Source organism: Oxyura jamaicensis, chromosome 4 (genome assembly GCF_011077185.1).
Source record: "Oxyura jamaicensis isolate SHBP4307 breed ruddy duck chromosome 4, BPBGC_Ojam_1.0, whole genome shotgun sequence".
Taxonomy (NCBI): Eukaryota; Metazoa; Chordata; class Aves; order Anseriformes; family Anatidae; genus Oxyura; species Oxyura jamaicensis.
The window spans coordinates 90,195,217-90,266,661 of NC_048896.1; the positions used below are offsets into that span (position 1 = coordinate 90,195,217).

General features: G+C 45.6%; 2 protein-coding genes across 11 annotated transcripts in view; both read right to left on the minus strand.

Annotated features, from left to right (window-relative positions):
* Positions 1 to 6,491: 6,491 nt before the first annotated feature.
* ST3GAL5 (ST3 beta-galactoside alpha-2,3-sialyltransferase 5) lies at positions 6,492 to 33,012 on the minus strand. 10 transcript variants are annotated; one of them, XM_035325269.1, is made up of 7 exons: positions 32,867 to 33,012; positions 18,938 to 19,049; positions 17,565 to 17,679; positions 14,610 to 14,953; positions 13,044 to 13,230; positions 10,403 to 10,561; positions 6,492 to 9,153 (listed from the first exon to the last, which is right to left on the minus strand). In XM_035325269.1, exons 1-7 carry the CDS (start codon positions 32,901 to 32,903, stop codon positions 8,890 to 8,892), a joined length of 1,218 nt encoding a protein of 405 aa, XP_035181160.1. In that variant the 5' UTR covers positions 32,904 to 33,012; the 3' UTR covers positions 6,492 to 8,889. The 10 variants fall into 10 exon arrangements, with proteins under 10 accessions (XP_035181160.1, XP_035181161.1, XP_035181170.1 ...); XM_035325270.1 differs by having other exon boundaries at positions 17,571 to 17,679; positions 32,867 to 33,011; XM_035325279.1 differs by having other exon boundaries at positions 17,571 to 17,679; positions 18,928 to 19,049; positions 32,867 to 33,010.
* Positions 33,013 to 67,702: 34,690 nt separating this feature from the next.
* The window catches only part of POLR1A (RNA polymerase I subunit A), a 31,338-nt gene continuing 27,595 nt past the window's right edge, over positions 67,703 to 71,445 (minus strand). The window contains exons 33-34 of the mRNA XM_035326003.1: positions 71,339 to 71,445; positions 67,703 to 68,685 (exon numbers count right to left, since the gene is read on the minus strand). The exon at positions 71,339 to 71,445 is cut by the window's right edge and continues 58 nt beyond it. Coding sequence (XP_035181894.1) covers positions 68,585 to 68,685; positions 71,339 to 71,445 — 208 coding nt within the window. The 3' untranslated portion in view covers positions 67,703 to 68,584. The remainder of the gene's footprint in view (positions 68,686 to 71,338) is intronic.

Consider the following 71,445-nt stretch of genomic DNA (forward strand, 5'->3'; position numbering starts at 1 on the left):
ACCTCAAATGTCCTTGCAGTGAAACGGAGACCCTGCAAAAGCAAAATTCAACCTGATAGAAGATCCTTCCATCCCAAAGTTCCCCAAATGTTCTCCCAGGGGTGCTGCATAACAAAACCCCGCATGCCCTCGCTGTCTTCCCAGCGGGCTGGCAGCAGTAGGGATGGCTGCAGGCTTTGGGGCACATCTCTGGCTTGGCTTTTCAGACGCTATTGGACCCCCTCCTCCTTTCATCCAGCCCTTTGATGAGATGAATTGGGTAATGTTTACTTTTCATCGAACCAGAAAACCCCCCTCCAGGTGCATGTGTTGCACTCAGCATTCCCAGCCCTGACACCTCACGACATGCTTTGTTCCCATGTTTTGGGGCAGCATCGTGCTGGGAAACCTCTCTGTCAGGGGACCAAAAGCCGCATGGGGACGTGTTTTATTTGGAGCTCTGCACGTTGATGGCTGCCATCTGCTGGGCCCAACATCAGGATCTCTTCACGGGTACCTCAGGAGGCTGCTGTGCTACCAGGTGTGATCATTTTATGGCAGTTCTCTCTTTTCGTGGGCCACGGGGAGAAATGACAGCAAAACCCTGATCTGGGCTGTTTGGAGGGAGAGGGGTGGGAATCCAGGCTGCAGAAGTGAACTGCTCACAGGGAGCCGTATTAACCTGGCGACTAGCCCTGGCCATCCCACGTACGCTCAGGAATCAGCTTTGGGTTAAAAGAGTGAGACCGCCAAGCAATGCCAGCTGGAACAAGGGCACAAAAGGTGTCGTCGCATTGCTGTAACCAGCAGAAAACCAGTTCAGAAGGGGGTGGGAGAGAGACTTGACTGTCACAAGTGCTAGACCAGGGACAGGCGACATCCCCTAGGAGCTTACACCACAGCAGGCTCATGAGATGCCAAGAAGAAATAACATGGGGTCCCGCTTCCAAGTGCGTCCCAAAACAAATCCAGGAGTGGTATGCACATAATCCCTTTATAGCCAAGGACTGGGCTGAGGGTCAGAGATAAGCAGCTTGGGAAAAACGCTCGAGTTTTGCAGTCCCATGTTTTAACCAACTATGTTTTAACTCTCTTCTCTCTCATATTAAAAGAGGAAATAACACAGCAATCAGAAAATGTGGTATAGGGGAAAAGCAGTGGTCCTTCCAATGCAAGCAAGAGATTCTCTAAGGATATCAGATGGGGCAGTCGCTATCGAGTCAGTCCCCCTTCTTTGGCATGACCCAGCCTGTTGGCTGCTCTGTCCCAAGGACCAGACCCTTGCCCAAAGTCCCAGCTCAAACATGGCACCAAACTCAGCCTGTGCCACAAATAGCTTCCACCACACACTAAGTCATTTCACCAGCCAGACCACGCTGTTCCTCAGACAAAGAAGACAAGAAGCTCATCTGGATCCCCAACCAAACACCTGGACTTCCCCAGAGATTTTCCGCTGTCAACTCAAACCCCACACCTCCATCAAACCACACGTGAAATCCTCCCGGCACCACCTCTGCCTCTTTCTGCATGCCACAGGGAAGAACTCCCTCGCCACCCAAGGCTTCGAGTCTGAGGAAAGGGGATTTAGAAATATTGTTGGGTGCAGGTTTTGCTGTGTTTACTCCTGTGCAGATGAAAAACTGAGCATACAATAAAATTAATTAATTAATTAATTATAAATAAATAAATAAAATAACTTAAAAGGCACTTTTGCAGTTCTGGGAGAGTGCTAGCCAGGGATTAGGGCGACACGTGCCACCTCGGGTCACAGCCAATTTAACAGCTGGTGGCTGTGCCAATATCTGCTTGTAATTAACACGCAGCGATGGGATGCGAGGCCTTATTTCCAGCTCCACTTGCACACGGAGCAAGGAAAACTGCTCATCCCTGTAGCTTTCACTTCAGGATTGGTTTCTGGCACCCAGCACAGGTGTGTTGCATTAACAGCGAAGGGGTTTTTTTTGGCTCTGACCCTTACAAGCGGTGCAGTGCAGCTGGAGGCAGGTCTCGTCCAAGCCCGTGCACATCCCGGCTGGCAGCAGGGCTCTCTCCAAGCACTAGATGGGGCTACGAGCCTGCTTCTCATTTCCAACCCCCTGCAAGTAAGAAATGCTTCCCTCAAGCTCAGCCCTCCTTGGCTCTGCTTTCATGCACCATTGCGCTGCGTCTGCTTCTATAGCGGGGCGTAAAATTCAGCAGGCTCAGCTCTGCCCCTGAAGCTCCAGGGCTGCTGTAGGGCTTGGGGGCATCTCCCCGGTACCCAGGTGTTTCAAAGCACCGAAATTCTTAATCCAGCCTGAGCATGAGCCATTACGTGGCTCGTGACCGTCCCATGGGTGTTAAAGGTTGGATGTGGCGCTTTGGGACATGATATAGGGGGTGATAGTGGTGGTAGGGGGTGGCTGGTCCAGACGATCCTGGAGGTCTTTTCCAACCTTAATGATTCTATGGCAGCACAATCAGTGAAATCCTGTAAGTATCTGCCTGAGCTACTGCCATCCATCCATCCACCCAGAGCAGCAGCCAGGCCCAGGGACATGCCAGGATGGTAACACGAGGGACAGTCCCCTCGGAAGGAAGAGTAGGCTTAGAAATCAAGCAGGGTAAATGCAGACCAGAGCAATAGTCACAGGGTTCAGGCACTCGTGACCTCGCAGAGGAAAGCCCCTTGAGGTTTTGAAATAAGCTGCAACCTGTCCTAATTAGCTGCCTCAATGAACAGGAAAGAACCTGCTTAAAAATAACCCCAGACCTTCACCCAGGCCCAAAACCAAACCTGCTCGTGGTAATCTTGATACCGTTAGCACAAACCAGCCCTTCTTTCCAGATTTTGCATAGCAGGATAGGTGATAAGTTGCCACTCTAACATGCAAACTTCTTTCCCAGATAGAACAGCACAGAGAGGTCCTAAAGCTGCTCTGGACCCAGATCCTGCTCTTCTCTCACGGGTACAAAGAGATGAGCACCCAAAAATTGCCAGAACCCTGACCAGCAGCCGCGATCCTCTACAGAAGAGCTGCTCTGGCTGCTGCGCCTGGCAAAGACAGCAGGGAGACACCGCAACCCCACGGGGCATCTGGGTGACAGGGAGAGGAAAATAGCAGGGGAAAATAAAAATAAGTAAGAATTTTAAAAAGGGACAAGGGAGGAAGAACTGATGACAATGCGGGGGAAAGGCTGTAAGCAACAGCCCAACTCTTGGAGAGGGAAGAACTCTTCTGCAGCCAGTCTATGGTCTCTGCCCAGGCCCTTGCATCTCTTCCCCAACTCAAGCCGTGGTGGTGGGGAGGAAATGGCTGCAGCCTGCGCGAGGTGTGCTGCATGCCTGGTTTAGCTGGGACCAGGCAGAACCAGGCTGGAGAAAAGGAGAGGCTCGCAGGGAGCCTTGTTTCTTGCTCCCCTCTCACCCCTGCCATTGCTTACACACTCCAGGCCTGAGGCTTCCTTGGGCAACAGCAAATATTTTAGGCACAGCAGGAGAGGGAAGCAAGGGCTAAAGAAACTACACAGTGCCTGCTTTCTCTCTTTCCTTTGCCAGAAAGATTAAAAGGTTTGTTTTCCTGCAACTCGCCCATCACCTTCCTGCTGGCCCATGGCAGCCCCTCGCAACAAGCAGCTCAAGCACCCGGCCGCATACCGAGGGTGCTGAGCTGCAGGGACAGGAGAAAGGAGTAGGAGCGGCCGCGCTGAACAGAAATGCTTTGTTCTCCACTAAGGCGTAGGTCAGAGGTCAGAAACAAGTTGGTTTTGGCCTGAGCACAAGAGAGGCAGGGAGGGAAAACGAACGAAGCAGGCAGATGATCCCGGGCAGGAGCGCAGCACCTAAGCAGAGAAGCTGTTCCAGTTCCAGGCCACCGACTGGAAGAAGCAAGGTGGCAGAATTTAGATTATGATTCAGGTTTTTTGTTAAACTATAATGAGGTGAAGCACAAGTGCTTAGGCAAGCAGAAAAGGGCCAGCCAGCTGGAAGAGGCAGGCACCTGGCGAGCTTAGCAAAACTTCAGGGCACTGCATCTCCACTCTCTCACCTGAAAACTCAGTCCTGGCACCTCCAGGCCTTGCGTTATCAATATAAACCACAAAAGTTGTCGTAACCCTGCTGATTCAATGCTCGAGCAGCTCGACCATCAGAGCTGTCACAGGTGTCGTGACCTTGCGAGTCATTCACACATGGTAAAGCTTGAACTCCGTGGGGTTGATCCGTGGGGTTGCTTGAAGGAAGGCTTTTTAAAAAAATTTAGAACAAAAAGAATGCAAGTCATGTTGCTCTGAGCACGTAGGAACAACATGCTTTCCCCAGCAAGGTGTAAGGAATGAAGGTGGAGTTCGAGCAGCAGGATTCCCACGCCGCAGGAATGTGGTGGGTCCTTTACAGGCGATACGGAGCAGCACGGAGCCGCGAGCTGTTGCTGATCCTCCCCAGGAATGGAGGGGAAGTTCCTATACACACACAGCCTGGGCAGCTGGGGTCAGGCAGGAGGAGTGCCCACCTTGCATCCCTCAGCTGGAGACACGCATTGATTACCTGAGGTCATGATCCACACCACCCATTGGTCTCTGGGTGGCTGCTTCAGTCCCTGCTTGCAGGAACATTTGAGGGAAAATAAAAGCCGAGGAGGCAGAGAACACGAGGCTCTGCCTTTAGCAAGAAAAGTTTGGGTTTTTTTTGTGTACCCCTGCCCCGAGGAAGTTGAAAAGCCCATCTTCCAACCCCCCGAGACATGGGGCAAGGCTGATGACAAACTGCTCAAACCTGTTGCAACCAGGACGTTCCTACACTTGTCGACCAACTTCACTCCCAGATGCCTCAGGAGCCTTCAGGTCAAGAGCCGTGCTGCTTCAGGAAGGCAAACAGTTCCAGAGTTCGGAGGCTGCAGAACAAAGAGGTTATATTTCGTAGCGGGGCTTAGATGTTCCTCTTCACTTTTGTCCTTCAGCTCACATTTGGACCTGGCCAACGTCACTTCAGCCAATGGATTTTTCATCAGTGACACATACAAATATCATCATGTTCTCGTTATTCTCCAGATGCAGGGGCTGGTAACATCAGGTTATTTGTACAAAACCTTGCTGCTGGCAGACTGGAGGAAGGAAGTCAGAGCAGTGCATCTGTGCTAGAGGTACATGAGCTCCTGCTTTATCTGCCCTTGGTGACAGGCACCAGAGATCTCACTTTTTCTACACAACTGCCTCTTCCCATCCCCTCCGGTCTCCTGCTGGAGCTCCAACTGCAGCAGGAGAGCTGAAGTCAGCAACACCCTGAGATGCTGAACCACCCGTCCTTACCAGCTCCTTATCAGCATCCCAGCCAAGAGCCCTGCACGCTCAATATCCGCTTCTGATGTCAACTGGCCACTTCCACAGCCCCAAACCACCCCTCCCAGTACTACCCCACACTGCAGACAAATGGCTCGCTCTCCTCGTGTACCTCTAGAACACGCTTGCGGTATCGTAGCGAAAGAATTATGACCTTACCCACAGTATTTTCTAAGGTGGCATCATTTTATCTCCAGCTCCAGATAAACTGCCTGGGCGCAGGATTCACGTACACTTGAAAGACAGCACAGTAAATTCACACTTGGCAATTCAAAGCTCCCAGCGGTTGTTTGAACAAACAGCACCTAGCCAAAGTAAGCAAGCTGCTCATCCCCTCTAAAGAGGCATACAATTCTGAAAAGAAAAAATAATAATAAAAAAAAAGCTTCACAAGTTTTAAAAATCCTCAAAATGCTTTCAGAGTTGTTCAGTCCTAATGTGAGAATTTCTATTTATCTCACCTAAAGGTGAGAACTAAAGTTTCACAAATTGTGCAAGTACTCACAGCCACTCTAGTGAAAGGAGGAGAAAGTTGAAGCTGTGTTTAAAACACACACACACACACAAATCCCTGCACAGGAACCAGGAAAAAAAAAATCAGCCTCATCACAGGTCAGATAAACACACAACTGTGATTCCTCCTAGGGCAGTTACCAAGAGCAATTCTGTTGTGCAACACAACAGGTGTATCGCAGCTCCCAGATTCTTTGTTGTTGATGTTTTTAAACAAGCACTAGTAATGCATATGGACAAGCGACAATGCACTCTTTGCAAAGCCTAAGTTCTGCGACACAGCAGCACAGACACACAACTTTTCTTGTTAACTCACCTCGAGCAAGATCAAGGCACAGACCAGGAGACACAGAACTGTCTCCACCTCCTGAAGGAGACACATCGTTGAATTTAAGGCCAGTGCTAAAACCCGGTCTGAAATATTCACATTAACTTCAAGAATCTGGATGCAGCATGGTCATTGCTAAGATGGATTAAGATGGATTCCCTCCTTCCAGGCATCAGAGATGGAATTCCAATGACAGGAATCAAAAAGGCATAAAAGAGGAGACAGACTGAAGAACCAGCCTGGGATCTTCTTCAGTGCCTGGGATTGCACTGAAACTTTACGCTGGATCCGTAGAACATGTAAGAACCTTAATAAGCAAGGCCAAACAAACGACAAACTGTGAGACAAATACATCAATAGAAAGTGGTTTCATCAGTTTATTGCTTTTTGCAACCCAAACTTTGCTGCCATTTCACATATGGTTGAGTCTGTGCAGGAATACTCAATGCCATATACACCACAACAAAAAACATTTTATCACGAGCCATACAACTGGTGGGAAAACAATCTAACCCCACATCGACATCATTTGAGAATCTGACAATAAATACATCGTATCTCCAAAAAAGCTACTGGCATTTACATTAATCAACTGATTATTTTTCAAGTTACTGAATAAAGCAAAACTGGTGAGGGATCAAGTGCTCCGAAACGCATGCTTTTGGTGTATTCAAGACATCCTCCCACCGCACACGTTCTGAACTCTTCCATAATTTCATTAATACCTAAATAAAATTAAGGTACTTTGTTTCCAGTTTAAATACCAGGAGAAAATAATTAGCACATTTCAATATATTAACTAAAAGACCATCTGTATAAAACTCTTCACACATGAAATATTTTAAATTAAACAATATAATTATTATACTTACAGGAAAACAAACTAGAAATTTATTGCTAGTACAAAAATTAATGTGTTTTGAGGAGAAGTTAGATTACTATTATTGCTATAAACACAAACAGTGCCAGAGACAAGAATCTGATTTCCATATTTGCTTATCCTCCACACCTGGCTTTCAAGGACACGCAGGTACATGGGACTTAGGAAAGTTGAGGTCCACAATTTCTTTCAGAATTCTGCTTTACGATCTGATGTCATTTTATTGCCTTTTAGCGTAATGGCCAGAATCAGTCTGCTGCTTCTGTGGTCTATTATCATTCATGAGATCTCCTCGCCGTGGAGAAAATCTCTGAAAAACCAGCAACCACCATGATCTTGCTTTCCCTCATTAGTTGCTTGAATATTTTAAACTCAATACTGCTTGTATGTTCCCATAGCAAAAATAAAGCAGTGGGAATGTTCACTGCGCGGAGAGTCCATAACAATGTTTCGATGGCAAACTTTGATCAATTTGCTAACGAGCTTTCAATCCCCCCATAAAAGCTTTTTTCACATCCAGTGGATTGCGTAACAACACTACTACTCAGCGCAAACCGTCACACCTGCTACTCCACTAGTAACAGAACCAAAAGGAACTACACCTGCTCGCAGGTCTGCACGGTCCAGTTTCTTTGCAACGCACTGATTTCCAGTCACAAGAGCGTATATTCACATCGGTTGCTTTGTTTGTTGTTTTAGAAAAGCATGGTGCTTTTTAACAGACATTTAGCTTGCTGCTAGGTCATATTATTTTCTCACCATGATTTTGTGATTTTCTTCTTCCACACACTCAGCTAGCTGCTGACTTACAAGTTCATCTGGAAAAACTAACAGTCCAGCCTCTCCATTCAATTAAACAGTCAACACTGGAGTTCATACAGGTTATCATCAGTGTAAACTATTAAGATTACAAGAGCTGTAATTAATTACTAAAGGATTGTGAAGTAAATCAATAGAAGTTTTAGCCTAGTCATAGATTCTATTATTGCTAAATGGAAGGTTTATACAAACCAGTGTTTTATGGACCTAGCAATTTTCTAGTCACTCAAAAAAAAAACAGTATTAAAGCCACTTCTTTAATCGGGGTGACTGAAGTCTGGTGCAAATCAAGTATTTAGAAATAATTCTCTAGGTCTGAAGGAACGGAAGTGTCCAAGACCAGGTTCAGGTGAAAGCCTCCTGCTGGTTAAATCACTGTAACAAGCCCTGGGATCCAAACATGCCTCATGATAAAGCAGGATTCTAACCTGACACATTAATGCACCGATGATTTGAACATGAAGCGTGAACGCTAGAGTACTCACTAGACAGTTGTTGCCACAACAGTTCCTTTTCCTTCACCCCCACTCCCACATTCCTCCTTCCAAAAGAAATGTTAGCACAAAAACAAAAGAATATTTATATTTCAAGGAGAAACAAAATGGGCAAGTTGCAAGTGAGAGACTTGAGAAGCACACGCCTTTCTTTTCTTTTGAAAAGGAGTCATACAGCAGGAACTGGATCCACAGAGACATAGTTCAATGGAAAATAATTACTCTATGCTGTCAGACAACTCAGGCTAGCATTGTGCGTACCATATATATCTGAAAACAAAAACTGTTTTTCTTCCACAACTTAAAACATTAAATATTTTAAATGGATCTCTTTGAACTCCACGTTGTATTTACATAGCTATCCACAATAACGTGCAAAAGTAAAATTCAACATCAAAATAAATTTAAAAGTCCAACAAATTGAACTTGACATTAAAAAAGGCAGCAGAGGTTCCGAGTCCATTTTATACACATTTTAAAGAGCTACTGAAGACAGTGAAAAAGTTGTTCCAACGAAGCTTCTGGGATTTATCAAATGCAACTGCTGGGCACTTCAACCACTAGCTGTCTTTGCTGCAGAATTCACAATGTATCCCACCAGTGAGGTCTTTAACAACTTTTTCTTTGACCAGTTTTTGCAGTAATTTTGTTTCGCCTGTCACATTGTGCATAGTTTGTCTGTTCATGGCAGCCATGCAGAGGTTGTTGTAATAGTGCAAAGGAGTACTGGGCTGATCGAGGTCATATCCAAATCCTGCTATGCTCACTTCGTCACATAAATGTGTGGCTAGAATAACCGCCATGACCCCAATTGTGGGTACATTCTAAAAAGCAGGGAGGAAAAAAATTTTTTTGAGTTCAAATGGCTTCACATATTCTCCTTTGCCGGTTTTATAACACTTCACAGTATATAATACATTTGACTAGTCCCTCTCCTCACTTAAAAATTAATATCAATTAAAATGATCAGGTAAAATTAAAAATCAAGTAAAGATCAAGTGAAACTAAACATTTCAGGGCCAAATATCAATCCAACTTGAGCATTTGCCTTTAGCAGTAATTTTGGCTTTCGATGCTATATTTTTGTTCTGAGAACTGAAGGCAAGACACCCTTTTACTAGGTACATTTAACTGCAAGTAAGCTCTTGCTCCAAACACTCAAACAACTGACAGGCAGTTACAACTTGGCATTGCTCAATACGTGCTTGCTTCAGTCTTGGACAACAGGCACTCCGGCAGTATTCTTGAGGAAACCACTTTTCACTGAACAGCCTTTGAATGTGAGTATACTCCGATACACGTAGAAGATAAATAGCTTCGTATATTACATTATTTATATAAACAAACATCCCAAGATGTGAAAATCCTTCAAAACATTTGTGCAGTACGTTACCATTACCAGCCTTCCCACAAAGTGGAACAGCTATTGCTGTTCAGTACTTCTCACAGCTCAAGAGAGCTACCGATGCCCAATTTGTCAAACAGTTGATATTTAACAAAAATGCAGTGCTTAATTAAATGGGGCAATTCATCACTGCTAAAGCTCAGGACACGGCGTGAGGATACAGCAGTAGCTCACTGCAGTGCTGCTGAGCACTAGGGCACACGCAGCAATTCCCACAGCCAGAAGTACCTGCCAGAGGGAAGCCTGCTTTATGCTTCTCATGCTTTTCCCACTGCTGGAGACAGATCTGTCTGTAGGTGATCTCTGGATTGACTTAACAGGGCTGCTCTTAACACACCAGTCAATCAGAAATCTGTTCTGAATTTTTTACACCAAAGTGTGAGTGAACACCCTACTGGAGTGAATTTGTGCCTTGCTGCAATCCGGATGCTCTGTAAAGCAGGCCGCCTCATGTCAGCGTGCACAGGTGCTGAAAAAGGTGAACTGAAATCCTAATCCGACTTTACACAACTAGAGAAAATGCAAGTCTTCTGAGAGACAGTTAATTTCCCATTACTTCAGACCAGATGACATCCCACAGAAGAACTACACTGGAAGAACCACACAAACCTTTTTTCAGCTTATTTTATTCTTTTATACAGTTTCTCTCCTAAAATGAAAGTTCTTACCTTATCCCAACCCCAGAATATTGATCGAGGTTTGGGGAACTGTAAAATGTCCAGAGCTGTCTCTTTAACGATGACTGGATTCAGAATCCGAAACTGTTTTGATGTAAAAGGAATTTTCTTAGCAACCTCCTTCCAAAAGAAAAGTCGTATCCACAGAGACTAAGAGAAAGAAAAAAAAAAACAAAAAACTAGTTAACCAAACAAACTCTGACACTATGAAGTATACAGCAGACACGGTGCATGAGTTACAGAATTCACCAATGATACTGAGAAACTCAGGAAACAGCTTAGAGCTGATTTCGTTCAGAAATACCAGCATACTGTTCGAGCGATTGGCCTAGAAGAGGAAAAACCTTCAGAGTATTTGGAATTGCAGAGCGTAGCAGTAGGAAAGTTTGCTTATTCTGAATATTTGACTGAACTTGGTGTTGAATCAGTCAACATATCCACCAGCTCCCTCAGGTTCTCTGGACCCTCCCCAGCACAACCGAGCAGCAACAGTATTTGAAGAAATGGGAAAGGGAATCAGTTTTCCACAAACATTAACCAGGTCATTCTGAAGTGAGCGCTGGACTTGAAACAATTGTTCCGGCTTTGAAGTGAACAGCTGTTGTTTGACAACATCCACCTAGTGATAAATGTACCACTTCAGAAGAGGATTTACACTAGACTCAGCAAACTAGTCTCTGATCTCGTGCCATGTGCAGTCAATTAGATGCATACGAATGAAAAAAACCACACACACCTCGATCAGGCTTGTTTTACAAATCTCTTCGCGTAACACTACACATACGATAAAACTGACATGGCTGCGACATAGGTCTGTGTTTTATAAACAGCCTTTTTCCTGCTCCAAGGTGCAACTCCACAGCAGTTTAAACTGTAGTTGGTTAAAAATGTATTTTGCTGTGGTCCCATCTTTCTACCTGTGCTCTGAATGCTTCAGTAAAGTACCAGTGCCTGCACAGGAAGCTGATCCAACTGAAAGCCTCATATTTGGAACAATAAGTAAAAACATTCAGCTTCCAGAGCAGTTCGGAGGAGTTCCCAAAACTGGCTCTCTGTAACAGCAAAAACACCACAACAAGGCAATAGGTGGGAATGGACAGATACTGCTGGGGACAGAGCAGAGACATGGCAGTATGGTCTTAAATTCTGATTAATTTAAGTTGCTCTGCATCAACTCATTTCTTTATGCTCCTTTACAGCACAAACATCACGTTTAGTCACCTACAGTACGTGAACAGTAAGAAGGAAAGTGTTTGGGAAAAGATCAGCACGCCAAGCTTAACAGCAGGACAAGAAGACTGGGACCACAGACGAGATGACCAGGTACGGGGATAGACTGGTGGGGTTTTTTTCTCTCCTCTTCAGTTGTGTAGTTACATAATATTGATGCATATCACCCCAGTTCTGCTCCTAAGACATGCAACTCAACAAACGGTACCTTTTTCATAAAACATATACTTGAACTCATTGACAGAGGATGTCGTAGATGCCAAAAAGCAACCATGCTTTTGATCCCCCCCCCAAAAAAAAATTTCAAAAAGGTGTCGTCGTACTAGTCATTCTTAAAAAACAAACCTTCCAAACATGAAATAGCCAGACAGCTTGTACAACAAGAGAAGGATTCAACTTAAGTTAGAAAGCTGCTGGTTGGCAAAATTACCACGCTCCTGCAGGACTAACAGGACAGATCAACATTGTCTTGTCCCTGGTAAAAAGTCATTAGACAGCAGCAGCTCTTAATTTTGCACTCAGGAATATCTCCTCTATACAAAACATACCCTGGTTATTCAAAACAAGGCAATATCCCTGGACCAAAGTATAGTAGTAGATAATCATGGTCAATATTAAACAGGCCTTCCATATGCTTTCATGTCATAAGAAATAATAATAAATCACAGAATTAAAAAGGGAACTTGGAGTACTTAAACTGTTATGCATCATATTGTTAAGAAGTTTGTCAGACTTTCTTCTCAACCTATCTCAAAAATGTAGAGCAGTTGTTTCCAATCTGTGGACAGAAAATCCTAGCTAGGGGTTTTCAAGAGAACTACCTGCCTACAAACTGAAAGAGGCAAAAAGCACCAGTTTAAAGAGTTTGGAAACAGAGCTCTTCTATCAGTTCCTTAGGAATCTCTGCACTTCTGTAAATATTCAGTGAGAAATGAGTAATTTCTTAATTCTGGAAGACCATAGACATATGTGAACTAACAACTGCAGTTCTTCAGTTATACATTACCTGCAAGTATACCACTGAAGGAGCACGGAGTGCAGTGGTTAAAAATGTGGGACTAACAGCCAGAAATCTCATTGCTATTTCAGGCTCTGCAGATTCAAACAAGTCACTGAAACCTAATGTGAAATTAGTTCTACTTTATTAAACACTCAATATGTCACGTAGCTTAGTGTCTGAAATCTACCAGTATCAGTGGAAAAAACTGTTACTGTCAGCATGTGGCTTAACCCGGAGTGCTGTTACTAACTGTAACTAGGAGACATAGCTTTAAAAAAAAAGATACATAAAGATCCCCAGTATAATAAACCAGGAAATAGGGCATCAGTCAACTTCTTATGCATTAGACAACAAAAACTGAACGGCAAAATCATAGGTACATGCCACTGCCACTTTACATACCAAGGTTTCATTTTTTACCATTGCTTGTAGCCAATTGAAATCAACACTTTTAAACAACACAGCCACAAATAAGCTAGCAGGAGGATACTCGTGTTCAGAAAGCGGGGCTCCTTCTGGGTAAGTCATCCGTATAGTCGTTTTGTTACCAACGTGATCTGTGTATCCTTGGACTGGCGCATCATTTAACCTAACAAAAAAAGTTGAGAGAAACTGTATTTAATAAACAGTGCGCAACCTCATTAAAACATCAGACACTAAGCAAAGAACTTGTATTTGGCCCTCGGATTTTTATTTTTAACAGAGCAGAGTACAGTGTTTTCTCAGTATCTCCATGTTCCTCACCTCTCACACTCATCCATCCCCTATCTTTGAGGAGAAGCCAGTTCTATTTCTGGGTTAGCTGGCAAAAGTACAAAACTTCAAAATGAAGAACTTGAATAGAAAAGCAACTTAAAAGAGCATTGCAGAATTTCACATTCACTGCCTTGTGCCAACTCAGAATCTTAACAGAAGGGAAAGAAAACACACAGGCAGTTTCCTGCATTCTTTTGTTTACACACACACACGAGTATTATACACAGCAAAGGCACACAAATTATCCCTTCACAAACACATAGGGCAAAGTAACACATCCTGTGGGTTTGCATCATTCCAGCTCTCAAAAAAAAATAAATAAATCAGAAGCTAGCACGCTGCTTACAAGCACAGTGTCATCCAGCTCCATCAGTTCTGCAGAACAGGAGAAACCTCACAACGTTTTCTGTATCAACAGGAAAGCCACTTTCAAGCTGCCAGCCCTGATTTCAAAGGACAGCTATCGCAAGTTCTCTGCCCCTCTCCATGTCAAGATTTGTTCACCTTTATATAAGGGGTATTGACTTGCCATATCAATTCCTCCCTTTGTTAGCAGAAGACTTGCTTTACAAAGCTACTTATGAAAGTGCTTGTATTACAGATTTATGATTTCACGTGATTCAGAATACAAAGAACAGCTCCAACAGTAATATTCAGAAAGCACAAATACAGACCATATTCTGGACTTTAGCAAATACAGGTAATCATAGAAACCATGCACTGTTCCTGTAAACATAAGGAAAGATAAGCAGCATGCTCTGCAGTGTGTAAGCAAGCTGTATACTGAAACACTAATGCATTTTTATTGTGCTTAAAACAGCTGTTAAAAAAATCAAATAAGCTTCCCAAACAAACAAGGGGAACAAGATAGTCTTTAGGACTCATTTCTATCTCAGAAAGCTTAAATACGTGAATAAATAGAAACACTACTGCTTATTTCTCTAAAATCTCATTGGTTTCTTCTTCAGTTGTGCCTATGCTTTTTGGTATCTGAAGTCCACAAGTAATTACACTGAATTCCTGCCTCGTTAACACGATGTTACTCTGCTCTTAAGGCTTTGAATTCTATCAATTCACAAGTAAACTTCGAAAAAGCACTTTCAGAAATAGTCTGATGTATTGCATAAAAGTTGGAGATATTTTCCACTCAAAAAACATTGGTTCATAAAGTAAAGCTGGAGTAGTTTGAAGCCTGAAATAGCAAATACATACCTTATAACAATATCGAACTGATTCAGTAAGTGACCTAGCTCTGATCCATAAAGAATTCCACCACTGCCAACAACAACGCAACGTTTACAGTGTTTTGACTTCAAATCTTCTGGCAGATCATGATCAGGTAAGAGTTTGATGAGATTTTTAAGCTTATCAAAGAACCTGTGAAATCCAAAGGGAGGTCCGTATTTAAATAAAGCTTCATCTTCGTCTATATTTTTTCCTACAAAGGGAGATATGTCCATGCTGTATTTCTCCGCAAATAACTTTCCCATTTCTTTTTTCACATAAGAAGGTCGGCACTGTTCCTGCAACACAGCACTGGCATATTGTTGTGCTCTCTAAAAGAAAACAAACACGATTTCAGTTAGGAAAGCTAGCTTCAGGAACAGAAAAAGCCCTCTTCAAGCAACCCGCCAGGTGACAACCAGCAGTTAAGCAAACACAGGGTTTTGTAAAGAAAATTTAAACATGAAAATACAAAACATTTTAAAGTAGCACAAGGTAAAAAACTGCAAGTGGATGGAGAAACATTCAATTATTTAAATCTGCATAGGAGGGTGTTTGTTTTTTTTTTTAACTAGACTGATTTTCTTTCGAAAAGAGGGAAGTGAAAATGCTACCTTTTTTCAAGAAAGATCCGCCCTAAAAGCTGTTGGAGAATGTCTGTACTGTAACTTACAAAGAAAAAATAAATGTAAAATTACCTTCACCCATCTAATTCAGCAGTGAGACAGCAAGAGGAATTCTACTCCACTGCTCAACTGCATGACCCGAATTCTGCCTGTCGTAGGTTTTTACCAGATACATACCAGCTGGTTAGAAGTTCTGTCAAACGGCAGGTTGGAATCGCTTACTAATCAAAATAAAGCAACACTTCTTCCAGAAGCATTGCTAACGGTATCGCTAATGACTAAACCACGACTCAAAGAATTCAAGGGGGATGGGGAGTAGGGGAGTTTTAAGTCTTCTTTCAAAGACGTCACTAAAATTAAAGGTTGTGGTAACAAACTCCATAAAAAATATTAAGCTGTAAGATAAACCACAAAAATTGATCTGTCTCATTAAAAAGAGTTAATCATACACATTTTTCAGAAATCCATAGGGGCAAACTGGTATCAGAAGCAAGGAAGAAGAGAAATAGCAAAGATATTACTTTTAGTCACTTAAAATAATCCTTTTGCATATCCTCTTCCCTGATGTAATTCTGCTTATCTTTCCTCCACTTCAATCAAAACAAACAAAAATAACCTACATTAGGCAAACACACAGGTCAGAAAAAGATTCAAATCTAGTGCTACCGCAGTTCCCCTTTTGTACTGGTACAGAAAGGGAAGTGCGTATCTGGGTGCACAAAGGGTGGCATGGGAAGCAATTTGTGTATGTCTTATTTTTTTTAAGAAAAAGATGAATCTACAAAACTACCTCTGCCACAAAAGGCTCTGCAAATCTGGGCATTAACACCAAACTTCTTCTTGGGCTAAGTACAACTGAGCAGCTTCAGGCTGCATTTCACCAAGTGCATCTTTGGGAGAGCCTCATTTTGAAGGCTGACAGATGTGCAGCCTACCAGTGAAAGCTAAGGCCAGTCAGAAGACCACTGCTCCCAAACAGTTTACAAACAGCTACTACCTTGCTAGACAAAAAGCACTACCATTTCCTCATCCCACATCTAACACAAACAAAAGGAATTGAGGGAAGGCAATAAATACACATCCACACAGTCTTTATGTTTGCTTGGATTAAGATGGTAGTTGTTTGGAAGCAAGAATGTGTTACTGAGAAAAGAAGTCAAATGAAATGCAAAGGAAAGGCAAAGAGGTTCCCAAGGTGAACCTGTAAAAAGCCTACTGAAGAAGGTGGGGAAGGAAGGAGGTACATACAATGATGCTGAGATATTAAATCAGCGCTTCTGCTCATGTGAATCGTGTCTGAGGGGTAAAATATTCAAAGACAAACATAATTCTAAGCCAAGGTAAGTACTGCCTTGTGAAGAACAAGCAGGTTAAGTAGCAAAGGCAGGGAAGTGTCAGCAAGAACTCTAAGAAAGCTTTCTTGGCTTCTGTTACAAAAGCTTAAAAGACAAAACGCAAAACTGCAGCACAAGTATGTGCCACCTTAAATTAATAAGTAAACACACAAATAAGGAGCTGCACCCTCCTGCACGTTAGACTTGTGATTCCATATACATCTGTGCAGCTACAAGGTAAAGCAGACCAGGGAACTGGCTTAGGTAAATACAACCTTTTGGTTAAATGTGTTGGGTCTGATTTTAAAAAAGCGTCACTTTCCATTTGCATTAATTTCCTGATCATGAGCTTTGCACCGACACCACAAAAAGGTAACAAGCAAGGAGCAGAGGAGACGGCTCCCTGAAGCTGAGCGTCAGCTGAAAGCTGGCGTGACATTAGTCTCCCTTGGGGCTGTCCCTTCTGGGCAGCACTCGCCTGGTGGCAGTCAGGCAACACCTCTGCTCCTGCTGAGGCACCATGCCAGGTGGGCCCAGTGCTGAGGAGCTGTGGCCTCGGCTGGGCTCAAAGTGCCCCCAGGGGGAGCCCAGCTGCAGGTGCCTTTGTTGCTGACCCAGTTCCCAGGGGACTGGAACAACCCGACAGGCTCGCTGCTCTCCGCTTTTCTGAAGCTTGGTCGCACGCAGTAACCATGCTAGGAAGGCGTGGCCATTTCATACATTAATCTTCAGAGTCACACAGTTGGATCATTTTACCCCTAAAAATCTGGTTTCCTTTTGCACTTCCACAGGAAGCAGAAAACAGACAAACAACAACAACAAAAAATTCTACACCATGAATAAAACACGAACAAAATCTATTTTCCCCTCACAGAATGATCTCAGCATTCAAGTCCTTTGTTATAAACCCTTATAACACTCACACTGAGGACTAATAAAACGTTTTTGTCTTAACCAAGTAGAAAATACCAAAAAATACCAACCCTTACACGATCGAGGTCCACATACGGTGTTTTTGTTCTGTCACATTCTTCAGGGTAAAAGTGTAACTTGAGGATATAAAGGAAGCACCCTCCAACCACGAACAGTACGAGAAGTCTAGAAACAAACAAGTTTATGTAGTGGTTAGGAGAAGAGGAAAAAAAAACATATTTTTTTTTTTCCAAGCAATCCACAAACTCCTAAATAGTATTTTTAAACAATTTTGAGACAGTTGAATTTCAGGTGAATATTTGATTCAAACAAACCAAGATAACTGATGGTTTTGTTTCCTCCAAGCCTTTCCTAACTCTTTAGAGCTACTTGCAGGGAAGTATGAAAATATATAGATGCTTTGATAAGAAAACCATTGCATACTGATTTTACATATTTCTATACCTGCATCATATATCTTAAATGCATCTCTCATGGATCCAAACACCTCTGATCATATAAAGAAACCATCAAGTGACTTTTCCTACTATACAGGAAACGCTATTTTGAAATATGCATTTTCATGCAAGTTATGTGCTTTTGTGCTTTGTTTGTTAAATAAAAAACTAACCTCAAACTGCAAGGTTTTCAGATAAGAACCACCACTTACAAACAAAATTTCAGCTCTCTGGCAGGTCAGACCACAGAATTTAAATACTCGGCTTTATGCTAAGAAACCTAATTTAATTCTTTTTTCTTCTGCACGTTTTGGGGCTATAGGTTATTTAACTCCGTTTTAAAGGGTTATTTGTATTTTTGATCTACTCATTGCTCATTACTAAGGAATCTCACCATTGATCTCCAGTGTTGACTCACGCGATATCCAAACCGATTTGCAAAAATTACATCATTATTTGGTTAGATTGCGGTTGTCACTCAGGTATATAGTTTAAGCCTTATCATTGATTTTCATTTTAAATTAATTATTTCCTATGGTTGCCTGAGGACTGCATGTTTAACTGTTTTATATATATATATATATATATATATATATATATAAATAGCGGTTCCTGAGATTTTAGGTAGAGAAGCACAGAAAGCTTGTACAAATAAATAAACCCACTAAACCTCACTGCCATTCATTTTCCCCAATTAACAGACCTTACAAAGGACTTAACGTTGTTACTTATTTGGATCCAAAAAAGACTGGAACACTTGTGAGCAAAATACTGGGATCTCACAACAGCTAGTGAAAACGTGTAATACTACGAGATAGCTGAGGCTCCTCCAAGTGTTTTAGGCACCCCAACAAAAGCCTAACCCTCCATTCAGGTCCTGTGGTAATCCCATACCTTGATTTTTGCATCCTTTTTGTAACAGCTCAAGCTAGGGGGAGAGCAACTCCCTCTATATTACCATTGCAATGACACTTACTTGGGAGTACCTTTTAAAAACCAGATTGGTCTTCTCATCTTCATGTGCAACTACCTTCCACCATTGCACAGGAGGCAAACGATCACTTTTCAGCTTTACAGAGTTATTGTCACTCAGCATTGCTGAAAAAAAAAAAAAAAAGTAAAAAAAAAAGGTTTTATCACGACTTTTTCTGAATAGAGAAGAAGTTCAAAGGACACTCAAATGTCCAAATGACTCAGCTTGCTCCGTTTTCCAGCAAAGACTGTGATTCTTTCTTTCTGTGACTATCATGTCAGGAATACTGAATCATTCCTGACATCCTTATGATCAGGAACATACTCATTTTGGATGCAGTGCCAGGAAATGGTTCTAAAAATATGTAAATGTTTCTGTGTATAAGTCTAATAACTGCAACTCTTGTCAGACACTTGTTTGATCTCAGTCAAACAGCATTTTGTTTGAGCATTCATTACAATCCAGACAGAAAAATCTATGTGGTATGCTTAGGGTATTTTGGATGCCTGAATCAAGATGTCCAAGTACTGTGATACCCTGCGTGCACCCAGCACACAAAACCTGTGAGCACAATCCCATCCCCAGAACTGGAGCCCACAGCTCCAATCAATTTCCCAAGGTTAAATTGAACCTAGGATCACAGAATATCCTGAGTTGGAAAGGATCCACTAAGACTGTCAAATCCAACTCCTGGCTCCACACAGGACCACCCAGCAATCAGGCCATGCGTCTGACAGCATAGTCCAGAAATTTCTTGAACTCCAGCAGCTCGGTGCCCTGACCACTGCCCTGGGCAGCCTGTCCCAATGCCCGACCACCCTCTGGGTGCAGAACCTCTCCCTAACCCCCATCCTGACCCTCCCCTGTCCCAGCTCCATGCCATTCCCTCGGGTCCTGTCGCTGTCCCCAGCGAGCAGAGCTCAGCGCCTGCCCCTCCGCTCCCCTCGTAAGGGAGCTGCAGGCCACCATGAGGCCTCTCCTCAGCCTGCTCTGCTCTGGGCCGAACAAACCAAGGGACCCAGCTGTTCCTCGTGTGTCTTGCCTCTTAGACCCTTCCTCATCTTCATAGCCCTCCTTTGGGCACTAATAGTTTTATGTCCTTGTTATACTGTGGCACCCAAAACCGCGCCCAATGCTCAAGGTGAGGCTGCCCCAGCACAGATCAGAGCAGGACAATCCCTGCCCTCAGCCAGCTAGCCATGCCGTGGCTGGTGACTGCCCAGCCCTCCAGTCCAACAATATCTCCCTGATCATTAGTCTGACCTCTTCAGAAGCACCAGTAACACGGTCAACAACTTCAGCAGCAAGCACCAGAAGGGACACGCAGAAAACTCTGCCTGGAGGGCAGCAGGGCTAGGAGGCTGCCAGCATAGCAGCAGTTTCTGTGCCCAGCAGCAGCTCCCCCCAGAACACCACAAGCCCAGCAGGGGTGCACAGCACTCCCGCACAGATGGGCAAGTCACTCATCAGTAGCTAACGAGAAGCAACCTCACCGTTCTGCAGGAGGCAGTTTGTGAGCTCCCACGAGTTTCTATCGGCATGCTCCAATTCTGATTTTGGAAAGAAAAGCGCAGGCTGGCACACCAACTTCTCATAGGCTGCTGCCATTAATCTAAGATGGGAGCAAAGCCAGAAATGCTATGCAGTCTATGTAGACAAGTTTGCTGTCTTTGCACCGAACAGAGAAAGGACACAGGCAAGGGCTTTAGGGCCTCTCTGACCTCCTGAAGCAGCTCCCTTTGATCAGCCATCCACAGGACAGCTTGATCCTCCGCAGCAGAGCTCAGCCCTACTCAGTGCCTTTGATCTCGGCGCTTAAGGCTCCCTGCTCTCCACTGCAAGGACATTCACACTCCTGCTCTCTTGCCAAGAACTCTGTCACAGGGAAGTGTTTTTTTTTTTATTGGAAAAAAAAGGCAGGTCTAAGAGAAGGCTTTTATCTAGAGGCAATTCCCAATTCTCTCTTTTCTGCCCCACCTCATTTTACTTTCTGTGGGGATACTGCCTGTTTAGATTAGCCTGCACTGCCACTCTGAACCACTGTGTATTCAAACCGTCAACCGATGTTCTCAGACACAAAGATGAAGGAACTGGTGAGATGGACAGGTCCCCTCCAGTCCTCCAATCCAGCCCACTAAAATCTAGTTCAGCAGATGACACAAAGGCTTCCTCTTTACACCACCACACATTGTTTCTCAGTAACAAATCCAAGATTCACCACAGCAGGTCAAAAGCCACAAACGGTAGTAGCAGGACAGAGATCAATGTCAGCACCTTCCATCCTTTGAAGAGCAGACAACAGTTAGGTGATGCTCTCTAGAGCCACCTGCAAGCAGTCACATACCACAAAACTGCTTAAAAAGAAGCTTTGTTTTTTTGCCAGCAGAAAATTTCACCACTTACCTCTAATGTAATAATATTGAAATAACCAAGCTGCCTAAGAACCTCAAAATACCCACCTAGCTGTATTTCTCAATGCCACAGACTCTCTGACCTGTCGCAAGCATTTGCAGACCTTTGTAAGCAATACCTTACTCAAAACAACACTCCAGTAGGTCTGAAAGCACTGAACAAGCACGTCGGTATCATCATGCTTGCCTTGGAACAAGGAAAACCAAAACCCAAGGGTTAAGCAATGGCCAAAGTCCCCCCAGAACGCTAGCAGTTAAGCTGGAAATCAATTCCAGCTCTCACACCACCTACAAGGACAGAAGGCTGCAGGTCACAGGGAATCGATCAAGCCGCACAAGCTCATTTTCTCCAAGCAACATCTTGTCTCTTCTGCCTGCATCTACACAACTGAAAAATATCAGCAACGAGGAGGTAAAATGGGTGTTGACACCACCAGGCACCTACAAGCCCATTTTGCTCTCAGCAAAGCGCACTTGGGTAGAGACTTAGTGAGCATCAGGAAAATTTGCTGCAAGGATCATAGCCCCAAGCCAGGATGGATTACTGAGCTGACCTGCTCTGCCTTGAGACGTCCAACACTACCCCCAACAGGAGCTGCCCGATCACCTTATATTCCAAAGATCCTTCCCACGCTATGCAGACACCGCAGCTAAGCACCCCTCACCATCATGGACCCAGTAGCTTTATACCCACATGTCCTGGAGACCAGCTATCACACGCCCATCTCATTGCCAGCACGCACTGGGAGCAGCACCGGCTCACGGCCAGGATGGTCCCACACGGTGCAGGAGGCACACGGCGATCAGCGCCTGCTGCAGAGTGGGAGGAGAGCATGAGCAAAGGCTTGCAGAACACGTGCAAAGTCCAGGATTGCTCCACGCACACGGAGCCAGGTCACCGCGGAGACTGGCTCGGAGCAGCGCGAGCAAGGGGCACTCGGCGCTGTTTGACAAGAGGGAAGCAGATCGCTCCCTGATACGGATGGCTTTACGGCACAGACGTGATCACCCGGTGCAGCACGTACAATAAAACAATAATTCCATCTGGTGTTTCCACAGACAAAGCGGGGGCAAAGTATAAAAATGGGAGCCTTTCTTTGAAAAAGAAAAAAGGTTGATTAAAAAACAGGTAACAAGCTTCAGCAATTTGCACTACAGAATAATGTACTAATTATCTCTTGGATAAGCAATATAAAGAGGAGATCTGGTCAGAGTCCATAGGAACCCAGAGCAGAGCATTCTGCACAAAAGAACCACTGCCAGACTAGGTATGGGAGGACCCTGCTGCGAAGAAAGTATTGCAACAACACATCAACTGATGCAGGGAGTTCTGGCCCTAGTACCGGCAGAATTTATGAAGGAATATGCTCCAGATTAAGCACACGTTATCCAGCAGTTTGAATCAAATCCATAAAGTTTTATGGCTTGAAATACAAGGGTAGGATGAAAGCCTTGCTGCCTTTGCTTTGTTCAAAGCAGATTTTTATTTGTTTGCAGATCAGTCTTTCTTACCCTAGGACCCAGGTTTCATTGCAATTTGAAAGCAATGCTTGTGAAAACCCATCCAATGTATATAAAATCTGATATTGCCTAATGTAACAACCTGCTCCTGCAGCATAGGACGCCGCGGCCAATCTCCTCTACATCATAAATCGTCAAAAAGCAGTCTGCAAGCAGTCAGCTTTCAAGAATTTCCACGGACAAGAACCTCCTACTACAGCACTGCATACAGAGCTCCTACAAGAGATGCACATTTCATGAAGCCTTTCAAAACAAAGAAATGGGAAGGCTGCAGAGATCAGAAAGAGAAGGAACCGAAGAGGTGGAAAGCCGTGAAGACAGAAGGGGATGAGTGAGGAATGCAAGGCTGCAATGAACAGGTACTATCAGTCTTCCCTGCCTCTGAGCAAAACAAATTCCAGTTCGCCTCACTCATTTTGGATGTGCAAGAAGAAAGCGAGCTTATTAAACGTAGAGGATTTCATAAATCATCTCGGCACAGTCTCTTTGAGTCCAACTCTTAGTATTTAGCATACTCAGTACTTTTATTTAGTCTGTTTATATGACAAATAATGTCAGTTTTCATTTCATTTGCAACAGCCTACTTCAGGCAGACTTTTGTCAGTTCTGTTTACTTAAGATGATCCCTTTGCTGATGAAGTAAAAATATACATATCTATGTCCAGTACAGCGGTTTTGTTTGTTTGTTTTTGTTGTTCTTGTTGTTGTTTTTTACAAATCGTTTGGAGTTTGATCCTGCACTGAGTCAATATGGCAAGGCTTCCCCATGGGCAAATTGTGCCTGGTGGCCTTCTCTGGTGGAGGGACCGCATCAGTTGACAAGGGAAGACCGACCGATGGCATCTACTTGGACTTCTGTAAGGCCTTTGGCACAGTCCCACACAACAACCTAACCTCTAAATTGGAAAGATATGTATTTGAAGGGTGGACCATCCTGTGGATGAGAAATTGGCTCGATGGCCACACGCAGAAAGTGCTGGTTGATGGTTCCATGTCCAGGTAGAGGTTGGTGATGAGCGGTGTCCCTCAGGGGTCTGTCCTGGAACCCGTGCTTTTCAGTATCTTCATCCATGAAGATAATGGGACTGAGGGCACCCGCAGCACGTCTGCAGAGGGCACCAAGCTGAGTTGATACCACAGAAGGAAGAGGTGCCATCCAAAGAGATGTGGACAGGCTGGAGAAGTGGGCCCACGTGAACCAAATGAGGCTCAACAAGTCCAAGGGCAAGGTGCTGCACCTGGGTGGGGGCAATCCCAGACTGGGAGAAGAACTCATGGAGAGCAGCCCTGCAGAGAAGGACTGGGGGGTTGTGGTGGATGATAGGACAAGGGGGAATGGTCTTAAGCTGAAACAGGATAGATTTAGAATAGACATTAGGAAGAAATTCTTCACTGTAAGGGGAATAAGACACAGGAACAGGTTTCCCAAAGGAGCTGTGGATGCCCCATCCCTGGAGGTGCTCAAGGCCAGGCTGGATGGGGCTTTGGGCAGCCTGGACTGGTGGAAGGTGTCCCTGCCCATGGCAAGGGGTTAGAAGTGGATAGGCTTTAAGGTCCCTTCCAACCCAAACCTTTGTATGATTCTATGAACAAGCACCTTCAACTAACTGGAACAGCATAAAAGTGCTGAAAAAAACAAGGCAATAGTAACAAACACCTGAGAAGACACCTCTCCCACAGTCTTCATAAGCTTTAAAAAAAAAAAAAAAGGGCTTCAAGTTTACAGAGAAAACCAGTTAAGAAAGCAAGCACTGCCAAGCAGCTACGCCTGTAGCACATCACATACATTCAGATGTTGCTGTTTGCATTTAAACACCACTGCGCCCCTTCAGAAAGGGACAGTGCTACATTTGCTTTGAGAGCCTTAAGTGTCTCAATTTGCTTACAAAGGATGTCTCAGTAGTAATGCTGCCTTACAATCACATTTTGCATTGACATTCCCATAGCTACCCATTGTGGTGTAATTAGTGAAGACTCGAGGGACTTAAATTTGCTTTTCATCTACTGAACTTAAGTGATCCCTGTAAAGCTGCTGTGAAAGCTAAATTGTCCATCAGTAGGAACACACTCCAAAGCTTTTTGTGGTGTTATTCTTTTCACCATAATTCACTTTTGTCTCATTGTTATTCTTAAGTAGACAAGATTTCCACACTTAGAATATTTCAGAAGCAATTAATTTAAGTCTTTGGGACTTAAAGTCTTTTTATGTGGGAATGCTAAGCAACAAAAAACAGCGTGTGTCGAGTCGCAGTGGCACACAACCACTGCCACACCCTGAACAATTGCATTTGGTTATGTCAAGCACCTGGATATTCCCGAGGACAAAGGGAAGGACTCTCAGCACTGTTGTTCAAGCACTACCAGCTGTGTTACAAGGCACAGAGACAGAACCAGAGCAGCCTGCAAACAAGTGCAGGAGGCACACTTACATCCCTAACCATCCTCTTGTTAACCTGTAACCCCACACAGTGGATGCAGTTTCCACTTACCTCCCTCACCTGTCCAATGCAAGGACACTCCCGTCTCCCCACATGCTGAGGGTCCCATTAACAGCCTCCACGACTGAGCTCAGCATTTCATGTTAGCAGTTATTATTCCAAAATAATCTCTGTGTAGGCAGGGACTGAAGCCACATTCTTACTGTTAGGCAGTAGCTCCATTCGTGCGGGAATTTATCCATCCAACTTCAGCAAGCACCTGCACGTGGACAGATATCAGCAGCGTGCAACTGCACACGGGATATCCCGAGTTGGAAGGGACCCACAAGGATCATTGAGTCCATGAGGAAGCTGCCCTAGGCAGAAGGACAAGAGATATCTTCTGTTTTACAGCTGTAGAGCTCAACATTAACTATACCTGAAGCTTGCAGGAGTTGAACATACAAATCAATATTCTCTCTCCCAGTACTACCAGGAGTAGAAAGAGCAAGCTTTATGAGTCCATCTCAAGGTCTTGGTGCACAGCTTTTGAAGTTCATGTAAGAAGACGGGAAAGTTGCAGTATAAAGTCCAGGGCAACTGAAGAAAGACACACCCTATATAAAGTAATCACTAGTCAAGAGCAATAGGGCTTGTACAGGCAGTAAATCAGGTGGTAAAACTAACACTAAACACCCCAGAAGCACCTGCTCATTTCACGTCCCCTTCTTTAAATCAGATACACACAAATTACTTTAGAAACACACTTTCAAAAACAGTAAATGATAAAATGAAACTTACTTGGTTTTAAGCAGCATTTATGTTTCAGAAAACAAAGGTGAGATGTAAAAGGAAGAGGTGTTTGCGCACAGAAGAAACTCTAGCAACATACTCTTCACTGAGATGCTGCACATGTTATCACTGATGAATTCTGCATGCCCTGTTCCAAGGCTAGTTGTTGGAATTGTGTTTTGCTTTTTTAAACACAGTCATACTCCAAAAATTCATGCAAAGCGTTAGAAGAGTACTTTTAAGGAAACTTTAATCACTTACAGATTGTTTCCTGGGACAGATTTGAGGAAAACAGATTTGATGACAAAAATGATGCGACAACTACACCACTAACCTCTGTGACTGCTTGCCAGGGTTGTGCCCATGGAACAGATCACACATTTGGTCTGTCTTCGTTACTGACCAAATAGCTGAGACACTATAATCATCTTGAAAGCCTTAACGAAGAGCGATAAGCAAATAGAACGTTAAGTAACAAAAGGAAAGTTACTTCAGTAAAATTTATAGTTGGGATAAATTTTGTTTGCTTCTGCAGTACTAAAACCAAGAAATCAAAGAAGATTTATATAAGATCAGGAAAAAAAAAAAAGGGAAAATTACTAACTGGCTAGTAGTCTGTGGCTTGCCTTTTTCTTTTTTTGAGAAGTACAAAATGTTTAAGAGCCATCTGTTAAGCAGAGCCTCACTGCTGAAAACAACACCTAAGAAATTAAAAAAAAAAATAGAAGATTAAAAAAAAGTCAATAGATACATTTTAAAAAAAATGAAGTTATACAGATTTTGGAAAACTTGGAAAGCTCTCACGGTTCCATCCCACATCCTCCAAACCTGCTGAGCTCACTGTAGTAGGCAAAACAAACTTGACTTGGGGAATTTCTACTTAGCTGAATTTATTTCTAATTAATGCAACTTCTAACCACAAACTCAAGCACTGAGGGGGGGAAAAACAATTAACCCATGAGTTACACCTTTCTCTTCCCTTTCCCAGACTTCCTCCCTTCCTCATCTCTGTTTCCCTTCCTTTTGCCCCAGGCTGCACGCGGATCCCACCCCAACTCCTCTGGGGAGGTAGTGGGCAGTGCAGGAGTGGGGAGCCATGTCCCCCAGAGCATCTCCTGCCCCTCACGGCTTCTGCTTGCTCTTGAAAATGTCCAAGCAAGGTCACCGTCAGCTATTTCGACCAGAGGTTTTGACACCCATGGGTTATTTACACAGGTTTCCAAACAAGCTGGTGAACGTCACGGCTCACCCAGGCTCCCTCTGCTATGAGACCCCATCACTTATGCTCAATGTGCCCTCCCTCCCAGGTCTTCTGCATCAAGCCATGACTCCTTCAGAGCCTTCCTATGCTTCCAAACGTCACAATCTCTTGATTGGAAAGAATAACCCATTATGAAAGAAATTTTGCAAATAAGCCCTGTTCTGTTGAAAAGAAATCATTATAAACAATTTTCTCTTTTACTCAGCAGTAGATGAAGCCCCCCCCCAACGATATTCAGGGACAAAAAAGATGATGCAAAGAATAAAAGAGTTGAAGCCAAGTCACACTCCTACCTTACAATTGCAATAAAGTAGAGCTATTTTTATCCACACAAAACACTCAGTTTTTCTTAAATATAAAACCAGTTTGGAAATACACTCTCTTGTGACTTACAAGAGTTTGTTCGTAACCAGCCAACCTGGAACAACTTACGAGCGTTCTGCAGCACGAGAAACTCAAGAAACTGCACCCTGGCGAAGGACTGCCTTTCTTTCCAATGGCAGCTGCATAAATGAATCCAAATTTTTAAGCCAAATCTCAAAAACAGGTTTTAAAGGCCAATTGAAAAGTTGCCCAGATGCTGAAACTGGGTCTCAAACCTACACAATGGAAGTAAAAATCCTTTTATCTGAATGGGCCCACTTGTCCGGAGTAACAGAATACACAGGAAAGAGTGGGAAATGAAAAGAAACAGACAATTTGTTCTGAAGGAACTGTTTCCGACTGGGAAATCTCTTTCTGTAACACATTAAAGTTTTGAATATCTTCCTTAAGACTTTTTTTCCAGCAGCACATGACAATAATCCCTTAAAACCAGAAGCATGAGGAAAAATTCCTGAGATATTAAAGATCTGAGGCAGACTTATCAGGGACTTGCAGCAGCATGAAAGACTGCTGGGTTACAATCTGTAGCAATGGACTAACTATGGGATGTTTATCTTCAAATAATCCTTTGATCATCACCTTACCACTTCTTAGCAGAAAGGGTCGTAAATAAAAAGAGAGTAATCTAAGAGCTTTTGCAATTTCTTACCAGGAGGGGGGGGAAATGGAACTAAAGGTATGAAATTGGAGACTTCTATCAAACATTTCTTCTGTTTCCACTACATAAACCCCACGGTAACAAGGGTACTTTAACATACTTGGACATTTGATAAACCTTACTTAAATATTATCAGCTTAGTACATATTACTACCAAATGATACAAAGAATGAGTATTTGACAGACATGCCTCTTCTGATGAGCAGTAGAGTCCGTTGTTGCAGCTCATTTAATAAAGTCAGTAGAAACAATACTTCCTTGATGGCAAAGAGAAGTTTAGCCTGTAAAACGGTTATAAGCACCTACAACAGACATTGATTACATTACTGTATAATGTGTCTTACCAAATGAACCTTGACTGGTAAGGCTTTGTAATCAGACAATAAAAAGTAAAAAACAATGCACTCTGTGCAGTCTCCAATTCATTTGGAGAAGATCTGTCTTCTCGGAACACCAGAATGCAGTAATGCATCCTACACGTGTGGACAGAATTGGCAAAAAAAGCTAAAGGAGGAGTCAAGGAAAAGTTCAGGGCAGTTAGCAGGCTCTGCCACAGACAGGTTCACAGGCAGGAGTTTTTCTTTTGCCTGAAGCCAGGAAAACCAACAAGAGCAATGCAGAGGCAACATCATTTTTCTCCCCTTCCATTTTCTTCTAATTGTTTAATGGCAGATTCCTACATCCTCTTTGCAACATCAGCCACAACTAGCTCATGAAGTCATTAATAACCTTAAGTTATCGGGTCTATTTGCCCAGTCTTTTCCTCTAGGAAGGATATGCATAGTTAGGCTATGATTTGCAACCTCGGGTCAGCCAGACCTCAACACGCAAAAATTTGTTCTAGCTCAAATCCGGTTCAATTACTGACACAATTACAGAGGCTAACACCTCCTGAAGGAATGCTTCCTTCCAGCAGCATTCCCAGGAAGCTTTCTGGATATTAACAGCTTCTGCTAAAATAACATTATGGGCAAAGACGTTCAAAACAGGGAGCACCCTCACAGTTTCACTCCTGCCTTGGCACCATCTCCTCTAGTCAAGCTCTCCAAACTTTTCTAAGCCTCGCTGTGAAACCTTTTGCAGGTACTCCGAAGTGAGCGACAGCAAGTATCTCCAACACAAAGACAAGAATTATCAACAAGATGTCCTTGCAACGCCTACGAAGGCAACCGGTGCTCTGTGACAGAAGAAAACTGTCTGAATTTGGAAATTTTCTGACTTTCAAACGAGCTACACAAAAGAACAGCGTTCCAGCCAAGCAGGAACTGACAGGTGAGTCAAAGAACTGCTGTTGTGAACAGCATGGTATTAAAAAGGTAAGTTTCCTTCGCAAGAAAGAAATCTTTGAGCCTCCTCCTCCCTTTTTTAATTTAAACAAAATTAAAAAAAAAAAAAAAATGAAGCCAGCAAATGCCAGTTTTTCATTGTATAGGTTACCAGTGCAAGAAAACGGTAGCCTGTCTGCACAGGATGTTCAGAACCTGAGGTCAGGACCTCCTCTGAACTCGAGCCGAAGCAGCGGAACGTGCACGAAGAGCGAAGCGAAGCGTCCCCAGCCAGCACGCAGCCACCCCTCCCAGGCGCACCTCGCACGCTCCTTTCTGCCACACGTTCTCCTCTCCGAACCACAAACCCTGCCTCTGTGCGAGCACCAGTCGGTGCTTTGCGGGCGAGCTCAGCAGCCCGGAGGGGAGGAAGAGAGCACGGCACATCGTCACGGCACCCACCCCTAGCCGGGCAAGTTCATCTCGCACAGTGGAAGGTATTTCTGAGCCCCTGTGAGGAAGCCAAAACAAACGAGATCTTTCCCCTTACATGGGAAGCTTGGAGAATAAATCATCCCTAGAAGAAACGGTCAGAAAAGACGGGGCATAGCATTAATCTTTACTGGGCTAAGGAAACATGCCAGCAGACTTCCACGGCCAAGATGTTTCATATTACAATTGAATTATGCAGCAGAATAGCACCGAACAACTAGTAATTATGGAGCAATGTTAATGGTACAGCAGCATTTTTACCACAGTATCATCTAACACCCTAAGAGATCATGGCAAAACTCACACTTGAGGCTATACAAGCAGAGGAGTCCACGCCAGGCATGTCCTGTGAAGAAAAGGCTTAAAATTAATTGCAATATAGCAAAAAACGTTGCTAGAATCAATTTTAGTGGCCAACGTCTGAAGTCAAACCTTCAGGACTTAACAGGCTGCAGAGCAAGCAGGGAATGATGAGCTGCTCTCAACTTTTTTAGCTTCACACAACAGGTTGCGATTTTGTCCTGAGACACACCAAGCACACGCAAACACCAAAGAGGAAAACAAACAAAACAAACAAAAGGAGAATGTCAGCACACAGGAAGAAGTGGTCATAAATATGGATGGACTAGGAGCACAGGACTCCTGGGCAGCAGAGGAATAATTTTCCCTTAGTCCTATGGGAAGGCAACATGTTTTAAGAAAGTCCTTAATAATTCATGAACAACCTCACGAGAGTTGCCTGCAGCAGGGGAGATGTCTCTGTCATCGGGTCCTTCATCTGAACAAGCGCTGAGGTTTCAAGGCGTCGGATGCACCCGTTGCAGGTGCTTTAAGCTGTCGTGTTTGATCAAGTTTTGTCCAGTCTCGCTTGTAACGTGAAAATTACTCCATGACAAATAAGAAGTATTGGTTGAGTCTTGTTCAATAACTTCGCCTTGATCAAAGCTCAAGACCTTCTGAAGTTTTCCAGGATCTCTTCCTCAAGCAAAACAACCTTCACATCAAATACCAGAGCTCTGCAGCAACCTTAGCATGTAACAGCCCTTTCCACATCTCTCATCTCCAGATACCCATAAAGCAAACAAAATTAAACATTTCCCCGTTCTCCTCGCTGAAGGGAAGTTGCTGCTACCACACTCTCTTTTCCTACATCCTGCCCCTAACTGTCTGTCAACCATTTGGCTCATTTAATCGCGCTCCACGGAAGGACAGAGGTTATATCCCCAGCAGCTCCAGGAAACCACAGCCCAGGTAAGCCTGTTCCTCACCAACCCAAAGGAAGCGGCCAAAGCACCAAACCATTCTCACACGCTCTAACTCCTCAGCTGCATTTTGACCTTTCCGTGAAATTCCCTGAGTTTGCTGCCTCAGCAGAGGGGTCGGCAGACAGCTCAAGGTTTCCTGGCGCTTGAGCTGGAAGGGAGATAGCAACCTTGCTGCAGGAAAACGGTGTAACACATGGTCTGCGGGGAACCGGCGCGCGCGTCTAAGCCAGGCGCTGCATCTGAACCGCCCCACCGTAAGCTGGGTTTAAAAATCCACATCCACTTTAGACACGTAAACATATCCACACAGAAGCATTAACCTCGAAAAGCTGTCTTCAGGACAAAAATAAATATGTATCTGTATTCTCCGAGTTATGGCAAAGCCTGCTGTTGGAAAGCCATTCACCCTCACCGATTTTCTGAGCATTTCCCATTAATTTCCATACCTAAAGAGAGACGTAAAATAAACAACTCTCCTCCATCACCCTTATATTTCGATCTTATCTACCAAAATAGAAAGAAACAAATCAACTCAGCACGAGAACTCCTCTCCCTGAGCAGCGCTGAAGAAGACGGGAAGGTTTTGGCAGCGACGCCAGAAATAATTGCTGGTTTGCCTCCCGATCGCTCCAGCGCAGAGAAAAAATGAAAATCGCCCGCAAAAACACTATGGCAAGCCACAGGCAAGCAGAAGCCTATGCGTTTTATTTCGGCAGAATGACTCCAAACAGCCCCAGCCGCATTCCTGGCGCTGGGAAGAGGCCCGAGACGGTGTGAAGCCGGGGAATACCTGCATCTCCGCGCCTTCCCCGGGGCCAGCTCTCCGGAGCCAGGGCTGCCGTGGGGCCAGCTTTAAATAGGGGCAGGGAAGGGGATGAGACGGGCAGGGAAGGGGCTGAAATAGGGGCAGGGCAGGGAAGGGGAGGGAAGGGGGCGGCGGCACGGCGCTCTGCGAGGCCTCTCTTCGCCCTGCCCTGACCACCCGGGCAGGGCCCCGCACCTGGCGTGGTGGTAGCGACCCCACCCTCCAAAATAAAAATAAAAAATAAAATTCTAATTTAAAAAAAAAAAAAAAACACCGCAGAGAGATCGGAGCCTTCACGCCTCGGCGGGCACCGCGGGGGAGGACGGCAGCGCCTGTGAGGGGAAAGCAGCCCTCTGAGGGAAAAGCCCCCCTCTCTGAAGGAAAAAGCCCCCCTTCTGAGGGAAATGGCCCTTCTCTGAGGGAAAAAGACCCCCTTCTGGGGGAATAAACCCCTCTCTGATGGAAAAAGCCCGCTCTTTGAGGCAATAAGCCTCGCTCTCTGAGAGAAAAAGCCCCCTTCTGAGGGAAAAGACCCCCTCCCTGAGGTAATAACCCCCCCTCCAAGCGACGCAGCGCCCCTATCCCCTCTCAAACCCCCTCTATTTCTCCCCCCAAAAAATCCCCCTCCCGCCTCCCCGCTCCTCTATACCCGCCTCGCTGCCCCTACCCACCTGCGCTGGGCTCGGCCCGGGCGCCCTGCCTCCGCATCGGGGCGGGCGGCGCGGCCCCGCCGCAGGTAACGGCCCCGGCGGGGGCAGCGGCGGCGCCGGCACGTGGCGGAGCGCAGCCAATGGGCCCCGCACCGCGGCCGAGGGGCGGGCGGAGGCGGCCGGCGGCGGGGCCTGCGCTCTGCGGCCCTGAGGGGAGTTCTCCGCCCTTGACGGAGAGCGCTCCGCCGCCGCCTGAGGGAGGTCGTTCGGTTTGGGTTTACTCTCCGTTTTAGTGCTCGTTTCTTCCCTTTAATGCCTATTTCTCCTCTTTTAGGAGGTAATAAAGCGGTAAAAACGCGCGCGTGTGTGGTGTGTGTGTTTATTTCGCCCTCACAGCCAAGTGCGGGGGCACTTCGTGCCGGCAGAGGACAGCAGCGTCTGGGGCTGGCTCCCCGCTCTCTCTCCCCCCTTTGTTTCTCGTTTTTCTACGCAACGTTTTCAGCCTCCTTCTGTTGGGAAGCCGAGGGGAACCGAGAGATCTGCCACCGAAATCATGAAATTTTAATTGCTTTTGTTTGGCTCCGTAATCCCCACGCCTCGGGTGCGCGAAGGCTTTCAGCCCTCCCCCTGCAGTTGCTAGGGACCTTTTATTTTCAACACGAATCGCATGCACCCTGCCACAGGCAGCGTAAAAATGCACCTGGGTTAGTGGCACATCGCTGGCATCCAACGGGTGCTTAACCTGCAAGAGAGGAGAAGCCACCTTGCAGCCCCATCCGCCCTTACCATGGCGCTATCAGTAACAACGTGAGCCACAAGGAAAAATAAGAAAGGATCTGTGAAAAAAAATAAAATAAAACATTGGAGCAAAGCTATATCAGCTGTGCACCAGCTGTGGGCAAGAGCTGATTAAGCAAGGAAACAGATTAAACCATTACAGATCACGCTAGCTAGGAGCTTCTCTTTTTGATAGTGTGCTTATCGCTGCGGTGTCTAAAAGAATTATCCCTAAATCTTGAGGATTACAGTGAAACAGGAACAACAATCGTGGCTGGGGCAGCCACAGGTCTCCGAGCAGCAGTGTTGTGGTGCAGGGTGCTCAGCGTGGCTGTGCTGGCTCTCAGGTGAAGGCGGGACGTCTGTCCATGGGGGTGACCTCCCCTTTCCAAAACATTCTTCAAAAGGCTCCCGGAGCAGTCCTGCACACAAAATGGGGCTGTGGAGGTGGTGTCGGGAGAACGACGTGGCATCCTGCATCGGCCGTGGGTTGTGGGGAAGGATCAGATGAGGGACAGGGGTATCGGGTGGGTGGAGATAGGCGACAGGCGACCAGAGCGGGGAAATTGCACTCATGTGGTGTTTCCCCCGGGGTGTATGGGATTGGCGGTGTCCCAAAGCAGGAAGACTAAAATTCGTTGAAATTGTAAGCTTAACATAAATGCAGAAGCAGTTTTTCACTGTATGTTGGTCTCTCCTTTACAGCTCTTGCTAAACTGTGTCACTTAATCTCTACAAAAGATAATACATCGATTTCGTGTTCTGTTGGCTGTTGGTGTTAGATTTATAGTCAGGGCAGATCCTTGATCGCTGTTTGTATAATTCTAGGAAAATATATATAAGTGTTTTTTTTAAAATCCTTCTCCATTTTTTCAGCCGTTGACATAACCAAGCAGAAGATTCGTTGGGATCAGCTCTTATCTCTGCTCCTCCATGACTGCAAGGAACCATTCATTGCTTCAGACTTACAGATGAAGCCAGAAGATGCAAATAAAGACCCCGACTGTGCAGCCAGGCGTGCCCCAGGGTGTCACAGGGCCCGTCACATCAGGCTTCGGCCGGGAAACAACCAGGCTTTGCAAGCAGCCTCGAAGAAGAGCAGCTGCAACAAAGATGCATTATGTTCTTCCTTTCTCAGAAAACTGCAGGAGTGATCTCAGTGGATTGGCAGTGTGCACATAGCTCAAACTGCAGGGCCATGCTGGGAGAGTAAATGGGGGAAGAGATAGCAGAATCTCATCAGACATCATAATAGGACCATTCCCATGATCTCTGAGACCTGTGGTTACAGACATAGCGATGCTCAGAGACATGTAGATGCTTAAACATATAGCTAGGCATGGAAAGGGAGTTTTAAGTGCATCTGGTCAATTCTTTCCTGAATCAATGGGAGTAAGGCACCAGTGCACTTCTGAAAGCCTCACGATTTGTTTGCCCTCAATATCCTTATTTAAACAACTCTGAGAGCACCATCCCCTTGACATGTGCATTAGCCACTCAAAGAAAATCATTTATTTGGGTCTGGTTTTAGGTTTGTGTGCTTGTGTTATTTTCCAAGTTTTGTGTTTGTCTTTTTTTTTTTTTTTTTAATTGCCTTCTTACTCCACCTGGATTGCTATTTTAACTACCTCCTGGGTGAGTTTCTGTCTAACAATTTCTGTAAAATTTCCTGTAGTATAACTAGGACCTTGGAAACCTTTTGGTTTTTAATGGTGAATCAAAGATCTCAGCTCTGGGCGCAATTAGATCCACACCAAAACCTGTTTTCAGGTTTAATGGTCGATTTTGCCCTCTAGAAGAGTCTGAGTCATGGATTCTGCTGCCTACCACGTTCCTAGCTGTCTTACTGGGATTGCGTGGGGTAAGGTAAATGATGCTCCATTTAAGTAAATGGCTCTCTCTTAATACCAGCCTTTGTAATTATTTCTGTGGCACAGTCTAATGGTTTTATTAAGCTGTGTTATGCTTTAATGTTTATTCTGATTGATGACTGAATTACAGAATAGTGGCACTGCTGTTGTACTAGAGAAGAAATGCTTAGACAGTCATGCTGTATTTCATAGGAAAAGCATTTTCTCAAGAGAGGGCTTCTGTAACTAGGTGCTTGCTGCTATAAAAGCAGGCTGCGTTTTCCACACTAATTTAAAAAGGTGACGTTTCTGCTGTGGTTACACATAAATTGTATAGCTAGGACAGTGCATATAATGGCATTAGTCATCTGTACAGCTGGAATCTCTCCAATTTACATGGAAGACACAGGCAAAATCACATAGATACTTAATATCTTCATGTCCTATATGGCACTCATACTTGGAAGATGATTTTTTTCTGTTACTGGTGATGGAAGACGCTTAACACCAGCACAAAGAAGTTGAAATATATTCCAGAAATGGTTAAAGACAGAGTCATGGAGAGAGGAGTCCACCATAGAAACCCACACACCTCAGCTATGCTAACAGAGGACCAGTTACCAGAAAAATTATGCAGTATGCCTATACCCCATGGACAGCATGTAAAACCATGGCCTGTCAGTCTTCTCCCAAACAGAGGCAGGAGCCAAGACATTATCAATCTCAGTGGGAAGATACCATAATATTATTACCATAATAATACTACTGACAAAGAACCACACAGTAACAGTAACCACAATGTCCTTAGGTTCAAACCCCTTGTAGCACCAGGAAAAAGCAAATCAGAACTATTCTGCTCTCTTTTCAGGAAAGTATTTTTTTTTTTAAAAAAAATCCCTTTAAATCCTTTCAATAAAAGGAGACTAAAAGGAATATCTAAAATATTTAAATATTTAAGGTTGGCATGGAGACTGTTTAAAAACACTGTTCTGGAGGAAGAAGAACTGCACCAGAACAGAGCATTTCTACAAGGCAGACTGTACAACTGAAAGCATGGTAAGGAACATTACAGGATGAAGATGTCTTCCTTCAACAAGTAGAAGTTGTATCCAAAGTAGGAAAAGAAAGGGCTATAAGCTCTGATGGGTTCAATCCCAAAACATGATAAACAAGTCAGAAAAGAAGATCTGGGAGCAGCTCAGAAAAGATAAAAAAAGATAATAATAATAATAAATCATTCTCTGAACAAATTAAAAATCAGGAAGAGATCAGAGAGTTCCACCGGTCTGTATGGCCAATAGATAGCAAAGATGCAGAAGGATCATCTGGTGAAGATATAGCCACAGAGTAAATACTAAATGGATTTTTGCATTTACAGATGGCGTGGATGAGCTTGGGCAAATTCCAATATAGGGAAGCTTCTTTAAGAGGGGTGATTGGAAGACATTTCTCAAAGTGAAGTGTAACTAGAAAAGTGTGGAATGTTTGAAAAATGAACAGTAGCAAACTGCTGAGACCAGGTGGCATCGAGCCAGCAGTTTTCAAGCAGCTCAGAGATGAGGAAGAGCAGGTACTAACTTCTGTCCCTAACTTCTCACTTAAAACTACCTCGGCATCACTGAAAGGTTGCTCATGGGACACCAATTTTTTGAAGAGATTTCAGCAAAGAATGTGGAAACTGTTGAACCAGAAGCCTGACATCCTTACTATACAAATAAGTAAAAATTATGCTGAAGAACAGAAGAGACTTAGCAGACACATGGAGAAGACTCATGGACCAGGAGAGATTCAATGAACTGCATCTGATGAAAAGCACTCAGATTCCTCCCGACAAGAACTAAAAAAAATAGGTTGCTAAGGGGTATGAGATACGGACAGATAACCGATAGAAATGGAGGTGAATAGTGACTTACTTACAAAACATGCCGATGATAGTTAAGCTCTTCATGATAGGGCTAACTGTGAAGAGCTGTGAATAATTTATTGATTCAGGGACTAAATGGCAGGTGAAATTCAAATCAAATAAATGTGAAAGGATAATGTATGGGAAAAAATAATCCTGGCTTTATATGTAAATACTGAGGAGCTTTGAGTTGACTTTTACCACTGAGGAAAAAAAAAATCATGAGATAACAAGAGGTGGTGCTGTGAAAACCTCAGCTCAGGGCTCAGGAGTGATCAAAATGTAAATTGAGAATTGTTATGATTGTGTTAAAAATTATTAGGAAAGAAAGAGAGATCGAACCAGAAAGAATAATTTTATACAATGTCGTTGTATAAATCCCTGATGCACCTATGTCTTGAATTCCTTGTGCAGGTGTAGTAGCCCAACTCAGAAATAACATTGTAGAAGTGGAAAAGACTCAAAACATTTAACCGAATGATCAGAAATAGTAGGAGGGCTTCCAGATGGGGCATGGCTAACTCGATTGGGTCTCTTCTGTCTGCAGCTGTGGGGTAGGATCACAGCCTATAAAATTTTCAGTGGTCCAAATAAGGAGCAGGAATCAAGATTGTTCTCTAGCTTATCAAGTACAAGAACTGGAGCAGATCTTGGAAGGTTCAAAACAAACAAAGGGAGATAATTCTTCATGTAGCCTGTGGTTAAGCTATCGGTAGTTGTTGCTTCAGGATATTGTAGATACCAAAACTTTACACGGGCTTTAAAAGCAACTGGAAAGTGATCAAAGACTCTTGCTCTAGCTCAGCAAGTTCCTGACTGGCAAGTTGCTAGAGCTGGGAAAGTATCTAGGGGAAACACAGAACATGTTTGCCATGTTCTTACACCCTTCCTACTCACATACTATCAGCCACTGTCAGAAGGTGGCTGGGCTAGATGGAGCTTTGATCTAACCCAGTACCATTTCTTATGTTTTAATGATTATTTTAACTGTCAGCCTCAGAATATTACTTCCCAACCCTGAGACACCCAGCTGCTATAATTTCCCCAAGCATTTTTTTTTTCCTTCTGCAGCTCCTTTTTGTCTTTCCCTTGATCCCTTCACCATTTCCTGTACCTCAGCATTATATTTAAGCACACTTACATTTTCAGCACAGCACATTATTTTGAAAAAAAAAAACCCAACTCATTAAAAGTGTTTAATGTGTTCTTCCCAGAAGCATTAACAACAAATTAATGCACGTAGATGTACTGCCTTTCCCACTTTCAGGGAAGACAGGTTGTCAGTGCGATCCTAAGTAGAGCCTGGAAGAACGGGGCAGTGTTATATATGGTGTGCTCGTCTGGGGAAAAGAAACAACGTTGTATTGCGGCCAAGTCAGTTGTCAAAATGGGTAGATATGAAGCAGTTCGTTATTCCTCAAACACCCAAGCTGGCATTGTGAACTGAAGGGAAATAGAACAGAAACATTCACTTTGACTGGTGCAGACAGGCTTGGGACTATTGTAGTAAAGGAGTTTTAATACAAATATGTAACTTACAATGATGGTAGACCAGTTACAATCCATATCCATTTGCATTTCTTTTTCCTCGAAGAAAATACTTTCGTCCAGTTCATATCATTGTAAGTCTATTAATAATTGTACAAAGCCTTAACAGCAGAGATTGTAATGTATATATTAATAATGCATTTGCAGAGAAAAATATATTAATGCTTTCCTGAATGCTCAATTAAGCAATTACCTAACTCCACAAAACATTAGTTATAGAGAGCAAGTATAACCGTATAACCTTAAATCATTTTGTGAGACTGCAGATGTCTGAGAGTAGTTTTGAAGAGCATGTGGAGGAAAGTAATCCAGGAGGAGAAGAACACCCAGCCTGCTGTGCCAAACAGCCCTGGGAGGCTGTAACAAGGCGAGCCCCATGGCTCAGCTAGCCGGGAGGCGTATCTTGGCCACAGGACTGTCTGCAGACTGCCTCTCCGGAGAAGATAAAATGCTATCACACCAGCCTGAGCCAGGAGGAAGACTCTTCTGGCTTCTTTCGTCCCCCTATTCCTTCCCTGCCCCAGACCTTCATGGAAACTTCTATCAGGATGGCACGTTAAAATGGAAACGTAATCTTTAACACCCAATAAAAATCACTGATACCATTTATTTTTCCTGAATTTTGTTTAGGCGGATTAGCAGTTTTCTTCGGAGTTAAGTATTAGCACTTATCTCTCGCTGGTTTAAATTCCAACATTGTGGTTTTGATTAGCCTGTTTACTTAGTGTATCTCCTGTAACCTTTGGCATCTCTCTGAGGAGGGAACATAATAAAAAGTTGTTTCACTGGCAGTACATATATGCCACAGACCACACTACTTCTGTGCCATTCTTTATCAGTTAAGCAAACATTCCCTTTTGTAAATAAACTACTCTGCAGTTATACTTAAATTACATACATTGGGAACATAGGGCAATTCAAATGAGGTGGGCCCTCAGGAGATCTCTTCTCCAAACTCCTGCTCCAGGCAGCATCAGCTCTGAGGTCAGGCCAGGTTGCTCAAATGTCAAAGAACGGAGTTTTTACAACATCCCTGAGCAACCTGCTCTGCTATTTGACTCTTGTCATAGTGAGAAAGGGTTTCCTTATATCTAGTCAGAAGCTTTCATGTTCCAACCGATCAATGTCTCTTACATCCCCCTTCTGTCACCTCCTCCAGGTCATGGATAATAATGGATAATATGGATAATGTTAAACAGGATGGGTCTCAGGAGAAACCCCCGCATTACCCCGTCAGTTAGCAGCCTCCAGGAAGATACCTCATTAGCCACCCTCTGAGCCTGATCACCCAACCAAGTTTTTACCCATCCCATTGCACTCCGAGCCAGACTGTAACATCTAAACTTGGATACAAGGATATTGTCAGAGATGCTGTTGAAAGCAAGCTGAAGTCAAATGAGATCTGCTGCTCTCCCCTCATCCACAAATCCAGTCATTTTATCTTAGAAGGGAATAAAGTTGATCAGGCATGATTTACACTTGTTTAATCCAGACCTTTTGCCAGTCACCTTCTCCTTCAGGTGTCCAGAAACATGCCCCAGGAGTCCATGCTCCATGATTTTCTCAGGGTCTGAAGTGAGACTGACCCATTTGTTTTCCCCAGGTTGATTTTTTAGCCTTTTTTGAAAACAGGTTTGGCATTTGCCTTTTCCAGTTGCCCACCAACCTCCATGCCCTTTTGGAGATTATGGAGTGGCCTTTCAAGGACATCAGCTGGTTCTCAGCATCGTGGACACAGCCCATCAGGTCCTGTGGACATATACGGGTCAGGTTCTCTCAGCCAAACCCCAACTTCATCGATTGCTGGGTAAGTTACACCTTGCGGATGTTTGTATGAGTCACATTCCTATTTTCCAGATAACGCACGGCAAGATTATGTTCACTCATGCAGATGCTCAGACACACAAAATGCTGCCAGTCTTGGGTGTCTTCACTGATTCAGCCTGCTGTGAGCTCGTAACGAAGCACCACGCTGCTGAGAAAGCCACGGCTGTAAATTCACAGCAGCTTTGTTTGAGGTACACCAGATATATAGTGAATGAAAAAAGTGGAAAAAAATACAGTAAAAATGAAGAGGCTAACGGGGCCGTAACTGAAGGAAACCTCTGGTCCCTCGCTGTCTGCAGCTTCCAAGAGCACCTTCCTGGTACCCAAGCTACATTCAAGACAAGCCAGAGAGCTGTGCTTAAAAAAGCATACCTCGTGTGAGCAGCAGCATGGGAAATTGTAAGTAAGCCTAATCTGCTGAATAGATAAAATCGAGAACTGCACCAAGGCTGCCAGGCACAAACTGTAAGTCAGGGTGATGTAGAAGATACAAAGATGCTGTAGAAGGGGAGAGTGCTTATTAGTTCAAGTCCTGCTCTGCGCCAGGCCTGAAAGGATTTCTATTCAATCTTGGTAATATCTGGGAAACTGCATGGGCATACGAGCTGTTGATCACTTTATCGTACGCTTTCCCAGCAGTGTTCCTACTACAAAAACATCGTAAGTTAACCCCGTTATCATAACCAGCTGCCGCACTCCTGTCACATCTGCAGGCAGGGACCTGCCCTGGAGTCGAAGCCTAAGGCCTATAGGAGGAGGGGGATTTTTACTTATGAAAACTGCTGAACAGTAATCACTGACCTCCGAACAACCAAACACATCCAAACAGTGCTGTTTGTACCACAACGTGTTGTATTTTCTCTGTTTTTATGTGTTTGTTTTGCTTTGCGAGCCTGAAGGAGCAATGAGGAGGAGGAGGAAAGCAGATTTAAAGTTGCTTGACAGACACAAGAGCAATTACCAGAGCCTGTGGAGGCTTTTCTCAGTTGAGGAAAGCGTGAAGAGTGTATTTTGACAATGTGCCATAAGCAGACAGGGTCCTGCTTTGTATTACTTCGTGAATAAATAGGGCCTGGCCGTGTCATGAGTTTATACAGGGTTTTCAGGATCTGCTGAGGATCTGTCATCTAAGAGTTTCTTGTACTTCTCTGAACTGCATAACAAATTAAATAAAGTGTGCTCTCCGCAGCACACAGCTTTATTGTGCCATAATAGGAAACAGAGGAGGACAAAACAATTAAAAACCTTGAAAAAGAACAGGCAAGATGGAGACTGTGCAGGGACAGATCGGAGCTGAACCAGCCAAAACAGCCCCTTTTTCTTTCTGGAAAGACGTGTCCAGGCGCTCTGAGAGCAGAGGTTATCCACACCACGCTGAGCAGTTTTGACAAGTCTCGCATATGGAAGGTAATAATCCCACAGGTGATCTCTCCTCTCCAGGAACAAGGCAGTTTTCTCAACAATTTGCCACAGCACGTCACTGTTCCCCTGTCCCACGCGCAGTCCAGCATGGTCTGGGACCCACTGTGCATGGTGTCTGTGTGCCTCTATCTGCCATCAAGGGGTCAGACATGTACCTCATATACAACCAGAGCACCTTCTGCGCAGGTCCACAGCATCTCCTTCTGTCTTTTGGTCTTCTCCCCGGTTGTCAGGATCAGGTTTTCTTTGAGGAGTAATCATCAAAAGGAGACCAGTCCAAGTCACTGCAAAACCAGATATTTGGGGTTCAAAAAAGAGCTGCCTTCCACTTTTTCTCTGTAAATCCACATAGATATTACAAGAAGGGCCAGTGGGTGCCCACATCTTGCCTAATGATGTGGAGGCAGGAGGCAGGGCTGTGCATGTAGAGCTCAGCAGCGCTTTTAGGTCCTGCTCTGGATGTGGGAGTCACCTGCCAGCCCCTTCACTGCAGGGAGACCACCAACACTTCCTGCACGTGGAGAGTGTCTTATCTTGACAGGAGAAATAAAGCTGCTCTTCCTAGAAATCTACACATGTTTAATCATGCTCACTTGCTAATATTGCTGAAGTTGTGCCAGAGAACAAAAGAGAAGCCTGGGCCAAGATAAATCAACGCTGACAACAGAGAACAGCATTACTTGCCAGCTCGAAACCAAGCACCCTGAGCCAACACATGCCATTTCTACCCTTCCAGCTGCTGCCAAATGACTTGCTTAAGTTGTGGTATTTCAGGTTGAGAAACAGAAATAATGTATTTTTGACAATGTAATAGATTTATAGAGAATTCTTCCTGCAAAAGCATGTAACCTGAATACCCAGCTGCCGAATTGCTTGGAGGCATCTTTGGACCTTCTCCATGTTTCGGATACTGAGTGTGTTGTGACATGTCTTCATTTTGACTTAGGTATGCATTGCCTTTTTCTTTCTATTTATTGCACTTTGTATTTCTGTTGAAAAAAATAAAATCTTTGGAATGCCTGTCAATTTCTGAACACTCTCTTTCTGCCGAAACGTATTTTAATATTTTTTGACAGTGCACAGTCTTGAAATTGAAGGCAACTCCTTTGTCCGTGTCATCCTCAGCTTCTGTGTGAAGAGAAGTAGGGAAAGATTACGAGAGTCATGAGGAAAACTTGTAAAAATGTCATTCACTACGGCGTCTTTAAGCTGCCTTTTCCAAACTTCACTGTTCTTCCTTAATGTTATTTTACCTCTAGGCTTAGGCAAAAACATCTCGACTGGATCCAGAAGACTTGGATTTTGTATTTTTATTCTCTCTCCTCAGCAAACCCTTACCCACCGTGCAGCTTGGGGATACTCTAGCATCTCTAAGTTTCTCTTCCACACCCTGCTGGCACCTGCCATGGGAGGTCTTCCTGTGTTGGTGTTTAGCATTATGAGATGTGCTAGTGACCCTCCCCAGCTCTTGCAAATGCCCATAGCATTATAAATATCGGATGCTCCAAGGACCCATCAGTCCATCCTAAGTATTCACTGTTCCTGTAGAGCTAGTGTCCCGTAGCTGTCAGCTCTTGGAGATCAACATATATTTATGATTGTGTTCTAAACCACAGTATTCTGCATGGAAATTATTTCAGGAGTTTCTCGTTCAACACTAAGTAAAGTCTAGGCTGGCAGTGTTCCCTCTTGGTCTGACCACAGAGCTGTATTTATATTTTTGGTTCACTCAGGCGGTATCCGAACACCCAGAAGCTCAAAGGCTTTAGCTGCTCTCTCCCAGGAATGAGCAGCAGAATGACTACATCCCCAAATCTTTCAGGTCTCCATGCATATGAACTTCCATCCTGAGGAACACCTCGTGTATAGAGGACAAGTACATCGAGCTGAAAAAAGACTGAGCTGGCACTAGCTGATGAAGCTACTGCCATGGCCAAACGTGATGTGTCCCTTGTTGCCACCTGGGAATGTGACAGCAGTTGTGGGAACCCCACCGAAATGTTGCCTTGCTTTGCTGAGAGCCTTGTGCTTTGCAGATGGAAGATGATTTCACTGCGCCCCTTGTAACATACCAGGGGTGCCCACTCCTGCTCTCCACTGCAGCACCAAGCCTGACGGAGAGGCTTTTCCTGGCTTTGCCTTTTTCCCTCATCACCAGCACTGCCAGATCCCCTCTTCCCATTATCCCTTCTATCCAAACTGCTCTTCCCATCCTCTGGCCATGCCACATGTGGCCCTGCAGTGTTCTTTTCCCTTGCAAGCTGAGCAGAGCCAGGGCATTTCCTTCTCCAGGAAGATGCCTGAGGTTAACCCAAGCTTTTTTATTTTTAGCTTTAACTGGCCATGAATCTATGTGCTGAGAATGCTAGCAGGAAGAGAGACCTCTCCAAAACCTATGGCAAATCTTAAGGTGGAAGAGGAGCTGGTTGCCTGAATGCCCTTTTACAGACTTTTCTCTCTCCTGTGATTCCCCTCAGAGCCCCAGTGAAGCTAGTTTTTTAAACACTTCCCCTTCTAACCGTGGGGCAGCATGCAAGACCTCAGCCAGAGCAGGGCTTGCTGCAGAGCTGAGATTCTGCAGCATTGCCGATGCAGGAGCAGCACTGCCGTACGGGTACCACAGCCAGCGCACGTGGGGGCAGCCAAATTACCCAGCACTTCTGTTTCTGGACGTGGCTTCAGCTCACTCACCAGTGGTTTGCAGTGCAGCAGGCCGCGAGCTCTGTTGGTAGGACTTCGGTTATGTCAGCCTGGGTCGTGATGTTATAATCATGTATAAACACCGTAACTGCTTTCCTTAGGGGTATGAACTCTTCTGGCTGTTTGTTTGCTTTGCAGAGGCATCTACCAGGAAAAGCCACAAATATTATTAGTATAAACACACTTGTATCATTATATTTAATTTCCCTCCCCAAATGGAAGTGCACTTATATCACTATTAAATACTTACCACTTTAAACTTTACTAGTTTGAAAGCATTAGAGATAAAGCAGCGCATTAACACATGGAGGATGAAATGGCTTCAGAAGAAATACAGAATTTGCACGTTATCCTCAGTTTCTATCCAATAATGAACACCAAGCACTAAGGACATTCACCAGTGCTGTGGCCATAAGGGCCAGACTCAGTCTTAGACTTGTGGAGTGACAAGATGAGTGTTTTCTGCGACTTTTCTATTTTAGCTGATGTATTAGTGGGATGGCTTCACAGCAGCATTTCCTGGAGCATTTTTAGCCAATGGCACCCACACTTGCTGTGGCTATGCTGACAAATGTTTCTGCCATAGCCTATATTGAAAAGCCCTTCTGAAACTCGTTGGAAATGTCCGTGCTGATTTTAGGAGTCATTTGAAGGAGTCACCAATGATAGCGGGGCTCCTTCGTATGGCCAGCACAGGATCTCTTCACCTTACATTGCTCTGTGAGGGGTGGTGGATCCTGCCTTAAATACATCTATTTCTTCTGGCTGCTGCAACAGGAATCCCTGAGCGCCTGACTCAAATATCCTCATCGTGATGGGAGGCCTGGAGGTTGGGTCTGACAAAACTCAGGGAAAAACAGCATCAGATTTCAGATAAATAACGTCAGGCAAGCAGATACCCAGACCTCGCCATCAGCAAGGCTGAACAGTATCAAAAGACTAGAAGAGGGCAAGAAAATGAAAAGCTCGTTTAATCAGGCATTACAAACTCTGACGGACGGTAACAGGGATCTGCAGATCAGGCATTACAAACTCTGACGGACGGTAACAGGGATCTGCAGAACTGGAGGCAAAACAACTGCGATGTTTTAGCTGACACGCACATGAACGAGGATGTGAGTCACCTATCTGCAGCCTTTCTGTCATTTATCTGATTTCTCAGGATACAGCCTATTTGCAAACCATACATATGAGCCACAAACTGGGGGTTATTTAAATCAAACTGGGAAGGAATTGTAAACTTTGCTGACAGTTTATTTGTTTTCTTTGATAATATACCTTTATCTGGTAATTGCATTCATACATAGGTACACCTGATCATTTATGTTGTGCTGGGGAAGGTAAATGTTTTATTGCTTCAAATGAAAGTTATGAAGAGTAAGGTGGGTTACTGCCCTGGAAAATTAGGTCTTTGGCTTTCTGCTAAATTAATATTGCTACTATTTAATTAGCGGTGAGAAGACAGAGCTTGGTATACTCACCTCAGCCTTCTTTACTTATTGCTAGTGAAAAAATGGGCTTTTAATGGAGACCAACTTCTGGAAGGTCTGCTGAAGATGTAATTATCTCAGAGGCACCCTTAGTCCTTTCTATACTTGGAAGTGACATGATGTGACATTCCTTGTGTGTGGGGATGAAGGTGGAATGAAGAGGTTTTGGCACACAGCTTCCATGTCTGCTCAGAGACAATGGAAAGAAAGGAAAAAAAAAAAAAACTGATGCCAGAGCGCATTTCTGTAATTATTTCTATAAATAATCTTTTGCCCATCTGCCTTTTCTGCCTTTGCTGGAGCGATGCAGCTGCCAGGGATCCAAATGGCAACGCTAAGCACAATGCCGGGTCCTGTGCCAGCCCCAGCACAGACAGGCTGGGTGCAGCCCTGTGTAGAAGTGATGTCTGCCCAGCTTCCCGGTGCCCAGTGTCTGCTTCAGCTGCTCGGCAGGGTTGTGGTTTTTGTCCTCCTTCTGGATGAAGCTCAGGCCATGGGCACTGCTCCATGTCTGGTAGTCCTCAGCTTCACAGCCCCCGTGTTCAGAGGTGCAGACCGAGTGCTGCTGTTGATGCATATCCGTGCCTTAGCACCTCAAGAGCTGCAGCTTCATCTTCTTTTTAACCACAAATGTCGACAATTTGCTTTGCAGTAAATCTGCTGTAGCTTTTCATTAGACAAAGGACATCTAAAAGGAAAAAAGTGTCAATTTTAGGCCTGCTTTGCATCAGTAATGCACTAAAACCTTTGTTTTCACATGTCCTGTTTGCTGATGTTTCTTCAACCAGCCCATAGCAAATTGTGACACTGCCAAAACCATTTCCAACCACAAGACTCAGCCATGAGGATCCACTACAGATGACCACTGTTTTACACTTGCTCGTATCTGATGCTCCATGTCAATGCCAAGGGTGAAGCACTCCCCTCCGAGCACCCTGGCTGACCAGCCCCTTCTCACTGCCTCCCCTGGTACAAAGGCTGAGAGCTCCTTGCTGGACTGCAGGAAGGTGCAAGCAAGATGCTGCAGCTCTGTGAGCAGGGAGCTCCACGTGATATGCAGTTTGCTCTTCCCCTTGACAGTTATTATTGTTTCTATGGAAATAATACTAAAAATAATTCAAGTATTAGCCTCACTTTTATTATGAAGGGAAGAGTTTGCTTTGTTCAGACCTGCCACTTGGGCACACGGAGATCTCTGATGTTTAATTTTTGAATCATAGAATCAGAGCACCATCAGGTTGGCAAAGACCTTCAAGTTCACCAAGTCCAACCATCAACCTGACCTATCAAGTCCACACATCTCCCCAGTACCTCCAAGAATGTAGAAAAAGTTATAACCTGGGCACCCAAAGAAAATCAGATACACAGAAGGAAGAATCCTCTTTGGCAGGTGCTAAACCTTGGAAAAGGACTCTTAGAGCACTATTTCTACAGGAAGGCAAATCCCGTTCCTGCATAAACCTCTACTGGGTTTGGCCACTTTTCAAGCCTCTGGCAGCACTGGAGGAACATGTGAGATTTCGGTATACAATGGAGACGAGAAATCTCACCTTCTTGATGCTATTTAGTTCTTCATTGCAGTTTGGAGGCTCTCCTCTGGTCCTGTTGCCACGGTCGTGTCTCCTGCATTAATCATGCTGCTTCCCAGCTTGTGCAGTGGCTGGTGCTGGCATGCCCGGACCACCCTGCGTGCCTGGCCCCCGCTCCGGTACTTTTCTGGCCGTGCCTCCAGGATGCTTTATTTGCCCTGCTGTAGAGCAGATGCAGGACATAGCTCAGACAGAAAGTGTTTACTTTCTTCTTCCCTGGCTGGCTGTAGACCTGGAGCATTAAGCAACTTGTCTTGCAGCAGCACCCTTCTTCCTTATATCCCCCATCCTCAAGCTGTGTTTCTGCGACTGGAGTAGCTCACTGCCAGCTCTTGTTTTCCTGGGTTTTGTTCATAGACAGTCAAAAACACTGCACCAGAACTTGTTTTCTCTGTACCATGACCTTGTTCAACTTCACAGGTAGTGCCCTGATGCTGTTCTGATAGCAAAGTATGCCATCCTCATTGCCCCAGCAGTACAATGGTCTGCAAAATGAGCTGCTGATGCTTATCCTCCCCCAGCACTCTCTCTCCCAAATCATTTTCTTCCTGTCTGGTTTCTATCCCATTTACAGGAAGGAGCATTATCATCTCAGCCAGTTTCTTGCTCCAGCTGGCTGGATCATGACACTGTACCTGATGCCCCACTGACTCAGCTGCATGTGCACAGGCTGCAGGCTTGTGCTAGCCATAGTTTTCCTCCAGATGCTTTCCTACTGAGATCAGCAGCAGGTGGGTGTCTATCTGACCTGCAGGACACGTTTGAGTGTCCCAGTGCCATCTCCCATTTCCTCCTCATTCATTGTTTCTGCTTCACTGCTGGGGTCCCCTGGAGCTGCATCTCCACATACTTGTCTTCCTAGTAAATCTGTGCTGGCTGTGTTCCTCAGAGCTTCACTTCTCCTTCTCCCTTGGGTTTATGTTTTTGTTCTTGTTTTCTGGAAGAGCAAGACCATACTTGGCTGGAGGGAGGACTCTAGGGGGCACGGGGCAGTGCCTATACAGACAAGTTGGAGGAGAATTCAGTTCATAAAAGGAAGCAGGAGGAATCGAGTGATGGAACTGCCATTTTCAGAGGGGTGGAGTGCCACAGCAAGGATTTCCTGCTACCTTCATCTTAATCTTTCCAAGCTCAGAGCGATTCCTCAGAAAATGTATGCAGCCCCTAATTAACCAAGTCTTAGCAGCTTGGCAAGCACCCATCTGTCCTACCCACTGCCTGATGCGCACATAATTTTGTCTTTCCCTATTATCTTTAACAACAGCAATTGCTAGTCATGGATGGTAACATTGCTTATAATGATTAAAAAGCTGACATGCCTTCACAGAGAAGAAAAAAAATAACCGCAAGCAAAACCCATATAAAGTGCTCTTCAAAACAGGCAGAAAAGGCAGCGGAAGAACCAGTGAGCATAAGCTGAGGCCAGACTAACTCAGATGGGAATCTCAGCTAATGTTTGCAGCTATAGCCACAGGTCCACAGGTAGTCTGCTCCAATGTTTTCCCCATTCTTCTGAGGTCTTCAGATTAAGACAGATGCTCTCTGAAAGGAGTGTTTTAACAGATTATCTGCTGTCCTCCTGCCCTGAAGCAGAATGACTTCTCCCACACCGCATGACTTGTCAGATATCTATCACATGCCATCACAGCTTAATGTTGGGGTGTTTGTATCAGATCACAAGTCCTTTGAGGAGCGGCTGAGGGAGCTAGGTTTGTTTAGCATGGAGAAGAGGAGGCTCAGGGGAGATCTCATTGCTCTCTACAACCACCTGATGGAGCTGGGGGTCGGCCTCTTCTTGCAGATAACGAGCGATAGGACTTAGAGGGAATGGTCTCAAGTTGTGCCAGGGGAGGTTCAGGTTGGAAACTGGGAGACATTTCATCTCAGAAAGAGCAGTCAGGCATTGGGATGGGTTGCCCAGAGAGGGGGTGGCATCACCGTCCCTGAGGGTGTTCAAGGAAAGGTTGGGCCTGGTGCTTGGGGACAAGGTTTAGTGCTGACATTGGTGGTAGGGGGGTGGTTGGACCAGATGGTCTTGAAGGTCTTTTCCAACCTTAATGATTCTGTGATCACATGACTGGAGGCCACCTGCAGTATCCACATGGGATGGGAGCAGATCAGTTCACAAGCTGGGGCAGAAGACCCTCAAGTTCCTAAAGAAGGGGAGTTCAGCATGACTGGTTTACTCAAACAAGAAGTAGTGGGTGAGGTGTAGGTGGAACAAAATGAGATGCCATGGCTTGTGTTGGCCTGGCAGTCATTGTCACTTCTGGCCTTAAAAGCTTGAGTTTATGAATCAATTAAGCGTATATTATTGGGTGACATTGGCTGGGGTCTGGCTACAGGGAAATATGCACTAGATGGAGTTTAATTTGCCTGAAGTGATATGGACCTGCACTACAAGGATACGTAACCTGTCTTAACTCTTTCTTAAATTGGTTTAGCTTGTCTGCAAATTACTAAATTCTAGTGTAATTGATTTAAGGAAGGGTTAAATTGGGTTAAGTACATTTCCATTATGTCCTCTTAATGCTCTAATTAGGTCAATTTACAATCAATTTAGAAAACTTGCCCTGGCTGGTTTAGCTAATGTAGATCAGAATCTAGATATGGTGAAAGAGCAAAATAATTCATTGAGTCATCAATTCCTCATTTTTTTATGACCAGATGTCGGATGATCTCCTGCCTAAATTTATGGTGTTCGTAAGCCCGGCTCTGCTGGAACATGCCTGTGTGCTGGGGGGGGGGGGGAGAATTAGCTGAAAACAGTTTGTCCCTACATGAGGCCTTAAGACTCAGGCCTGTCTGGATTTGGCCTGCCTGTTCAAGGTTACAAGCATTCCCAGAAGTGACAGAGATAGCAGCCAAACCCTAAAATGAGGTGATCACAGCTCTGTGACCCGCTGCATGACCTACACCTAGTGGGCCTGCTCCAGGCCTCCGCCAAGATGCCTGCTGAAGCAAGACCTGCCCTGCGATTTGTGCTTGTCTATTGCCAGCAACCTGGTGTAACGGGTGGTGAAGGTCAGACCTGAGGGTGAAAACATCATCATGGTACTAAATTTTGGTATAAAGGGCTTCCAGAATCACCTGCTTCTGCAGCTCCTCACCACCACTGTGCTGGGTCACTGATGGGCCTGGAGGTAGGGAAGGCCAGCAGACAGCGCCCACCATAAATTTACATCTCCACTGATGGTGGTAGCCCTGTGAATAGACTACAAATCCTTAATTGTAAGAAGAATAGGTCATAAAGCTGAAGAACTGAGATAAATCATCTATTCCACCTCCAGTCAATATTGACTACGTTGATTGTCTTCCTGACAAGGGGTGACAGATAGAGCTCAACCTGCCAGGAGGGTGATGAAGGTGATGGGGAGAAGCTACAAGGACCAGAAGGCAGAGACTCCGGGGTTCCTGCAACATGTCACCCAGCAGTATCAGCCAAAGTACGAATGAAATAAAGAAAAACTTCAGTATGTACCAGAATTAATTTGCATTCAACTGCTGGACTTCAAATCCCTCAAACTCTTTCTCCCAGGAGCTTGCTGGCATTCAGCTGAGTGAGAAAATTGGTTTCCTATTGAAGGGATTTGCTCAGGAGAGTTGCACATGTGTATACTTCAGGCTGTAATAAAAATGGGGACGAGTCTCCCTCTGGCCTTCAAGACTTTTGTTGTTGTTGTTTTCTTTTTTGTGGTGGAGTGAGAAGAAGGAACCACTGTTGGTTTGCACATCACGGCATGGTGAGTGCAGGTTCTTGTCACCACTGCTATGCAGAGGGGTGATACTATAAACTGGATGTCCTTGTAGTCACATATTGCCCTGAACCAGCTAACCATGTCCACATTAAGCAATGATAATAAAACAATGGAAAATCAGTCTGGTAACTCAGAAGCCCAGATTCTAAGAGCACTATGCAACAGGATTGGGCACAAGGGGTTGGAGACTTCCTAAAAGCAGTCGCATTGTGTTGGGACAAAAATCTCAGTAGCCCAATATTGGTCTCCAACAAAGCTGCAGCTGCTCAGTGGATATTTGAATGAATTGGTGACGAAAGGAGTGGGAATTCATTCATCCTGCACCTGGAGCAGAGAGAGGGTGATTGAAGAGAAAGGTGAGAGGTGGCTCCTGCTGTGAAACTGTCCTGGCCATCCCCTGAGCATCAGTTTGGACTCTTCACAGCTGCTGCTTGAGCCAGACACTGCTGCCTTTCCTGAAATCCCTCTTTTGGCAGCCTGACCTGCCCCAGGGCTGCTGGATGTGGCTAGTCCTGCTCTTCAAAGCCACACAGGTGTGGGAAGCCAGTGTTTCCAAGGTAAAACTTTGCATCATTTTCCAAGTGTATTTTTCTCTGCCAAAAGCAGGTACTCTGGTGAAGGCGTCTTTCCTAATAGATAGGCAACAATTAATTTGCTTAACCCAGAATTGTGGTGGTTTTAAATTCTCAGCCAAGTAAGCATTTGGGAACAAGTACTTCTGTGGGGTGAGATCTGTGGGGAACCAGTACTCTCTCTGTGGAGAGACCTCTCGTCTCTCAGTGACTGGAGCAGCTTTTTCTCTGCCCTCAGCCAAACTCCCTGGCTGCAACCTCTAAATCTCCTCATAAATCACACTTCATTTCCCACAGCTCTCCATCACTGAGATGTGTCTCCTCCAGCTCCAGGCTCTGTTTTTTGAACCGTCTTCATCAGAGCCAGAAAAGCTGCAGCCTTGGTTTCTCAGAGGAAAGCCTTGCTCTGTTGTTTGTCTGGATGGACATAAAGGCAACTGCATGTGCAGGGCCATGGGGACATTGCTCTTTGATCCTTCTCAGCTACTTATTCACAGCCTCGTAAAGGCACTGCAAATGCAGCCACCGGTCTCATTGCACTCATAGTCAGCATAAATGAACATGCAGATGTCCAGGCAAACCTCAGCCTTGTTGTTTGCAGGAATTGTTAGTTTGTTCAGCAAAGAAACCACTGCAATTAACTTCTTCATGACTAGGTGGACTTGGTTTTATTATATGTTTTCATATGCATAATCGTCTGCAAACTCAGAGCTGTGCATTTTTTTTAAAGGTGGGTCAGTGGGTCCAACGCTTCCTGTTTGCTCACTAGGAGTATTATTTGCATCTAAATCTTTCCTGAAAAGTTGAAGTGATATAATGCCTCCTCCCCTGTGGAGGAAGAAGAAAAAAACACATACTATCGAATGTTTTAGAGATAACAGGTTGGAGATAACTGCTCTGCTTCCGCTAACAAGAAGTGATCGCATCACCAAAAAAAATAATAATGAGAAAAAAAAAATGAAGGATCCATGAGAAAGCGGCGTGTCTCCTTTGTAGCAGCCAGAAGAACAAAAAGGTTTGTCTCTCAGCCTGGAGATAAGACTTTTAAAAATCCCCTGGTGCAATACAAACAGCCTGTTAATCAGTCACACCACTGCTAAGCCGGAGAGCTGATCACAGCTGCTGAGTGCCAATGGTCTCACACCCTGCAGACACCAGCCATGAAACGTCTCCAGGGATGTCCCTACCTGCTCCCCACCACTCCATCGATTCATATGGGATTGATGTGGGATGGAGAGCAAGCAGGTAGCTTGGAATGGGATGGGAAAATGCGGTCCCAACCCAGTGTGATGAATGATTGCTTGTGAGGAATGAGAAAAGCCTCCAAATTCTGACTGTCTTCATCTGTTGTGAGCTCTTTTATCTTCTGGCCATGGAGCACTAGTGGAGGTGTCCTCGTCTCACCAGCTGTGCTTGGAAGGGGTAGGCTTTATTTAAGCCTGCAAAACCCATCTCCCAGACAGACCCAGGGCTGGGATGGGTTTGGGTTGTCCTCGAACAGGCCTGAAAGAGCCCACACTGAGTTCTGTATTCCCAGCTTTGCAATGGCTCAGGGTATGTATGTTAAATTGTTAGTGTTGGGGTACAGGTGGGAGCAGAGAGCCCTTTCTAAGGGCACTTTCCTCCCCTCCATCTTTGCCTTCTTCTTCCCTGCTAACAACTACCCATGAGTGGTGGCATTTAAGCCTTTCATGAAGCCAGTATCAAACCCTTATCACATATATATATATTTAAGCCTGGTTCCATCTTCAAAAGTAGCCCTTCATGTTTGGCTTCCAGTCCTGGAACATTTTAGGTCTAGGAGCTGATTTCAGCCAGCTCTGCTGTGCAAAGACTCTGTTTGGGGGGAGGGGGGGTTAGTTCATGACAAGTGGATAGGGCCACAGGGAAGTTGGATGAGCTGCACATCTGGGACAGCCTCAGCGCATGCTGGATCTCAGCCAGCAGCCCCTCACAGAAACAACCAAAAAACAAAAACCAAGGAAGCTGGCACCATTAGGAGGAGCTGGGGAATGGGGAATATGCTGAGACATGGACTGAAGGATGCAGAGGCAGAAATAAATGTTTCAGGGTGGGAAGACACAGAGGCAGTGGGGTTTAGGGACAATGGGATTCAGGACACTGATCAGGGCCCTCCAGCCCTTGCTGTCCCCTCTCTGGCAAATCCTGCACAGAATGATGACAAAGCTGTGTTAACCATCCTTCCCCTCTGATATTTTCAAAGTAAACCCCATATATTGGTATTTCCCAGGCAGTAAAACCTCACCTAAGGAGAGAGCATTTTGTTCCAGCAGTTAATGATTAGCTCTCTCACATCGTCCTGGGGTCCAAAGGACTCATCCCCAACCCAGCAGCTGCAGGAGAAGGAGGAGGGGTGACATTGGCTTTCCCCTCTCCGTTGGTGACCCCAGAGCTCGTGTCCCACGGCCACACCAGCGGGGAAGCTCACAGACCTGCTGCAAACACTGTGCTTCTTCATGTTATCTGTAGGAAATCTCCACCTTCCTCCTTCTGTGCAGCCTTGGGCGTGTTTTCACGGTGGCATTGCCCTGCAGAGCTATCACAGCTGTGTCCTTGTCCCTGCTTTCCTCCCTGCATGGCAAGTCCAGCGCTCCCAAAAGTGCATCCTGGACCTTGGAGCCTCAGAGACACTGGTTGGGGAATCATACAAAAAAAAAAAAAAAATCCAAGCAGGAAAAAACATCCATAGCTGGGAATCCCACCTTCCTGGTAGCTCCATCCAAGCCAGCAGTCAAGGGCGATGGGCAGGCAGGGATGCTGATGGAGGGCAGTGGTGACAAACTGGTGACAAACCTCTCAGCAGGAGGTGGTGGTGACAAAAGTGACACAGGATATAAAGCAGCTCAATGGTTTGGCCTCTGGTTACTCAGGAATAATTTCCACCTTTCCATTGAAAAGATATATATCCATGGATTTGCTGATTGGAAACCCAAATCATTCGTTCCTTCCTCCCATTCGATCATCTTTATCTTTTTTCATCTTCCTAGTTCTTTACTACTAACTAAATGAAGTGTTTCTTTACTTTTAGTATTAATTATCCCAGAAAATCATACTCTGAGGATACCCAATACGGTAAGATTTCCTAAAAGTAACACACGGGGAGTTTACTTTGTTTTCTGCCTTCAGTGATCTGAGTTCTGATTTGAAGTCCTTCCCTGTAATGCTCACAGTAAGAAACTTCCTCTTTCACAAACAAAAACAGTTTTCAAGAATTCAGACCTCTGTGAGAAGGCTCCTGTCGCTGCGTGACATAAAGGCATGAAAGTTATCACCTTTGTGGCTTTTTTTAGAGGGGGAAGCAATCACAGCTGGAAAATCAAACACAAACCTTTTGGAGCAGATTTAGAAAATTGCCATTCCTTTGTCACCCAAGCCTTTGGGGCGAGCTGTGATTTCATACCGGGAGAAGGGAAGAGCCTGGTCAGAGCTGAAGGTGTCTGCTGTTGGATGAAGCCACTCAGTCCAACCTGTTTCCAAATTCTCCATAGGGTCATCGAAGAGGCAGGGGAAATACACACGAGTTCACACTTTGACCTAGTGAATTCCCAATAGAAAACTAAAAACAACCAAAGCCCAGCTGGCTAATGGGTGAGCAAATTCAGGGCCCCAGCAGGGCTGCCTGGTGCTCAGAGCTCCTGGGCTCCTCTTGGCCTGGCCCCAGGCACTGTGACGAGGGCCTGGCCCCGTGCTCCCTGCAGCCTCCCCTCGGGTGGTTATGGACACAGACGGGACCCCCTGGGCCTTGTGAGGCACACAGGAGACAAAAAAGCACGGGGTTGGGGAAGACCAGGCCTATGGGTTGATGGGGAGAGGAAGGGCTATGTTGGCAGTGACCTGGCAGAGCAGGGGTTTCTCAAGAATTGCCCAGACTTGTGCTGCCTTGCGTCTGAAGACACCCCTGTCCATCGGGACCCACACATGCTGTGCCCCCATGTTGGTGGTCTGTGTTTTCTCCCCAGTAGAAAAAGGACGGGGATCTCCTGGAAAGAGCCTGGCAGAGGGCCACAAAGATGATACAGGGCCTGGAGCATCTCCCCTGTGAGGAAAGGCTGAGAGACCTGGGTCTGTTCAGCCTTAAGAGAAGACTGAGAGAGGATCTTATCAATGTTTATAAATACCTGAAGTGTGGGAGACAGAGGGATTTGCCCAACCTCTTTTCAGTGGTTTGTGGGGACAGGACAAGGGGCAGTGGCCACAAAATGGAGCCCAGGAAGTTTCGCACCAACACGCGAAAGAACTTCTTCACGGTGAGGGTGACAGAGCACTGGGACAGGCTGCCCAGGGAGGCTGTGGAGTCTCCTTCTCTGGAGATATTCAAGGCCCATCTGGACACCTACCTGGGCAACCCGCTCTAGGCAGGGGGGTTGGACCCGATGGTCTCTTGAGGTCCCTTCCAACCCCTACAATTCTGTGATGCTGTGATCTCATGGGGACTTCCTGCCATGGGGAAGATATGGTTTGGGTTTCTGCTCTGGAGTCATCAGCTGAAACTGATTAAAAATAGAGAAGGCACCTAAGCCAGCGTCTTGCACTGCAACACCAAGCCCAGCTTTAAGTGGTGCAGTGATGATACAGGTCGGGCTGGGGGTCTACCTAGCAACTGAGGAAACCTAAAATATTCCTCTGCTCCTTTCCCTCAGGGACTCGGTTGATTCCTGGGTATTTTTTCTTTTGCAAAGTTTAGTGTAAGGACTATTTCCCTGTAAAACACTACAGAGACCAAGTGTAATCGATGTCTGGGAATTGAGTTAAACCTCGTCAGTGCCTCATCACACCTCCCGCTCCCAGAAGGGGATTATCTGGCAGACGGAGCTGCATTCAGATGGACTGCTTCCCAAACACCCTACTCTTCTTGTCAGGCAGGGCAGAGCAGATTATAGCAGTCTGTGGGATGCTAAAGCATGGACTGCCGCAAAAACACCCAAGTCCTCCGCCAAACCATCAAGGTTTGCAGGCACAGAATCACACATCCTTGGGGCTTTCTGGACTGGCCCCAAACTGAACAGCAAATGCAAAAAGCCAAGAGGAAAGGGCAGTGGTTTGTTAGGCTCCAGATCCAACTTGGATCCATCATCTCAGAGTCTGGACCAAGACAATTCCCAGTGGTCAGAAGGCAGGGAAGAGAACTGAGAACCGTTATGCTAAAAGCACAGCTGGTGCTCACAGGTGGTGACAGCTCCGGTGCTAGGAAATGTTCCCTCTTCCTCAGACCAGCAAAGCAAAGGACTTGTGCATGACAAAGACAGAAATGCTTACAGAAATGCCTCGTCTATCTCAGTCAGACAATATAGTAAGGAGCTTGGACAGACTGCTTCCTAGCCATAATTCTGTTCTTGCCAAGCTGAGCAAAATGCAGGATGACTCTGGTTTGCAGGGTGCTAAAACAAGAACTGACTCAACTGTGCCAGCGAGCTCTTCACGGGGCTCTCAGAGTTCAGCACAAACAGCACGTTGTGTCTCTGAGGCGACCAGAATTGAAGCCGAAATGCACAGCAAATGCAGTCAGGAAGCAGGTTTATTAGCCCTTACTTAGAAGCAGTGGCTTCTGCTGGCAAACCTCAAAGTGTTCTGCGAAACTATTAAAGGAGTATCAGCTGCATCTCCCCCCGTGCATGAGAAGTGATGTGATTTGTCTGAGATCACATGAGACATCTGTGTTTGAGCTGGGAACAGAGCCCAGATCTTGTGAGCATTATGAACACTTGCTCTTGAGCACACAGCTTTCCCCTTCCCCTTAGCGTCTGGGCAACTTGGAGGTGCTCTGGCCTCACCGCTTTGGAGCAGCGTGGAAAGGGAGCCTGAGATGCTCTGCACCAGTTCTCAGATAACCAGAGACAGCATTTTATTTGTGGCAGCACTTCTGCTGTTGAGCCAGACAAATAAAAGAAGCAATGCAAACCACAGCACAAAAACACCCACGCTGGCTAGGAGCTCACCTTTGTGTTACCCCACATCCAGCACTTGGTCCCATTTTCAGGTCATGCACTGTGGTAATCGCTGCTTGGCTGGCATACATGCGTGTCACTGCAAAGATGCATGGTTAAGAAGTCTTGGAAGCCTTCTGGTAGACCTGGAAGGCTTCACGGAAGCATGTAAGGGTCAGTCGCTGATGTATTTTTCTGACACAGTGGGAAAAGCCTGGCAGTGACAGAGCAACCTTCACCCCCATCAAAGACACTAAACCCAGCAGTTACGGCAGTGCGTGGACGCCACTCGTCCTTTCCACTTCCATTTCCCAGCCTGTTGTCCCAAACAGTCACTGTAACACACCATACAACATCTCCCCCTCTAAATTCTTACCGCTTTCAATCATACCATGACTGAAAACTCAATTTCTAAGCCTTGTAAGGTCTCACGAAGAAATCAGAGGCACGACACAGGATGCAGTGACTGCGGTGGTGTTGTTGGCACCACGCAGGACTACAGGAATCCTCACCGGCCCTCCAATCAAATATAAGTGCCCTGGTTAATGTCTGAAGAAGTTTTTTGCATCCCAAAAGCCAGTGGCTACCAGTAACATAATACAGAAGTCTCAGCCTAAGGAGAGAGCTTCTCAAGGAATACTCTCCCATGAAAAATAATAATAAAAAAGTCTCAATTTTTACATTTGCATTGGAAAAAAATAAGAAAAAAAAAAATAGAGTTAAGATTGAGTGCAGCCTCCAAGGAAATGGGGAAGAGAAGGAAATTGCATCACCTCCTCCCCTGGGATCACTTAAAGCCTTCCCTGAGCAGCCAAAGCAGCACTTCCCTGCAGCTGGGCGCAGGGCTGCTCTCCACCGCCGGCCAGAAGCAGCAGCTGGGTGCGAAGGAGTCAATTCCTGGCATTGCCGCGGCAGAAAGCAGAGGTGAAAGCCCTGCGGTGGACGTCTGCAGCCTCTGGGGGAAGCCCAAAGCGTTTCAACATGTCGGGAAGAGGCGTGCAGCAGCAGCGGCGGCGAGGAACCACCGAGCAGGGGCGAGTGGGGCAGAGGGGCGCAGCCTTCCCCACGTTTGGGAGGTGGGAAGGGGAAGAGGTCACGGCTTTCCAGCCTCCCCTTCCCACTTCTCTCCTGCGAAGAGGCCAGCCTCCCTTTCACCGAGCCAGCATGTCCCACTCGCTCACGCCGAGGTGTCCCTGAGTGAGGACAGAGGTGGCGGCCGGAGTGATGGTGGCGAGGGGCACATTAGGGGTGGGTTTGGGGCTCTAGCAGTGGGATTCCAGCTGATGAGTACACAAATGCTTAATATCAATTTTCCAGGAGGGACAAACAGCCCCAGAAAGGACAAGCTGCGTTTTTCCAAGTAACTCGAGCCCCAGCAGCATCCATCCATCTCAAGTTTTCCTTATTTAATTGCATGCGGATGTTTCCCAAATGATTTATTACGCGGTGAATGAACTCACTCATATCCATGACACTCCTCCACTGACTGAAGCCGGGTTTAGAAAATAATGCTAGGGAGAAAGAAAAAAAAAAAATCAAAGAGAAGTGAAAACGTTGAAAAATGGTTTTATTCTGATATGGTACAAACCTTTTCACATCTAAGACCACCCCCAATTTTTTTAAAATTTATTTTTATTTCCCCCCCTGCACCAAGGCTCAGCTGAAATCCTTTGGTTGACAGTAAACAACCCATCTGGCTGCGTCGTACCCGGAAAACTGGGACCGTGCTCAGGGGTTTGTTTGGGTTTGAGTTTTGTTTTTGTGACCCAAGGAGGTGAAAAGCCAAAGTCAAGCCAACCCTTGAGAAAGGCTGTGTTCCTCCCCTCGGCGTTCCAGCTCCCTCATCTGTAAAACTCTATTTTACATAAGATGCAGCGCTGGGGAGTCCAACTCCTATTGCACTCTCATTTCATCATGCTGAAGAAAACTTTGCTTAGTAACAGTTTTCCCTGGAACAACTCCACTTTTCCAGTTTTTTTTTTCCTAGCTACATCAATGTTGTGTCAAAAACTCAAGTCTCATCCTAAATATTTCCCTCACAAACTAGCAGAGAGCCGAGGAGCCGAAAATGTTGATCCCGTGTGGCTGCGTACAACAGCCCCAGCCCTTTCCCTTCCCACCTGTGCTTCCCCTGCGGTGCCGCAAAGCCCCACACCGCGCTTGGGGCCAGCCAGCAGCACAACAAAACCCTCAGGTTATTTCAGTTTGTCTCCCCCGGCTGTAAGGTTGGAGGAAGGGGATTTCCCCGGACAGAAAGGAATAAATGGGTGTCGCTTCCAGTGCTCCTGCCTGCCCCTGAGGGCGCAGGGGCCTCCTGTGGTCATGGCCCCCGCAGCCGGGGGCCCAGGAGCGATGGATGAGAGGCAGGGGAGGAATTTGGGCAAGGAGGGCACTCGGTGGTTTCCACTCCAGCCCTGCTCAGCTTTGTGAGCCGTCCCCCAGCCCCATCCCAGCGGGGACCTCGGCCAACCCAACTTCGATGGGGCTGGGCCATGGGGAGATGGTTTGAGTCAGTCACAGGTCAAAGAAAAGCGAAGAGCAAGCTCCTGCCCCACAGTTTTTAGCAGAGACATTTAAGTTGTCCTAGGCAGGAGCTGGAGCCCTCCAGATCTCTCAGCCAGCAGCGTGGGTGCAGGGCTTTGGTTTCCTACTGAAAGGGAGCTGGAGCAGGTGGGTGGGCATTAGCTCCAGCTCAGATGAATGAAGAGAGTCCCAGGCTTGTAATCGTCCACACAGATAAGGGAGCAGCCCCGGTAGGTGGAAGAGCGGAGGCGTCAGAATCTTAAAACAGCTGCTTCAGCACCACTCATCCCCCCAGAGCCCTGGCCTGACCCCAAAACATGATGTAAAACACGAGAGCTGCTGCGTGAGCTTCGGATACCGCCTTCGGTCCTTGTCAAGCAGCAGGGAAGAGCTCACCCAAAGGGTTACAGCGCCGGGACTTCAGCTTCCAGCCTCTCGCCTGAAGGGCAGCAGCAGCAGAGGAGAGCCCTGAAACAGCAGGGGCAGCACCTGGACCTCCTTGTTCCTCTGAGCTGGTCAGCAGTGCTTCTTGTTCCTAAGGCCCTGAGGGATCCTTCTGGTCCCTAACTCGGCCCCACCTGCACCACAAAGCTCCAAGGCAAGAGGAAAGTCTGCAGCCAGCCCCAAATCCTGCCCAGCCTCAGCTTGGTGACAGCAGGAGCCCAGCCCCAGCCGTCTTCCCCCTCCCGTCGAAATTCAGGTCTGAAGCTCCGTCCCCAATTAAAGAACATCCATTAAGTTGCTATTGATTGAGGGCGCAGCCCCGTTTTGCAGAATTATTTACACACACGAGGCCAGCGGAGCCGAACCTCTTCTCTACGATTCCGCACCTCCCAGAAATAACGCAGGCTCCCGTGCAGCGGAAATAGAGGGTAATGGAAAGCAGAAGCACCCCCGATTGAAGTGTTTTACAGAGCATTGATTTCCGTCCAACGTATTGCCCTGGGAGTTTTCTGCAGAGCTGCTGTGCTGTCAGCGCGCGATTTGCTCTACTCACCCTCCTGGTTTTAATGTGCCATTAATAATGCATCTGCGTATTTATTGCAGCCTGCGTTAATGTTCCGCTCGTACGCCTTGATCACTCGTTACCCTCGCCGTAGCGCTAGGCAGGGCTCCAGAACCCAAACAACTGCGGCAGCGATCCTACGGAGCAGGCTGCAGCCCCACCAGAGCCAGCGCAGCCCCACGGGGAGGTCGGGGACATTCCTGTTCCCAAAGCTGGCCGAGCACGCTGCACCCAGAAGACGGGAACAGCCCGACATCCTCACCTTTTCCAGCACAATTGCATCGTCGACTCTTCTGAGGGATCCCAGCCAGAAAACTGTAAAAGATCATTAACGAGCAGCTTGCTTAATCCTGGCTCTGTGACATCCGCTGGAGCGGGAGCAGGCTCTCCAGCTCGCTCTTGCCAACAGCTCTGCTTGGTTCGGCGGCTGCGCGGGGTGGCACGGACCTCCAGGGGAGATGTGCTGCAACACCTGCACCCTGCACACAACCACATGAGGAACCCTGCACACAACCACGGGATGCCTGAGGCTGGCAGGGGCCACTGGGGCCTTCTGCTCCGAGCCCTGCCCCAGCAGGGCCACCCTGAGCAGGGGGCCCAGCCCCATGTCCAGGCAGCTCCTGGAGGTCCCCAAGCAGGGGGAGACTCCACAGCCTTGCTGGGCAGCCTTGGTCAATGTTGCATTGCTACAAGCCTCTGCCCCTTGGCCTTGCAACCACCAGAGCTCTGGAAGTACTGTGACTTCTCATCCCACAGCATCATGCCCCCAAACACCCCGATGGCTCAGCATCCAGGCACCTGTGTTGCTCTAGCACTGTCCACCTCCCACCAGCAGCATCCTCTGGGTCTCACCAAACCAGTACGACGCTACAGAACAAACTGGGAGCAACAGAAAGGCGAAGGCAGAGCAGCTGGGCGGCTGCCTCACCTAGGGGACAGCTACATCTCTTAATACAGGCCTTCAGTAACCCTCTTCTGCCTGCGAGACCTCAAACCCTTGTCTTTCACATCCCAGCAGAGTGCCTTAAAACCCTGGGAGGGAAAAAAAAGAAAGATTGCCATAATCCTGTCCGGAGGCTGGATTTCTCTCTGCCCTCTTGGGTGAGGCAGCACAAGGAAGAAGATTTCTCATCTTCCAAGAAAGCCCAAGGGACTGCATGGCCTAGTTTTCCCTACATTCCCCTGGGAACACGGAACTCCTCCCTTTCCTATCCCTACAATCAGTGTGTTACTTCCAGCAGCAGCTTCACAGCAGGAAAACTGAAGCTCCCCTGTCCCATGCTCAAGCTGGTGGTTGGGGTGCTCAGGAGGCAGGCTGAATCCCCACGGGGCACCACACAGAGCCAAAACCCAGCCTCCCACATCCTCAGTGATCACTGAATCCCCACGGGGCACCACACAGGGCCGAAATCCAGCCTCCCCCATCCTCAGTGACTGCTCTCAACACTCGCCTTTTAGGAACAACCACGCCTCCTCTTCCCTGGCTGTACTTAGAAGCTGCATTTGCTCTTTTTTAGTTACATTACTATTATGCCCTTAACTAAAACACACAACCTCAGGAGTCTCAGCGTGGTTTGGGTTGGCAGAGACCTTAAGGATCATCCAGTTCCACCCCCCTTTGCCAGGGGCAGGGACACCTCCCACCAGATCAGGGGAAGTCTTTAGGGTGAGGAAGCTTCCACGCTGCATAAACTGCAGGAGAAGCAGGGGCTGAAGCCAAACAAGGTTTCGAAGACTCCTGTCTGGCTAAGTCACCGGTCTCCTCACCTACCACACAGCGCTTGTCTTCACACCTAAGGACCGCAGCCTTCACATCTACCCCAAGGTCAAGACTGCCACGTTCAGCATGGAAACCTTCGTAACACTTTCCACATCTCCGCCTTTGTGAGCGAAGTCCACAAGTTGTCCCGTGTCACCTAATCCTGGAGAAGAGAAAGGTTTTGCCCTGGCCCGACCTGCCCGCAGCCAGCTGCACCAGCTGGAGCCGGGCGTGTGGTCGGGCCACCCCAGTGTGACCTTGTGCGAAGTGTCCCCAAGGTGCCACACGCCCGGGTGCCTGCCAAAACCCTTAGCTCATCTGCTAAGGATTTAGCATCCAGACTTCAGCGCTTAGCAGCACACTTCAAGTGGCTTGTGCAAGAAAGGCTCTGGGTGGTTAAAGATCTTCCAGAGCTGTGCCGCTGCTCGGTCACTGACATACACAAGCACCACACAAACAAACTTTTCTGCTCCTTGTCTTCCAATATTCAGCTTCATTTCTGAGATGAAAGCAGCACTAATTCCTATTTGTGAGTGTTCTTGTTGCCCAATTTGGATTTATTTTTTTATGGCGTACTGACACGACCACGCCTCCGATTATGATTTATTAAGCTTCAGTGTAGCTCACTTTCCAACTGCTGCACAAATAAAGGCAAACTGATTGAACATTACCAACAGAAGGAAAACATTTGTTAGCCCTGTCTTGCCTGTAACAAATCTGAACCAGTCGGTTGGTCTTTTGCACCACACAACCAGGACACAACAGCAAAGCAAGCACGACCAGAAGACATCCAAGATTTTTGAGGATTGCTTCTTCCCTTCCTGTCTCAATAACCATGAGTCCCTTTCACTACAGTTTTAAATGCTTTTAAATCTATTACATCCTCTTCCCCCAGCTTTCGGATCTGCATATGCTAACCAACCAACTCCCGGAGCGCACATTCAGCCAAACTTAAAACCTTCAGCGTGCCAGACAGATCGCGTGGTACCGTTAATGGAGAGAACACATTTAGAAAGCAGCTTTGTAAGCCACTTTTTCTTCTCTCGCTGCGTTTTCACAGTCTTCAGGTAACTTGGCACCATCCAGCGCTGAAGATCATTAAGAGAGCAGCTCGTTTCTGTGGAAAAAGCATTACAGTGCCACCTGCGCCTGACTGCGACATCACCTACAAAAGGAAGCGCAGCGTATATGCATAAACCACAGGAAATCGTCGAAGTTTCACCATTGAGTACTAGTCTTGCATGATTTTTGATAATGGTCAAAATCACAAAGTCAAAGACATTTGAAGAAAGACTCGTGAATAGTGTGCGTTCCAACCGAGCCTGCGGAAAACAGTCAGAAACAGCAGGAGGGGTTCTCAGGGCTGTTTGTCGCGGTTCTTCGCCACTTCTTACTCATCGAGCTTCATCCGCCGCTAGAGAGAACCAGGGCAGAAAATAGAAAAAAAAGGAAATCTACAGAAAAAAAAAATACACTGAATTCTGAGCCAGAGCAGTAACACATTGTGTGTGCGCCATCCCCATGATGAATTCTGATTTAAATATTGGCAAAGCTTAATTCTCATTCTAAAACCTCTAAAGTGGCATTCTAGCCATTTTTGCATCCTTTCAATCACAATCTCCTCTCCTCTATGAAATCACATCTACTGCCAACTCTTAGGGCCCCTGCTTCTCTGTTTTGTACAATTACAAAAGCAGCAAGAGCACCATATTAGAGCCCTCTCCCAGGAGGCTGAGGGCAGGTAGCTCACATCCTCAAAAAGAACCGTACAGCACCAGGAACTGTTGTGAGGAGCAAGGAAGAAAAAAAAACTGCAAGACACGCGAGGTCTGGCTGCAGAGAACTCCGTGTCATACGAATAGAAACATTTTCTGAGCACAGGAAGCCAGACATTGCTTCTATTTCTATTTTCTGCACGCATGAATGTCAAGAAAATTCAAACCCTTCCTGTCTCAGAAGAAAGTGCAGTTGAGCCCGTAGCCAACATGCTCACCCTACGGATTAGCAGTAATTGCTACCTCAGCTGCCCTTCTTCCACTACAGAGCATGGAGAATCACAGTGTAACCCCACTTATGTGCCAAAATGCACATGTTTCTCCACCCCTAGACACAGCTGAGGCCCTGCCATACTCTCTCCCCTCTCCCTCTTGTCCCCAGGAGCAGCCACCTACTTTTTTTTTTCTCAGCAGACAGCAGTTAAGATCTGGATTGTAATGTTAGGGGCTTTCCTGGAGAAATAAGTGTACTGGGTCTGGCTGGGATGTTACCTTTCCCTGCAGCAGCCCATACAGTGCTGCGCTCTGCACTGGGAGCTAGAACAGCAGTGGTATCACACCGGTGTTGTGTCTGCTGCTGAGCAGTGCTGGCACAGCATCAGGGCTCTCTCTGACCCTCCTAGGGGGTGGGCAAAGAAGTGAGAAAGAAACATCAGCAGGGCAGCTGACCTAAACCAACCAAAGGGATATTCCATACCATATGGAGTCACACTCAGCAATAAAAGGTGGAAAAAGGAAGAAGAGGGGAGGGGTGGGCTCTCGTTGTGAAAACGTCTGTCCTCCTCCCGAACACCGGCTACGTGCGTTGAGGCCCTGCTTCAAGGACGTGGTCAAGCATCGCTCATTTGTGGGAAGCAGAGAGTAATTTCTTTCCTCTGCACTGCCACACAGCCTTTACTTGTTTTGTTTAGTTATTCCCTTTCCCCCTCCCTCTTCCCCTTTCCCTTTTTTTCCCTTTAGTTGAATTGTTTAATCAATATTTCCTTAATAATATTTTTTTCTCTTTAATTAAATTACCCTTATCTCACCCCGTGAGTTGTTCTTTACTTCTTTCCCTCCTCACCTGAGGAGGGGGAGTGAGAGAGCGGTTGTGGTGTTCAGCTGCCTAGCACGGCAAAACCACCACAAGTCTGACTTATTACAGTACCAATCAGAAATACTGGCCTCTACCTAGATTTCAAAGACAACCAGAACTGAAAGAAAAGCTTGGCTCAACCAGCCCCAGACTTTCATCCAGCAGACTTTCCAAGGGCTCTATTTCAAGTCTCCTCACTAGTAGATAGCCTGGTGGCATGCCTGCCTGCTGAATTCATCACCATTTCCTGCACAGCGGATTCTGCAGGGACCAAGAACCAGCTCTTCAGCACACAACGTTCACTGAAGGACAATCATTTCGGTATCTTTTCTCAGAACGTGGCTGTGCAACATTTACAGGCACTTCACTGCCCACTTGGCGTCCACCCCTCTCGTTCCCCTGAAGCACCTGGCTGGCTGCTGCTCCACCAGCACCCAGCAGTACTTCTCACCACCGAAGAAGCAAGCAGCAACAGAAAAGGAAACTAATGCCTCAAAAAGGACATCCTCAAATCGCTCAGAAGACCCACCTCCTCTTCAGAATCATTTCACGCATACGTATTTTTCAAATATGCAAAACCTCTAGTTGGATTCACCCCACGTATAAGACCACTAGGTTCTTCTTTATTTTGTGACTCCATAGGAACGCGGGCAGCTCATCACCACGACACAATCACAGTGACCTCTTAGTTTCCCTTAGAAGTGATATGAACACTTGGATGAATGAGTTCTCTTAAGCTCGTTACAGAGCTACAGAATACCACACCTCCACGTAGAAAACGTGGCACAGGTGGTATTGGCAGCAGGACTGTGACCACCTCTTAGGGATACTTCTCAGCAAGTGGTCTGTAACACTACAGGCTGCAGTCTGAAATTCACAATCTTTTGTTACTACGTTTGCTCCTTCCCATCTCACCGTTTGAAAAACTGCATCCAAGTAATTCCTTCCTGTGGTGACACGGTTTTGAGAAATGCTTAGCAGGTGTTAAGGCTGGAGAAAGACACAAGGAAATCTTTTACGAAGAAATCTGCAGAATGAAACTGGAGAACTACTGGTCTAATGCATTTGTTGAGCTTCAGTGCAATTTGCAGTGCATTTGACACAGTTTTAAAGGTCTGAAGCAGAATGAAGTCAAGCGAGATATCCCACAGAGGCTCTTTCACAATCCCCAGCCAATGTCTCCCACTATCTGATGTAATCCCTTTAGTGCAGCTCCACTGGAAGCAGGAGCTCCTCAGCTGGTTAAGTGAGCCCTGGCACTTAGCTGCTAGCTCAGGGGTGCCACGGGGATTGGCAGAGGGTGGAAATCAGTCAAAAAACACGCCCATACGGTAGCGAGCAAACTCCATAGAATTTTAACATTTCAGTCTGATTTAAAACACATGTACAAGCAAGAAAGTCTGATTTCTGAAGAGCAGATAATAGCTCCCGGCTATTTAGCAGACATCAAAGCGATGGCTGTTGGCCGCGTGACAAAATTCTCTCGGTAACACGGTCACAGAACAGCGCGTCTACAATATTTCTTTGTAACGTCTTTTATTAAGTATCCTTTTTGATATAAAACTTTACGCAAAAATAGTTTGAAAACTCTGTTTTAAGTAATTCTTACAGGACTGTTTTGTTCAGTCACTGTCACAGCTGCTCACGCTGCCATTTAAGGATTAAAACCTTTACAAACGTCTCGCTTCTCGCTGTGCCAGGATCTGTTCCGTACAAAGAAGCTGCAAGGGCAGACATCGGAAGATACGTGGAGAACCCAGGAAAGTTCTGAATTCATGTCTTTGGCTAACAAAGAAATCTGTATCACAACCACGTGGCAACTGGCACCGCTCACCCAGATGGAATTCTGCCCCACAGAATTCAGATGGCATAAACAGATTCTACTCTGATTTCTGCCTGCCAAGGCTGTTGCGTAGCCTGTCTGAAACCCAGCCAGCCTATTTCATCTTATTCTTTTCCACGTAAGCCAATAATCCCATTTTTTACCTTAACGATCAGTAAATAAATGTTTCTTTGGGCCAAAGGACAGCTCCTATAGGTGCAAACATTTCCATTAATTAGATTAGGTCCATCAGGTAGCCAGATCAACGCAGCTGTTGGCACAGGGAAGACAACTGGAAACACAGTGTGTGCACTCGTTACACACACTGCAGGCACAGATATACACATGCACCTTACAGTGAATACTTCAAACAGAATCCTTAAGTTATAGGCAAAACACTACGTAAGCGGTTGCTTGAGGTCAAACAAACCAGTCCCTCCTTTAACAACTTTTCCAAGCACCAGGCACGCAGAAGGCGATCTCAGCTCGTCGTAAGCACCTACAACAGAATTCAGACAAAGTCGAATTAGATGTTTCCAAAGGTTTCTCGAAGGTCAGTGTTGAAAAGAAAGCCGTTTATTTTACATGCTCATCTTGTTCATCAGATGAGTTTACACACGCATCTGGTTCAGCCTCCCTAGCTTCAGAAAGGCATTGCCACCTACTGTTCAGACTGAACTTCTATTTCTGAGAGCAGAGCTCCAAAACTCTTCCTGCCTCTCCCTACAACAATTTTCTCTTCCCAATCTTCGTGTATAAGCTGAGAATTAGGCTGCACATTTCTAAATTCTTCCTATTCAGCAGGAAAAGATAATACATTCCCAATTCCATGAGAACACAGATTTGACCTCCCAGTGAATACATTTTGCTGATTAAATAAATTGCTTAAAAAAAATACATCAGTGAAGCAAAACCAAAAAGAAACCCTTTTCATTTGCTAACTTTCTCCCATGGAGCCTTTTCTCTTTGTTAGAGTGAATCCTTTTGATATGGATTTTAAATCCTTCTGACAAGACAGGAAGAGAACTTTTCACTGGAGAGACATTCCCTGAATTCCTTTGATTTTGTGGTTACTCATTCTAGTGAAATATTGTCACAGAAATTTGGAAGCTCTCCAGATGACACGGCTGGTCAAAGCTTGCTGCATTTTGCTTTCACTGTTGTTTTTTTTTAAAATTTTTTTTTTTTTTTTTTTTTTTTATAAGCAACCAGTCTGGTTTCATTCATCTTAAATATCAGCAAGCTACATTTTTTTTAAAGTAAAGCATGTTGGAGAATTGGTAAAAAAAAAAAAAAAAAAAGTTAAACTTTTGGTAAGTTTGAGTCATCTTTATTCTACTGGGAACTAACTTTTTATTATACAGAGGACGCAGGGGAAGGTGCTGCGCCATAGCAGCGTATGGTGTGTGCATGCTGCACGGATCTCAGCTACAGCTCTACAAGTAAACCGCTGCTCCTAAATGTATGTCAACTGAGAAAAGGAAAAAAAAAAAAAAGGTTCTTTGTTAGGTCAAAGACGTAACTGTCCTGTTCGCTCACGTGACGTTCACAAAGAGTTATTCTTTCAGCCAAGAGCCAGAAGGATCTCGCTTCCGATGCAGATGTGCTCTTGCACCAAATCCTGGTCAGCAATGACCAACACCTGCGCTCTAGCGGCACTTCCTGCTCTGTCGCAGTGCCCCGTGGTTGCAGCCCTTCCTTTTTGTTGTCTTATTAATTCAAGTTGTAAGTGGGCACAGTATCTATTTAAATGTACACTCGAGTTATCAGCTGCATTAAAGCAAATCAGATCCAGGCTGCTGTAATCCACATTACGACTTGGTTTCCAACTTGGGGAAATCAATAAATCCCTGCACTTGCAATCTGTGAGGTTTTCCTGAAAATTCGCTATGCCCTTCTGTGAGTATGCATTTCATGTCTTTATTTGTAATATTATCCATAAATGTAATTAATTTTCACCTGACAAAAGCTTTATCTTTTTTCTAAGTCAACATGTGCTATGATATACATCCTGAGAAAGCAACTGTGCAACAATCTTCCTCTTCTGCTCCATTTCTCCAAATTTACACTTTTCCTTTCTGATTTTCGGGTCATTTCTAAGTCACTTGTAACCAATACTATTCAGTGAAACCCAAGTTACCTTCCTAGACAAGGTGCAAAACAGCATTAAGAGAAAGGAATTAAGTGACAGAAGTTTCTCTCCCTGACATCTGTGCCAGGCAGCTTAAGACGCTAGCTGAAGAGAGCACGTTGACAGCTTCTCCCATTTGTATTAGGTTACAAAATGGTAGCACAAGAGCATCCAAGAAGGAGCATCCAACAGGCAAGTGACGAAAGCCAAGAGCAAAAAGGATGTGTAATTAGTATCCAAAACGTGAGGTCAAACTGTTCGGCGTCAGACCTAAAACATAACTTCTTTGGAAGGGACCCCTAACTATAGATGGCTAGTGCCATTTAAATGCCCTAAAGGGCCCAATGCAGATAGGTGGTCTGCTGGACAAGGCAGAGAACCCAAGAGATTTGCACAACTTCCAGAGCAGCAAATAGGGGCCACAAAAGGCTACCGTTCTCTTGGTTATCCAAAATGGCACCGGGATCCTACCATTAGCCAAATGAATCTGACCCTTTGTCTGTGTATGGGGGGAGACCCTAAAGACAGTGAAGTTCTACAAAGCAGAAGAAATCCAGAATCAAATCAACAACCAGGAAGACTGCTCTCACAATAAAACGGCAATTTTAGAGCAGAAGAGATGAAAACGTGGGAGTTATAACAGAGACAGGAAAACCAAGCAGAGATGACAACGCTCATGGTCTAAGCAGAGACAGAAAAAGGCAGATTTAATAGTCTGTTATAAGGCTTTGCCATAACAAACCGTAACAGTTTTAAGGTTTGTTATAAAAAAGCCTATCTAATTCTTAAAGACAGGAATCACAGACCCCACAAATTACATGTGGGAGCTGACTTCATTTAAGCTGACAGAATTTTATTAAAAATGTCTGGAACATTTTCCTAGGCAAGGACTTAATTAAAATGTTAGCCTCTGGCCTTTTTTTCTAACACAATTATGCATTACTCGAAATGGTGGAAATTTTGATGAAAACCAAGCATATGTGAAATTCTGCAGCGATACAGTTCAAACTAAACCATTTACCCATCATTGTTGCTTCCTTCAAGAATTTGTAACTGGTTTCAAACGTCATCTGTTGCAGAGGGGAGGAGCTGGACTGGATTCCAAAACGATTCAGCGGTTTATAAACT

Bases quoted from the DNA above. Each gene is read 5' to 3' on its own strand.
- ST3GAL5 (XM_035325269.1), bottom strand. From the start codon at position 32,903: ATGCGGAGGCAGGGCGCCCGGGCCGAGCCCAGCGCAG. The intron at 19,050-32,866 runs GTGGGTAGGGGC...TTTTTTTTTCAG, and splicing joins CCGGGCCGAGCCCAGCGCAG to CAATGCTGAGTGACAATAAC. The intron at 10,562-13,043 runs GTATGTAAAGTG...TCTTTCTCTTAG, and splicing joins TGGTAAAAAATGAAACCTTG to TCTCTGTGGATACGACTTTT.